Source organism: Podarcis vaucheri (genome assembly GCF_965113315.1).
Source record: "Podarcis vaucheri genome assembly, chromosome: 12".
Taxonomy (NCBI): Eukaryota; Metazoa; Chordata; class Lepidosauria; order Squamata; family Lacertidae; genus Podarcis; species Podarcis vaucheri.
This window is the reverse complement of record NC_138750.1, coordinates 64,606,018-64,677,037: the sequence shown is the minus strand read 5'-3', so window position 1 is coordinate 64,677,037 and position 71,020 is coordinate 64,606,018. Positions and strand designations below refer to the sequence as shown.

The following is a 71,020-nucleotide window of genomic DNA, read 5'->3' as shown; positions in this document are numbered from 1 at the left end:
GGAGAAGGCAGGTCGCTCTTCTTGGTTGCCCAATGAAGAGGAAGGAGGACAAACAGGAAAGCAGAAGGGAGGTGAGCAGGATGTAGGAGAGGTCCCGGTTGTTGGCTTTGACTATTGGGGTTTCTTTGTATTTAATGAAGATTCCTAACACAATTCCTGCTGTAGAAGATAAGAAGAGGACAATGGAAGCTAAGGTGATCCCCAGATGTTCTTCATAAGCCAGGAAGGTGATAATCTTGGAGACACATTGATCTCTGTCCTTGTTTGGATGCTGATCTTCTGGGCATTTGGTGCAACGTTCTGCATCTGAGGAAGAGGAAAAGAGTGGCTTCAGCATCCCTTACATCCATGACCACCTGCCCTCCAGAAAAAAGAATGTGTAAAGAGTGGCAAGCAATTCTTTGTTCCTTTTTTGCAAAGGGCAAAAATGCTTCCTCTCTTGTAATCCTTCTCACCCACCTTCTTGGTTGGACATGGTTCCTTCCGCACAAGGATCACAAGCATAGCAGCAAACAGGCTTTCCTTCTGGAACCACCTTTGCAAATCCAGGTTGACATATTTTGCTGCACCTGGAAGGAGGCACGGCCTAACCATGAAGATAAGAAGGTGCATGGAGAATCAATAAACATGATAGGGCGGGGGGAGAAGGTGAATTTTGACAGTTTGGAAATTACCTAAGAGGATCTCTTGTCCCCTGAGCCTGTCCACTTTTTGCATAGAAGCATCTCTTTGTTCGTTTGTTTGCTTGTTCATGCAAGTTTTATATCACATGTTTATATACAATTCAAAATGTTGGTGCTGATCTTTAAAGGCCTAAACAACCTTGGCCCTGTACGCTTGAAGGTGCGTCTCCTTCCCCTTTATCCAGCCCTGACCCTGAGGTCCAGCTCCAAGGGCCTTCTGGCGGTTCCCTCCCTGTGAGAAGTCCCGTTACAGGGAACCAGGCAGAGGGCCTTCTCATTGGTGGCGACTTCCATGTGGAACAACCTCCCATGGGATGTCAAGGAAATAAGTAACTAGCTGACTTTTAGAAGGCAGTCCTATACAGAGAAGTTTTAAATATTTGAGGTTTTATTGTGCGTTTTTGGGAAAATTAGCTGCTCCTCTTATACAAATTGACTGTTCAGGTCAAACTTTAGGATTTGGGTAATCTCCCACATGCCAGCCCACAGGGTGCACACTCCTGGGTGTAAGATTTGGGGCTTAGAGAAAACCAGCCACCAGCCTATTTTGATGCTGGGGGGGACCGGACAGGAGAGAGAGAGGGAGAGAGAGAGAGAGAGAGAGAGAGAGAGAGAGAGAGAGAGAGAGAGGACTGGGTGCTGCTGGCTTTCCTCCCCAGGTGGACTGAGAGGGACCTGGCTGGGAAACATAGTCTACCTTTTCTCAGGATGCCTGGGTGCTAACGCATTCTTGAGCCTCCAAGATTCAGCGCTGGCAGCTGAAACTGGGTGGAAAGGACACCATTGGTCCCCCTTTTGCAGGAGTGGCTCCAGGAAGAGGATGAGCAGGATCTCCTAGCCTTCTTCCTCGGTAACATCCCCTACCTTGTGAAACTTCTCAGGCCACTCAATGGCTTCTGGGTTGATGGTGAACTTGATGCCAGTAGATGCCTCTCTACTTGTACTGCCAATCTTCACCAAAGCATGAGACTCATTGGGAAACATCACCCAATTCATGATATCAAAGTCAGGAGGCAGCTCCCAATTCTCATCCAAACATATTGTGCCCCTGGAGGTATTCAAACACTGGATTTCTTTTAAGAAAGGGTGGAGCTGGAATGACAGGGAAAACAGCAACATTTTATTGTTCCTCACTTGAAGCAAGCGACTTTCCAAAATAACATTAATACAAATAATAAATAAGATTAATACAAAAGTCAATACAATCTTCTTCTTTTTAAGAACCAAAATGCCTAACAGACACATCGGTCTGCTGGAACTAGCTGAGAGAACATCATTTCCACAGGTGATGTCATGAATGAGCCAACCGAAGAAAGCAGCCAGGAAGAGAGAGGGTTAACTGCCATGCAGGATGAGCATCGGCTAGTGCCTTCTCTTCCACCCCCTTGGAATGCCGGCTGATGAGGGAATGGCGGAAAACGTAGTCAGGAACGTAGTCAAAGCTCGCCGGAAGCACAAACCGGCAGGAAAGAGTTAAGGGACAGCCTCTCAGAGAATGAGGAAGAGGAGGGAGTTGACTCACTCTCTCCAAGGTCTCGACGAATGGGAAGGCTTTAAGATAAGAAGGAAAACAAAAGATGTATGAAGTGAAGGTTCAGTTGCTTCTGGTCGCGCCGGAAGCATTCTTCAGAAGGGTCATCTTGACTGATGATGGAGGCTGTGTTAGAGCCGGCCGGAGTTACCTGTTTGTTTTGACAATAAATCATCCTTTTTAATTAACTACGCTCACTGTGCTATCAAGCCGGGGACTGGATTCCTGACTGGTGACCCCTTTATTTCTAGTGAAGATTGATCAGATCAGAAGAATTTTTATTTGCATCAACCACAAGTCATAGCAATAAAATTGTCAGCATCGCCCTTGAGCCAGTGCCACCAACTGAACTCACACACCTCAGCCCCGACTGGGCTAGGCGAGCTGGGTAGCACTTCCAGAGACCACCTTCTGCACAGGAACAGGTCAAAGTGCTGTGGACTCACAGCTTAGAGTTGTGAGCACCGGATTCACTTCCACAAGAAGACAGTCATTGCACAGCAGAGTCTAGCAGAGCATAAACGACTCGGAGAGCAGCTCTGTAGAATATCTTCTTTATTCTATCTACAACTATAATACACAACTATGAGGTCTAAACGAAACTGCTGAACTGCACTGAGTGTCTGCAGCTGCTCTTTGCAGCAACCTTATCTAAACACACGATCTCTCTCTAACACTCAGTCTCTCTCTCTCTCTTTGATGTGAGGCTGGAGCGGAATAAGTAGAGAGCAAAAACCGCCCCCTCCTCTCTGGAGAATCAGCAGAGAACATCAGCAGATTCTTGGATATGGGAGGGGTGAAATCTCCTCAAAAATAACAATATATACTGAAGATAGAGGTAAAAACTTTAACTAAAATAGAATGCATTTTGGGGTTTACATCAAATAATAGATCTTATTTTAATTGCCGCCCATTAAAATCCTTGCAGTTTTTGCTGTCACCTGATCATCTTGACCTGCTAAAAGAAAGGACACAGTAACAATGGTTGAGCGACCCGGCATGGAAAATAAAAGAGGGGTAATAACCTCACTCCTCAAATCTTTATAAAGAGTGCAAACCAGAAGGACATGAGCCGCTGACTCAATACTGCCATCTCCCCAGGGACATAACCATTTTTCCAGTGGAATTTTTTGAAATCGACCCTCAAATACAGCCGAAGGCAGTATATTCAACCTTGCAAAAGTGCATCTATATTTTGGGATTGTTAAATTTTGCAAATAGGGTGCCAAATGTCAAGATGACCATGTGGAAAGTAGTCATACCAAGGACAAAATTTCCTCATTGTGGCCAGATTATTCTGTCGCTCGATATCATGTAGGCCAGTGGTGGCGAACCTATGGCACGTGTGCCAGAGGGGGCACTCAGAGCCCTCTCTTTGGGCACGCACACCGTTGCCCCAGCACAGGGCCGGCAGAAGGTGAAGGTGGCACGTCAAGTCCTCAGCTCAACTTGGGCGGCCAGAGCACCATGTGTGCGGCTGGTTGGCGTGGAAAACTGCACAGCAGGAGTGGAATGCGATGCCCATCAAGGCAGTGGCTCTCTCTAAAACAGAGGTCGCAGCTCTTCTTTGGCCCTAGTTCATTGCACCCAATTGCGCGGAGGCTTCCAAAACATATTGCGGCAATTAGTATTTTGCGCGAGCAGCTTGCAAAATAGCACCGGCAATGCTTATGGTGGGGCCTCAGTTTCGGATGCTGCACAAGCAGGACAGCATAGAGCCGAAATCCCCAAATTGGCCCTTTAAGGCTCCTTTTGCTCAGCTGCTCTGCACAGGATGCCCAGACTGAGATGGCACCCTTGTGGCCAGGGAGGGGCAAAGGGAAGGGGCGAGTGGGGCATTGGTCCCATTCAGATACTTGATGCTGCCCCCACACAGGTGCTCATGTTTTCAGAGGCTGAGCGTGGATTCTGGGACTTGTGTCCAAGTAGAAGTGCCTCAGATGGGGCATCGGGGGGTGCAAAATGGAACCACAACCCCCAGGGCGCATGTTTTCCCTTGGGGAGCCTCTGCTGTGGGTGGGGAGGGTGCAGCAGTCTGGACGCGCTCAGAGGTGCGCTGCCGCTTTGGTGAGCCACTGAGAGTTCTGGATGGGCCTTTGTGGGGGTTTGTGTTATTTGGTTATGTGTTATGTATTTTTTCTTCTCATTTTGTGTCTTTATGCTGTGAACTGCCCTGTGATCTTTCAACCAAGGATGGGATCATGGTGGACTGAAGGTCTTTCAATGACTCCTTGCCCACAGAGATAGTAGCCTGGTGTTGGATGATAGCCAGACACAAGCTTGGCTGTCAGATTTCACTTCTGAAAAGAAGTCGAAATGAAGCAATTAACCTCCGGTTGCTTTGAAAAGTTGGATTGTTGTTTTCCTGACCTGTGACTCAAGTGACTACAAACCAAGGACCACCATCTTGCCCAAACCAAGCTGCTGTCCCTTTATTATGGACCACAAAGACCTCCCTTCCTTAATGATCTTTGGAATGGAAGACCACATAACACCGGTCTTGAAAGACCTGCACTGGCTCCCAGTACGTTTCCGAGCACAAGTCAAAGTGTTGGTGCTGACCTTGAAAGCCCTAAGCGGCCTCAAATGCCCAGTATACCTGAAGGAGCATCTCCGCCCCCATCGTTCTGCCCAGACACTGAGGTCCAGTGCCGAGGGTTTTATGGCAGTTCCCTCCCTGCAAGAAGTGAGGTTGCAGGGAACCAGGCAGAGGGCCTTCTCAGTGGTGGCGCCCTCCCATCAGATGTCAAGGAAATAAACAAATATCTGACTTTTAGATGACATCTGAAGGTAGCCCCATTTAGGGAAGTTTTTAAGCATTGCTGTTTTATGATGTTTTTGATATCCTGTTGTAAGCCGCCAAGAGTGGGCAGGGTATAATTTTTTTTAAAAAAATTCTGAGTCTGTCAGAAAAAACCAGAACCTTGTGAGTTAACTGTTTTCCGCACTAAAGAAGAAGCGTTGAGTAAAGGCAACAAAGAGCTGGATTCATTGTGTGGATTGAGAAACCTTTGTCTCACTCCTACTTTTATTCCACAGTTAGGACAATGGATTGCAGTTTGCAGAAGGAGGAAGGAAATACCTGCCATGGCTGAAGCCTTCCCTGTTCCCATTGGGCTCCTTCTCCCACCATCAGCATCCGCCGTGGTCTAGATGAAAATGCAGCATTTAAGGCCTGGGCTGCCGCTTGAACATTGATGTAAGTGCCATAGCTGTCTGCAGACAGGACTCTCTCAATCTCCCCTTGGGGCAAAGAATCCCGTTCCTCCTTCTCTCTGCATCTTATCCGGCCTTTCGGGGATGAAACATGCTTGGAATATGAACAGTTAAATGCTTCCCACAAAAAATAGAAAAGGTGATTGGACAGTGATTCATCATAACCCTGTTTGGTGCTCCCTATTCTGGTCTTAATTGCGAAAGAGAGAGAGCCATGAATGTACTGGATGTACAGAGGAGGGAAAGCCAAGCTAGCGCTGATGTCCTGGAAAGCTGTTGTGATCCAGACTTTGGCCCCTATTTCCATCTCATAATACATACATAGCTGCATTATGATTAGCATTCCCACTGTATCAGTTACATAGCAAACAAATACTCCGACTTGTCTCCAGTTGAAAAAAGCTTCACTTGGGTACCTCTGTTGATAGACATCATCTTCTGTTAATATTTCTGACAAGGCAACGCAGATCCCTCTTCTGTTCATCAGAGGTGTCATAATGCTCTCAAACCTTTCTCCACTGTCATTGTCTGAAGCCAAGAGACCAATCCAGTTCCATCTGAAATGGAGGAGCAACTCCACGATCCCCTGGAACTGACTTTCTTCTTTGGGGAGCATCTGGTAGAGGAAAGGGAACTGTGTTTTATCTTCAAGAACCTGGGCTGTGAAGCCATAACTGAGCTGGTGAAGAAAGGAAAGAGTAATTGTTTAGCTTTCAGGGTAGGGAGTAGATATTTAGTAATCTGAAATGATTGATATAAGTTGTGCTGGTGGGGCCAATGGGCATTTTATTCCGAAACATCTGGTGGTGTCAGGAACTGTTCAGATGAGAAGAAGAGGTGGAGACCCTCAAGGGAGGGGGCAGAGGAAGACAGCAAGGAGCCAGGTTTGTGGTGGTGGGAAAAGGACACAGCCCAGAAGAAGAAAAGAGCTGGGGAATGTTGGAAGGTGAGGAAGAAGGGCAAGGTAGCAGATTCACCAGCCCTGAAGAGAGACAGGAGTCAGATGCAGTGGAGACAAGATCAGAGTCAGTTGAGACTATGTCCTCCTTCCTCCTTTCTCTAAAACCAGGCGTTTCACCCACATCACAGAGCAGAAAACGACCCAGAGGCAGAAGGGGTCCCTTGGCCGCCACCGTAGGCAGCAGGAGGGGTCTGATATGCAGAAAGCAAGCTGGGGCAAGGAGGATTTAATTTAATTTAATTTATTATACTATATTACTGTGCTGCTTTTCATTCACAAAAATCACAAAGCGGCTCATGAACAGCAAAAACCTAATAGAACATCACCAATACAACATAAATCATATAGAATAATTTACAAATCATCAGTAGAACAATTACGTTCTATTAACTACTATTAACAAGACTACTCATAAGCTAACCTGTACAATTTCAACATAATTTCCCGTAAAAGAAATGGAGTGGCCCTCATAGTCAACAAAAGAATGGCAAAAGCTGTACTGGGATGCAATCTCAAAAATGATAGAATGATCTCAATACGAATCCAAGGCAGACCTTTTAACATCACAGTAATCCAAGTTTATGCACCAACCACTGGTGCTGAAGAAACTGAAATTGACCAATTCTGTGAAGACTTACAACACCTTATAGAAGTGACACCAAAGAAGGATGCTAAAGCAAGGAGTCAAGAGATAAAAGGAACAACTGGCAAGTTTGGCCTTGGAGTTCAAAACGAAGCAGGGCAAAGGCTAATAGAGTTCTGTCAAGAGAACAAGCTGGTCATCACAAACACGCTTTTCCAACAACACAAGAGACGACTCTACACATGGACATCACCAGATGGGCAGCATCGAAATCAGATTGATTATATACTCTGCAGCCAAAGATGGAGAAGCTCTATACAGTCAGCAAAAACAAGGCCAGGAGCTGACTGTGGCTCAGATCATCAGCTTCTTATAGCAAAATTCAAGCTTAAACTGAAGAAAGTAGGAAAAACCACTGGGCCGGTAAGATACAATCTAAGTCAAATCCCTTATGAATACACAGTGGAAGTGAGGAACAGGTTTAAGGATTTAGATTTGGTGGACAGAGTGCCTGAAGAACTGTGGATGGAGGCTCGCAACATTATACAAGAGGCAGCAACCAAAACCATCCCAATGAAAAGGAAATGCAAGAAAGCAAAGTGGCTGTCCATCGAGGCCTTGCAAATAGCGGGGGAGAGAAGGCAAGCAAAATGCGAGGGAGATAAGTGAAAGATACAGGAAATTGAATGCAGATTTCCAAAAAATAGCAAGGAGAGACAAGAAGACCTTTTTAAACGAGCAATGCAAAGAAATAGAGGAAAACAACAGAATGGGAAGAACCAGAGATCTGTTCAAGAAAATTGGAGATATGAAAGGAACATTTCATACAAAGATTAGCATAATAAAGGACAAAAGTGGTAAGGACCTAACAGAAGCAGAAGACATCAAGAAGAGGTGGCAAGAATACACAGAGGAATTATACCAGAAAGAAATGGATGTCTCGTACACCCCGGGTAGTGTGGTTGCTGACCTGGAGCCAGGCATCCTGGAGAGTGAAGTCAAATGGGCCTTAGAAAAGCACTGCCAATAACAAGGCCAGTGGAAGTGATGGTATTCCAGCTGAACTATTTAAAATTTTAAAAGATGATGCTGTGAAGGTGCTACACTCAATATGCCAGCAAGTTTGGAAAACTCAGCAGTGGCCAGAGGATTGGAGAAGATCAGTCTACATCCCAATCCCAAAGAAGGGCAGTGCCAAAGAATGCTCCAACTACCGCACAATTTCACTCATTTCACATGCTAGCAAGGTTATGCTTAAAATTCTACAAGGAAGGCTCAAGCAGTATGTGGACCGAGAACTCCCAGAAGTGCAAGCTGGATTTAGAAGAGGCAGAGGAACCAGAGACCAAATTGCAAACATGCGCTGGATTATGGAGAAAGCTAGAGAGTTCAAGAAAGACATCTACTTCTGCTTCATTGACTATGCAAAAGCCTTTGACTATGTCGACCACAGCAAACTATGGCAAGTTCTTAAAGAAATGGGAGTGCCTGATCACCTCATCTGTCTCCTGAGAAATCTCTATGTGGGACAAGAAACTACAGTTAGAACTGGATATGGAACAACTGATTGGTTCAAAATTGGGAAAGGAGTACGGCAAGGCTGTATATTGTCTCCCTGCTTATTTAACGTAGATGCAGAATTCATCATGCAAAAGGCTGGGCTGGATGAATCCCAAGCCAGAATTAAGATTGCTGGAAGAAATATCAACAACCTCAGATATGCAGATGACACAACCTTGATGGCAGAAAGTGAGGAGGAATTAAAGAACCTTTTAATGAGGGTGAAAGAGGAGAGCGCAAAATATGGTCTGAAGCTCGACATCAAAAAAGACAAAGATCATGGCCACTGGGACCATCACCTCCTGGCAAATAGAAGGGGAAGAAATGGAGGCAGTGAGAGATTTTACTTTCTTGGGCTCCATGATCACTGCAGATGGTGACAGCAGTCACGAAATTAAAAGACGCCTGCTCCTTGGGAGAAAGGCAATGGCAAACCTAGACAACATCTTAAAAAGCAGAGACATCACCTTGCCAACAAAGGTCCGTATAGTTAAAGCTATGGTTTTCCCAGTAGTGATGTATGGAAGTGATGTATGGAAGTGATGTAAAGAAGGCTGATCGCCGAAGAATTGATGCTTTTGAATTATGGTGCTGGAGGAGACTCTTGAGAGTCCCATGGACTGCAAGAAGATCAAACGTATCCATTCTCAAGGAAATTAGCCCTGAGTGGTCACTGGAAGGACAGATCCTGAAGCTGAGGCTCCAATACTTTGGCCACCTCATGAGAAGAGAAGACTCCCTGGAAAAGACCCTGATGTTGGGAAAGATTGAGGGCACAAGGAGAAGGGGACGACAGAGGACGAGATGGTTGGACAGTGTTTGACCAAACTGCGGGAGGCAGTGGAGGACAGGAGTGCCTGGCATGCTCTGGTCCATGGGGTCACGAAGAGTCAGACACGACTAAATGACTAAACAACAACAATTTCAACAAAAGTGATATTATAAGATTAACAAAATAATATGCTATGGGACAATATTAACACCCTCAACAAACCAGCAACCAGAAATGAACCGAGCACTCTTGAATTCATGCACCCAGTCTCCCCACCGCATGACTCATGATCTTTCTCTCAATTCATTTCACTAAAAGACACATGCAGATAATGTCCATGGCAGCAGCTCAGGGCTGGAAGGTGGGGCAAGGCAGGTGGGAGAAGCCTTGGCCGGATGGCCAGCACATAGCTCAGGGTTTCCCCCCTTAACTCCCCCCAGGAGAAAGTAGAGTTTCCTACTGTGTCCTTCCATGCCCTCTGTCCCATTCATACCTGTGGGATTTTGTAGATGCCTGAGATGGTGGAAATCTCCTTTGAGATGTCAGAATCACTCCTTCCAAGAACAGCCAGAAGGGGATTCTCTCCTCCGCAGTGATAATTGGGAATGTTTCTTCCGCTGCCTGCAAGCAGCTCTAGCATGGCATCTGAAGTCATCCTGGCATCAAAATAGTTCTCATAGAGGCTGTAGCCAAGGGTGATGTTGGGTAAGAGCCTGAGATCCTGGTTGATCTCCTGGATGGTGAACAGGAAGGACAGGATGTGCCAGTAATACCTAGGTGTCTCACTGCAATAAGTGGATCAATTAAAAAGAGTGAAACCGCTACTCACAGTTGAATGAAAACAAACATGATATGATACATCTCTATTAAATTATTTTTTGCATTTATATCTAACCCTTTTCTATCCATTATACAATAAAGATTAGTAGATTCGTGCTCCAATCCAGGAGTGTAGATGCACATTGTCTCTTCAGAGAATAAAACAAAGTAAGAAAATGAATCTCCCTCCCCCAAAATTTGTGAAATACTGGGAAGCTGCTGCAAATGTTTTGCCTTTGCTTTTGCCTCAGGGGTTTGGGTCCTTCAAAGGGGGGCTGTACACATTCCCCCGCTGTTATTCAGAAGGAAAAATGGGGGTCAAGTCGGGGAAGTGTTAGGAGCAATTTGAGTCTAGGACCTCAAAACATCTTTACCTAGAAGGAGGAGGAGGAGAAGGAGGAGGAGGAGGAAGAATTGCCCATGTTTCAGAGATCTGACACCATAGCATGGAACTTTCCTGGCTTTTATTGTTTTATTTATTCGTTTTGTAGAAAACATAGCTTTCTCTCTCTTCAGCCAACAAACATCACCCAGAGGATCTTAACATTTTATATTCAAAACTATTGCATTCCTTAAAGGCAATTCTGATGAAGCAGTTTATAAATTGTACAAACAGAATAGTAATAAATCAGATCTTGGAACCGTGGAAACTGCCTGAGTTTTATGCCATCCTCACCTCCTTCCTGCAGGTGGGGAAATCCAGGGGATCCCTTTGATCCCTGACCAGATTCTCTTGCATTCTTGTGTCACCAACCTGTAAGATGCAAGGCAATAGGAGAGGCTTCGGGGGGAATCTTTTAATGGACTCCAACTCCCATCAGCTCCATCAAGGCCAAAGGTCAGTCAGGCAAGCCCAGGAATCTCTGGAGGACCCCAGATTCCCCAATCTTGGGGAAAGGATCTCTCCTTCAGAGATAGGGACCTGGGGTGCTTAAGGACATTGACATACCTCTGTAAAGAATTACTTACTACGAAATCCTGGTGAAGGGTGTCTGACGAAAAACAAATGGATCACGTTGCAAAATACGTTTTGGAGATATGATCCCACCAATGAGAAAGTCTCCAGGCCGGTAGTAATTGCGAGCATCAATTTTATCTCTGATCAGATTCAAGGGGCATTTTGCCTTCTGCTTCACACAAACTCGATGGGAGCAAATTAGCAGCAGGAGCAGCAGGGATCTCATCCTGGCTCTGCCTCCTTCACATCTGCTACGTGTGGCTCCTCTTCCTTCCTGACCCAGCCAAGCAGGAGAATCACAAGACTCTCGCAAGACCAAAGCTGCAGTGGCTTTCCTGGGGTGGGTGGGGCTCAGCTCTGGCTTCCCTCTCCCCCCCAGCCCTTCACCTGCTCAAAATCTTCACTCACTCTGTCCCCAACACTTTTTCTTTTCCAGTCCAGGTACAATTAATACTGTCATGCTGTTGGTGCTTCAGATGCAATCTCCAGAAATATCTCTTGAGCTTTGAGGAGAAGAAATCACTATGATTTTGATAATTATAAGTGGAAGAAATCTCACCTAAATAACTTTCTGGCGTCTTGAATCCTCAAGCGGCAACTGCAGAGCTGGAGGAAAACATGTTTGCAATGCTGCTCTAACATTTGGCATAAATCAAGGGGGGGCAGAGTTTGGCCTGAAATTTGTTCACAGGACCTCTGGAGAGAGACCTGCACCTGGATCCGACCAAAGGCCCATCTAGTCCAACACCCTGTAGCTCACGGTGGGAAACTAGAGAAGCAGGACCGGAGGGTCCCAAGGGAACTGCTCACACCTTCTCAAAGGACTGGGGTGCGTAAAGCTTGAAAAGGCTACAAGGCCCCGAAGTCCTGCTCTGCCTCCACAGGGGAGAGGGCTGTTGTGCTCAGGTCCAGTCAGGGCTTTTGATGGAGACATTGGGTTGTCCACTGTGAGAACAGGATGAGGAATGACGATGAGCCATTGGCCTAAATGAACCAGCAGAGTCCTCAGATTCCCAGGGCTGTTATATCATAGTTGCATTTCTGATATGTGAGTGCCATCATAAGCACTGTACTGCCCCCCACCTTCAGACCTTTTCATGGAGCCACGGATGTTAAGAGGAAGGACCTTTGGCCAATCGTCACTGTGATCCACTCCTGCCCACTTTGGAAGGACGTGTGGATCCAGAATTGGCCTCCACAGTCACTTATGGACTCACTGTTAAGACCATGTTCATGGATGACCATGTTACGCAGTTACAACAGATCTCCAAAGAGAGAACAGAGAAGATGCCTGCCCATGTTTGCATCGATATGTCCTCTCAAAGTACTGCATCCTGCAACAATAGCCCCCCCCATGCCAGTTCTCTCCCAACAGAGGCTCACTTCCAGGGGATATTTAGAGTTTAAAGGGCCAACATGCCATAACCTCTGTTGTCAAAAGTGTTGGGATACTGCCAGGGAGACAAAGGGCATCATGCCCCCACGCCGTCTCCGGACGATCCATCAACCTCCCGTAGAAACGCAGTATCAATCAATTAGCGACACAAGCCTCAGAAACATCTGTTCACATTCCAAGGACTTGTGCATGCCCTTTGCAGCATTCGCACAACGAAAGATGCACTCAGGTGAGCATTATTTACAACTTTATTCAGCGTTCTCAGGAGAGCATTATTTACAACTTTATTCAGCGTTGGTCAGAACAAAGAAAAACATGACTGCCTGCCTGCATGTCCAGGCACAGAGAGAGAAAACAACAGCTATATACTAAAACAGAAACTTCCTGTGAGCCGGAAGTACGCAGACTGTGACTCAAACAACAGCCTGCTCCCTGTTTAAGGTGGAACGGAAATATCCTAACAAAAAGATGGTTGCAGCACAGCCCCCTCCCCCCCAGCACCTGCTCAGGGCAATGCTCAGGCCATCGCACTGTTTCTGTGAATGGGACTCTCCACTGTGTCAATGGCACACCACGGGCAATGTTCACTTCCTGCGTGAAGCAGAAACACCTTCTTGCGCTTGTTTCACTTAGGAAATCTTGTCATGGGAACCCTGGTCTGCCATGAACCCCCAAGCACACAGTCACGGAGGCTCCTCCTCCTCAGCAGAAAGGTCCAGAAGAGTTTTTCTTCATGGTGGCAATTGACAATGGACATAGCAATGTTTTCCCATCCTATTGGTTACCATATTTTAGCTTTATAAGACGCACACTATAGCTGCGCAAAGCCTTTTCAGGGCAGTGGGAGCGTTCCTCCCGCTGCCCTGAAGAGGCTTTGCGTTGCTTTCACTGAAGCCAGAAGAGCAAGAGGGATCGCTGTGCAGCGATCCCTCTTGCTGTTCTGGCTTCTGGGCTTCAGAATATTTCCCCCCCCCCCGTTTTCCTCCTCCAAAAACTAGGTGCGTCTTATGGTCGGTGGCGTCATATAGAGCGAAAAATACGGTACTTGGGTTGTCATTCAAATGGAACTTGTGATAACTATTCAGAACCTCAATGCATTACGAAAACTCTGTCTGGAAAGGTATAAGCCCTGCAATTCACAACTGACTTGATTGACATGTAATTTCTAACCTGTCTGACCTGCTGCAGCCCCTCCTAACGTGTGATGTTCTTTTTATGTTTGCATACACATCGCTGACATTTGTGGGATGGGACTTCTTACCATTTTTGTGCCAAATGTGAATTTTTAAAAAGCTAAACATGCATTGTCTGGGGCTTCGCCTTTCTTTATTTTCAGAGAGGTCAAGTCTTTGTCATAACAAATAAATGACCAAAGTACAGCAAGCATGGGAATGGCTATGATCAGTCCAATTAGTCTTGATTTAGAAGCATATTTGCACAGCGGTGTTAGTATTTTCATTCTCCTATTGCTGGGTCACATGATCCCATGTTTACATTCCTTACCATTGTATGTGTGGGAATGGAAGTATGACTGAAAAACTTCTGCACTTTGTTCTTCCCTCTCTGAGGATGTTTGTGTGAGATGGTGCTCACACTGCTAGTCATGTTTGTTTACTTAATTTGCTGTAAAAAATAAAATACTTGATGCTACATATCTGGACAGTCTGGCTTTTCACTGACTCTGCTGTTAGCGTGCACACAGGTCCATTGGATGTGTGTCACTGGATGTATGGGACCGCTGCTGAATTTGTGTCCTGATAAGCAGTTCTCACACACAACCATTACACATAAAAAATGTCCTAATCTGACTCCTGGTGCTGGAGGAGACTCTTGAGAGTCCCATGGACTGCAAGAAGATCCAACCTCTCCATTCTGAAGGAAATCAGCCCTGAGTGCTCACTGGAAGGACAGATCCTGAAGCTGAGGCTCCAAGACTTTGGCCACCTCATGAGAAGAGAAGACTCCCTGGAAAAGACCCTGATGCTGGGAAAGATGGAGGGCACAAGGAGAAGGGGACGCCAGAGGACGAGATGGTGGGACAGTGTTCTCGAAGCTACCAGCATGAGTTTGACCAAACTGCGGGAGGCAGTGGAAGACAGGAGTGCCTGGCGTGCTCTGGTCCAGGGGGTCACGAAGAGTCGGACACGACTAAACGACTAAACAACAATAACAATCTGACTCCTCCCAACTACACCCCCAACAGGATTGGGACCAGAAGCCTTTGCACCTGCTTTTGTGTTTATGTTCTCCCTGGAGGGGTGCCCAACGGCAATGCCTCGGGCTGAGAGTGTTAATTGGCTCCTCATCACTATCACTAGATAATGCTTCCGGAGTTATCCGACCCATTGGCAGATTCTTCTGGCTTGGACAGTACTGCAGCTTCACCAAGCCTGTCTGGACACTTTGACATACATTCTGGAAACGTATGTCCAGATGTTTGGTTCTGGCTTTAAACTGCCCAGACTCTGCCAACTTCAGACAGGGTTGATTGTCCTCCCAAACAGTGATGGGCAAACAACAACTCCCACAGATTTTGTGGCCCCAACACCCGTAGAACTCCAGTTCCTGGCAAAGCTCCCACAGCGCACTGAATTCAGCCTCAGTAGATGAAAGCGCAATGAGACTTTGCTTTTGGGACTTCCACCCACCTAGAGAATCCCCAAACTTTATTACCATCCCAGACACGGACTTCCTATCGTCCAGATTCGCCCAGTCACTATCTGTCCAGCACGTGAGCTTGGCGTCACCCTTAGCTGACAACTTGAGACAGAAGTCTTTGGTATCCTGCAGGTATCACAGTACTCTCTTGATACCATTCCAGGCATGCACACTGGGCTTTGTAGCCTCCCTGCTGAGCAAATTGGTAGCAAAAGCTATGTCAGTTCTGCTCCACTGGGACAGATACAACAGACTACCCAGAGCTGACTGAAAGTTCTCACCGTTTCCGAACTCAGCACGTTCTACTAGCTGACTGTCTTTCACGTAGCTTGTCTCCATGGGTGTCCTGACCCCTGCACAATCAGACATTCTGAACTTCTCAAGCAACTGCTCAGTCTTGCCTTTCTGACTCAGCGAGAAGCTTCCGTCTTCAGACCTGTCTATCTGAACTCCTAGATAAACTTTCACCGGACCTAGGTTCTTGAATTGGAAATGCCTTCCAAGCTCTTTGGCAAACTTTTGCACCTGCTTCTCTGCCTTTGCCACATGGATTATATCATCCACAAAGATCAAGACCAGTTCTTGTGACTTTCTCTTTAAAAAAAAAAAAATATTTATTGCTTTTAAAACTTACAATAAAATATAAAGGAAGAAAATAGGTGAAAGAAAAAGACAAAATAAAACAGAGAAGAAGAAAAGAGAGAGAGAGAGAGAAAAGAAAAAAACAATACAATAAACAATACAAAACACAACCTTAATACATTAACCTAAACAAAGCAAAAGAACAATTTAAAAACATATACTGTCAGGGCTGCCTCAGGTCTCAGCTCACCAAAGACCAACGCCAGGCTCTTCTTATATACAAGGATGTTTATTGCAGTTCATTATCGGTTCCACAACCGAGGCGCGCAGCCCCGCGTCTCTAACGTCAGACATTTGAAGTCCCCTCTGAATCGGTCCCGCCCCTACACCAGTGTAAGGGGCTTGTGCTAGACCCTCTTCCTGTCCTTTCTTTTCCGCAGGGTCTTCCTGCCCCCCTGGGTTGCTTCCCTCCTGCTCTCTCCTGAAGCGGATCCCTCAGATGCCTGTTCCCCCCTCCTTCGTGCTTTGGGGCCAGGCTCCTCCCCCGGGCTCTCTCCATTTCCGCGCGCCTCCACAATTGAACTTGGCGCGCGTTCGCTACCCCTGACCTTCCTCTTGACACTTACACAACTCCCTGTACTACTCTCCTCCTTTTCCGGCAGGACGTCCTGCCCTGATCTCCTTCCCCCGTCTCCATCCTGCTCCGCTCCGTGTGTCACACTGGGAACTCCTCTCTCTTCACTTTGTTCATGCTGGGAAGCCGATCCCGATCTCCCACTCCCACTCGGGGTTTCCCCGCTGCTTCCCTGCTCTTGGCAGGTTCCCCCTGTGACCCCCCTTTGCCTGACTAGTGGCGCCCCCTTTTGGGAATCCTCTGATTCACTTGACAGACTCATGGAAGACCTCAAGTCATTGTCATTCTCTTCCTCACTGTCCTGGGATTCTTCCCCATCGCTCTCCGTCTCCCCCCTCATCTCTGCCTCTGTCTCTGAACCCCTGACATCCATCCCCCCCCTCGAAGCCCCCCTTCCCCCCTCCCGCTGCTCGGGCGCAGGTTCCGGTGGCTCCGTCATTGCGGAGGTCGCTGCTGGACACAGGTCATCGACGTTGATCTCCTCTGCTTCCAGTTCATTGTTTGCATGCTCGAACCCATGGTCCTCTCCCAACATGTTCATGTCCTCCCCTCCCCCTGTTGCCTGGGTGGGGTCTGCTTGCCAAGGACCCCGCAGCCACCTCGTACACCAGTCCTCTTCTGGCAGGTCGTCCCACCAGTAAGAAGGGTCGTTGTCCACCCCCGAACACGATCCTCTGGGAGGGCTCGACTCTGGCGTCGTCTCCTCTGCGGAGGAGAACCCTCGGAAGGTGCTGGCGGAAAGTGTGGGCATAAAAAGCCAATCGTCGAAAAACTGTGCTGGCATGGGCCTGTGTGGGAAAAGGGCATGGAACTCATCCTTGAGGAGGGGTTCGTCTAAAGCACCCAACTGTTGGCGCTGGCCGGGGCGCCCTCCCTGGCGAGAAAATATTCTACTCCCTCTTCCCCCCATCTCGAGTCCAGAATCTCTGTGACCTCGTTGATTGGTTCGTCCCTAGGTGACCTCCCCCTCTTGGGCGACTCCCTGCTTGGTTCTGGTGCCGTCCCTGACTCCTGAAATCTGTGTGGGGCCTTGTAGGGGGTGAGCATCGACCTATGAAAGACCGGGTGCATTCTGGAACCTTCGGGGAGGGCCAGTCGAAACGCTAGGGGATTGATCCTGGCCTCGACTTGGTACGGCCCTAGTTGCCTGTGCCCTAGCTTCTTTTTAGCTAATGATTTGGCCGGCATTGCTTGGGCCGCTAACCACACCCAGTCTCCCACCTGGATGTCTTCCCCCTCCCTCCTGTGTTTGTCTGCCTGCACCTTATAGGCATGTTTGGCTAGCTCCAAATGTCTCCGTAGCTCGTCGTGGACCTCTTGCAATTCTGCTGCGAAATGGTCGGCTTCCTGTGGCGCCCCCTCTCCCGTCGTTACGAGCCCCGGGAAGGTTCTGGGATGCCGTCCATTGTTAGCGAAGAACGGCGTCACCCCCGTCGACGCGTGCTTCGTGTTGTTGTAGGCAAACTCAGCCATCGGTAGGTAATCCACCCAAGCCGCGGGTCGCTGATTGGCGTAACATCTCAGGTACTGCTGCATGATCGCGTTGACCCTCTCCGCTTGGCCGTTGGTCTGCGGATGCCTCGCCGACGACAGGTTGATCTTGACGTGCAGAATCCCCAGGAGTTTCTGCCAGAAGCTGGACACAAACTGGCGCCCCCTGTCGGACAGAATGGACCGAGGCAAGCCATGCACCTTGAACACGTGGTCGATGAACAGTTTGGCGGTCTGCTCCGCTGTTGCCACCTTCGCGCAAGGAATGAAATGCGCCATCTTGGTGAACAGGTCTACAACCACAAGCACCGCCGTCTTGCCTCGCGAACTGGGCAGATCCGTGACAAAGTCCAGTGCCACCCTCTCCCACGGTTGCAGTGGCGTCTCCAGAGGTTCCAGCAGTCCCGCTGGCTTCTGGTGCACTGGCTTGGACCTTTGGCATGTGTCACACCTGGCGACATACTCCGCGACCTCCCCTCGCATCTGGGGCCACCAAAAGTCTCTGGCCACTAATTCCGTCGTCTTTTCCTTGCCGAAGTGGCCAGCGCTGGGTGCGTCGTGCAACTGCTGCAGAACCTTCGCGCGGAGATTGTCTCCCGGAACGTAGAGAGCACCCTTACGGGTCCGCATGCCGTCGCGTATCTGGAACTCGTCGTCCTTTGCCGTGCCTCTTCGCACCTCTTCCATTTTGGACTGTGCGAATGGATCCCCCTGCAACGCGCGGCGCACCGCCTCCAGGTCCACGGCAGCTGAAGCGCACGCCCACGCCTGTGGTGCAAAAATGTGCTTGGCTGCCGCCGGCGCCGCTTCTTCGAGATACTGCGGTTTCCTGGAGAGCGCATCTGCTATGACGTTGTTGTCGCCTGGGATGTACTCTATCCGGAAATCGAAATCCGCAAAGAACTCAGCCCAGCGTATGTGCCTCTGGCTCTGTAGCTTCGCTGTGCGCCAGTACTCCAGGTTCTTGTGGTCGGTGCATACCTGCACTGTGTGCTTGGCTCCGATGAGAAAGTGCCTCCACGCCTTGAAAGCTGCGTGGATGGCCAGCAACTCCCTGTCCCAGATGGTGTAGTTCTGTTCCGACTTGCTGAGCTTCCGGGAGTAGAAAGCACAGGGCCTCCAGTGCCCCTGCGGGTCTTCCTGCAAGAGGACGGCCCCCACCGCTCTGTCAGATGCGTCAGTCTCCACCCTCATGGGCCTGCCGGGATTCACGTGTAACAGCTGTTCTTCGGACGCAAAGAGACTTTTAAGTCTCCTGAAGGACTGCTCCGCCTGGTCCGTCCAGGTGAACTTCTTCTTCTTGGAGCTGAGAGTGTCCGTGATAGCTGCCGTCTCTCTGGCGAAACCCCTGATGAACTTGCGGTAAAAGTTGGCGAAACCGACGAACCTCTGAACCTCCTTCCGCGTTCACGGGCTCTTCCAGTCCAACACCGCGCGGACCTTGGCGCTGTCCATGGCTAGTCCCTTGTCGGACAGCCTATAGCCCAGAAAATCCACCTCCGTCACGTCGAATTGGCACTTCTCCAGTTTGGCGTAGAGCCTGTGCTCCCGTAGCCTCTGCAGGACTTCCTTAACGTCGCTCTCGTGAGTCTCCGGCGATTCCGAGAAGATAAGAATGTCGTCGAGGAAACATACGCACTTCTTGTAGAGGAGTCCCGCTAGCACGTGATGCATAAAAGCTTGGAAAAAGTGGGAGCCATTTTGGAGACCAAACGGCATAACTCTGTATTCGTAAGTGCCCAACGGCGTGAACATGGCCGTCTTCCACTCATCACCCTCTCGCACGCGTATGAGATTGTATGCGCCGCGGAGATCCAACTTGGTGAAGATCCTCCCTTTCCGCACCGTCGCGAGCAGGTCGTCAATCTTGGGCATGGGGAAGGCTGCAGGCTTTGTTTTCGAGTTTATGAATCTGAAGTCCACTATAAGTCTTTTTTGGGGCGTGTCTTTCTTCTTCACGAAAAACACAGGACTGCCCCCTACAGCCTTCGATTCTCGGATGAATCCCCGCTGCAGGTTGTGATCAATAAACTCCCTGAGCTCCTGCAACTCGTCCTCGGACATGGAATACAGCTTCGCAGTCGGTAGCGTTGTCCCTGGCAAGAGGTCAATTGCGCAGTCGTAGGGCCGGTGGGGTGGCAACTGGTCAGCCTCCTTCTCGCAGAAGACCTCCAAAAACCGCTTGTACTTGAGGGGTACAGCTTGCGCCATGCTGAGCCTCAGCTGCTGCCCTTCCTCTGGGCCCTCCTCCTCTTGACCGGTCTGGATGCAATGCTGCGCGCAGTAGGACGAGCCGAAGGTGAGCTGCCGCTGGTACCACGCCATGCTAGGGCTGTGCCTTTCTAGCCAACTCATGCCTAGTACTATAGGCGTGTCTGACAGGCGGGTGACGTTGAAACTGATGATTTCTCGGTGATTGCCAATCTGCATCACCATGGTGGTGTCTGTTGCACCACCTGCCCACCCAGCAACTTCCTGCCATCCACCGTGACGACGTTCAAAGGCAGCGTGGCTGGTAGGAGCTCTATGCGATGCTGCTTGACGAAGTGCACCCCCACGAAGTCTGCGTTGCTCCCACTGTCAATTGTAATGGGGACTTCTAGGGCGCGTCCATTAGGCAGTTGGAGAGTTGCAGTGAGCTGTATCACTGGCTTAGGTGGCAGGGAGTCTGTAGGCTGCAAAAGCGCTGGGGACTGCTCTACTGACTTGCCTGGCTGTGCCCCAGCATTTCTGCTTCCAGCCAGGCAGTGCCGTTTCCCTGATATTGGTCATCATGTTGTGCTACTGCAGTTACTGTTGCTAAGGCTGCAGTGTGCTGCCGGAGCCTCTGGGGACACTCTTTGGCCACGTGCGTCCCACTGTCACAGATGTAACACTTCCTGTTCCCTCTAGGAGGCTTTGTCTTGACTGCTCCGGACGCTGGGGCTCCAGCTGCTGACTGAGCCTTTGCACTCCCCAGTTCCATCGGTTCTTCCCCTGCCTGCAGCTGAGGGGAGGGACGCGTACGTCCTGGATCTCTGGGAAAGAAAGGAGGCACTCTAGACGGTGCGTGAAGCTGGCTACCCCCCTCATCGCGCCAAGGGCGTTCCTCATGGCGTACTCCAATGGCAAGCGCACGCTGCACCACGTCTGCCAGGGTTTTAGGTCTGTCCCCCCGTGCCAGTTCGTCTTTCACAGGGCCAGAAAGCCCCTCCCAAAACAAGTCTCTGACTGCCAGAGAATCTTTCTCCCATCGCAGCACATTCAGCAAGGCGAAAAAGTGAGCATGGTACTGACGTACTGAAGCCTTGCCTTGCCTCAACCCATGGATCTGCTGGCGTGCCACATCCACATCCACGCTAGACTGAAAGCAAGCGTCCATGCATTTGATAAATTCATCAGAGTCCCTTCGAGCAGGGCAATCCTCGCGCCACAGATTGCGCAGCCAAGCCCTTGCTTCCCCATGCAAGTGGGACACAATGAAACCCACCTTTTCCTCCTCATCTTTAAAGTCGTTGCGAAGCAAATGCAACGCATATTCTACGTCTGCTTTAAAACTGGGATACTGCTTCAGGTTCCCATCGAAGTGGGCTACCAAGTTGCCTCCTCTTCTGCCCAGTGCTACTCCAGCAGCTGTGGCCCCCGGGAACCCCACCTGGCATGCATGATCCCACCTGGCTTGCAGACCTTGGCACCGCTTTTCCGCCTCTTCCCCCCTCCTCTGGGAGACCACCACCTCAGTGGAAAGCTGGGAGACTGCGTTGCGTAGCTCAGCTATCTGCTGCTCCATACTCATGGCTGCCAAACTTCGTGAGCTTTGCAAAAAAAAATTTGCGTAGTTTGGTGAGGGGACTTACTGTCAGGGCTGCCTCAGGTCTCAGCTCACAAAAGACCAACGCCAAGCTCTTCTTATATACAAGGATGTTTATTGCAGTTCATTATCGGTTCCACAACCGAGGCGCGCAGCCCCCACGTCTCTTAGGCTAGACATTTGAAGTCCCCTCTGAATCGGTCCCGCCCCTACACCAGTGTAAGGGGCTTGTGCTAGACCACCTCTTCCTGTCCTTTCTTTTCCGCAGGGTCTTCCTGCCCCCCTGGGTTGCTTCCCTCCTGCTCTCTCCTGAAGCGGATCCCTCAGATGCCTGTTCCCCCCTCCTTCGTGCTTTGGGGCCAGGCTCCTCCTCCGGGCTCTCTCCATTTCCGCGCGCCTCCACAATTGAACTTGGCGCGCGTTCGCTACCCCTGACCTTCCTCTTGACACTTACACAACTCCCTGTACTACTCTCCTCCTTTTCCGGCAGGACGTCCTGCCCTGATCTCCTTCCCCCGTCTCCATCCTGCTCCGCTCCGTGTGTCACACTGGGAACTCCTCTCTCTTCACTTTGTTCATGCTGGGAAGCCGATCCCGATCTCCCACTCCCACTCGGGGTTTCCCCGCTGCTTCCCTGCTCTTGGCAGGTTCCCCCTGTGACCCCCCTTTGCCTGACTAGTGGCGCCCCCTTTTGGGAATCCTCTGATTCACTTGACAGACTCATGGAAGACCTCATAGAATCATAGAATCATAGAATCATAGAATCCTAGAGTTGGAAGAGACCACAAGGGCCATCGAGTCCAACCCCCTGCCAAGCAGGAAACACCATCAGAGCACTCCTGACATATGGTTGTCAAGCCTCTGCTTAAAGACCTCCAAAGTAGGAGACGCCACCACACTCCTTGGCAGCAAATTCCACTGTCGAACAGCTCTTACTGTCAGGAAGTTCTTCCTAATGTTTAGGTGGAATCTTCTTTCTTGTAGTTTGGATCCATTGCTCCGTGTCCGCTTCTCTGGAGCAGCAGAAAACAACCTTTCTCCCTCCTCTATGTGACATCCTTTTATATATTTGAACATGGCTATCATATCACCCCTTAACCTCCTCTTCTCCAGGCTAAACATGCCCAGCTCCCTTAGCCGTTCCTCATAAGGCATTGTTTCCAGGCCTTTGACCATTTTGGTTGCCCTCCTTTGGACACGTTCCAGTTTGTCAGTGTCCTTCTTGAATTGTGGTGCCCAGAACTGGACACAGTACTCCAGGTGTGGTCTGACCAGAGCAGAATACAGTGGCACTATTACTTCCCTTGATCTAGATGCTATACTCCTATTGATGCAGCCCAGAATTGCATTGGCTTTTTTAGCTGCCGCGTCACACTGTTGGCTCATGTCAAGTTTGTGGTCAACCAAGACTCCTAGATCCTTTTCACATGTACTGCTCTCAAGCCAGGTGTCCCCCATCTTGTATTTGTGCCTCTCATTTTTTTTGCCCAAGTGCAATACTTTACATTTCTCCCTGTTAAAATTCATCTTGTTTGTTTTTGCCCAGTTCTCTAATCTGTCAAGGTCATTTTGAAGTGTGATCCTGTCCTCTGGGGTGTTAGCCACCCCTCCCAGTTTGGTGTCATCTGCAAATTTGATCAGGATGCCCTTGAGTCCATCATCCAAGTCGTTGATAAAGATGTTGAATAAGACCGGGCCCAAGACAGAACCCTGTGGCACCCCACTAGTCACTCTTCTCCAGGATGAAGAGGAACCATTGATGAGCACCCTTTGGGTTCGGTCAGTCAGCCAGTTACAAATCCACTGAGTGGTAGCATAGTCAAGACCGCATTTTACCAGCTTCTTTACAAGAATATCATGAGGCACCTTGTCAAATGCCTTGCTGAAATCAAGGTAGGCTACATCCACTGCGTTCCCTTCATCTACCAGGCTTGTAATTCTGTCAAAAAACGAGATCAGGTTAGCCTGACATGTCTTATTTTTCAGAAATCCATGCTGACTATTGGTGATCACAGCATTCCTTTCTAGGTGCTCACAGACTGTTTGCTTAATGATCTGCTCCAGAATCTTCCCTGCTATTGATGTCAGACTGACTGGGCGGTAATTATTTGGGTCCTCTCTTTTCCCCTTTTTGAAAATAGGGACAACATTTGCCCTCCTCCAGTCTGCCGGGACTTCGCCTGTTTTCCAGGAATTCTCAAAGATGACTGCCAGTGGTTCTGAGATCACATCTGCCAGTTCTTTTAATACTCTTGGATGCAGTTCATCTGGCCCTGGAGACTTGAATACATCTAATCTAGCCAAATATTCTTGTACTATCTCCTTAGTTATTCTGGGCTGTGTTTCCTCTGCTGAATCATTTGCTCCAAATTCTTCAGGTCGGGCATTGTTTTCTTTATTGGAGAAGACTGAGGCAAAGAAGGCATTGAGGAGTTCAGCCCTTTCTGTGTCCCCTGTTTGCATTTCACCATCTTCTCCTTTGAGTGACCCCACTGTTTCTTTGTTCTTCCTTTTGCTACGAACATACCCATAAAAGCCTTTTTTGTTGCTTTTAACCTCTCTAGCAAGCCTGAGTTCATTCTGTGCTTTAGCTTTTCTGACTTTGTGTCTACACGTGCTGGCTATTTGTTTGAATTCCTCTTTGGTGGTTTCCCCCCTTTTCCATTTTTTGTACACATCCTTTTTTAATCTTAATTCAGTTAAAAGTTCTTTAGATAGCCACCCTGGCATCTTTAGGCACCTTCCATGTTTCCGTCTCATTGGTATTGCCTGACGTTGTGCTTTTACTATCTCCCTCTTAACAAACTCCCAGCCATCATGAACTCCCTTTCCTTTTAGTATTGCTGTCCATGGGATCTCACCCAGCACTTCCCTAAGTTTTATGAAGTCGGCTTTCTTAAAGTCAAGAAATTGAGCCCTAGTATGCTTGGCTGCTTCTTTCCGCTGTATAGTAAACTTCAGAAGAGCATGATCACTCGCGCCTAATGATCCTTCCACATCTACCCCACTAACCAGGTCATCAACATTGGTTAGGACCAGATCTAAAATGGCTGTTCCTCTTGTTGCTTCTCCCACTTTCTGGACAATGAAGTTGTCTGCAAGGCCAGTGAGGAATCTGTTTGACCTTATGCTCTTGGCTGAGTTTGACGTCCAACAAATATCCGGGTAACTGAAGTCCCCCATTACTACTATCTCCCTTCCTTTTGCATGCTTGGCCATCTGTTCCAGGAAGGCATCATCTATGTCCTCCGTTTGGCTTGGGGATCTATAGTAAACTCCCACAATGAGGTCTCTGTTATTCTTCTCTCCCTTAATTTTGACCCAAATGCTCTCACTTTGGCTTTGAGGTTCTAAATCTTGGATCTCTTCACAGGTATACACATCCCTGACATATAACGCCACTCCTCCTCCTTTCTTGTCTGGTCTGTTTCTCTGAAATAGATTGTATCCCCCCATTTTTACATTCCAATCGTGGGACTTATCCCACCAGGTTTCAGTGATGCCTATTATGTCATATTTAGTTTGCTGTACCAAGAGCTCAAGCTCATCTTGTTTATTTCCCATGCTTTGCGCATTAGTGTACAGACATTGAAGTCCATTAATCATTCCCCCGTGTCTCTTATTTAAGGATTTTTTCCTCCCACCACTAGGTCCACATGCTGTTTGCTCCATTTGGTCTATGACATTTGGATGATCATCTTCAATAATTGATAGACTCCTACCTTCAGGAGGTATGTCATTCAAGTCATTGTCATTCTCTTCCTCACTGTCCTGGGATTCTTCCCCATCGCTCTCCGTCTCCCCCCTCATCTCTGCCTCTGTCTCTGAACCCCTGACATATACCATACCATTTCGTTACTCTATCTTTCATTCCCTTATTTCATTGACCTCCTCTCACCTCCCTTTTTGTATTCCACTTCTATTACTTGTTTCAGCAATTCCTTTCCATCTTTCTCTATTTTTATCATTATGAATATCTTAACATATTTTGTACCTTATTTTCCATTAAAACTGAAATACTTATTTATAGCTAACTCCTTATAACATTTCTGCTAAAGCCATAAAATTTCATTCCAACAATTTTCTAACACTCATTAAATTTACAATATTTCTATATATAAACTTTAAACTTTCCCAATCTTCTACCACCATCTCTTCTCCCTGGTCTCGGATTCTGCCAGTCATTTCCGTCCATTCCATATAGTTCATCAACCTGGAGATCTTCTGTCCGAGGCTCTTAAATCTTTTCCAAGTCACTTCTGCAGTTTTTCTTCATATTCTTTGATACTGAGGGTGCTGAAGCGCAGGTCTTGGGGGGGCCCCGATCCAACCATGCCCCCATTCCCTCTCAACAGACCAACCAACTCTCCACAGCTAAAACCAGTGCCCATACAATGTCTCAAATCATGTTTCAAAGCTCCTCCAGATCCAAAGGCCCCCACAACTCCAATCACCTCCTCACCCAAATTCAGGACCCAAGGTTCAGTAAATCTCTGCTTGAAAGAGTCTATCCAACCTTCCTTCTTCAATCCAAGCAGGGCTCCAATCTTCAAATTCTGACTTTTTCTATATTCATTCATAAAAGGCCTCCACTTATAGTCCTCAGTTTGCCTCTGTAAAACTGGGGCTTCCACTTGTATTATTTTAGGTTTAACAACACCAACATTCTCCTTCGTCTTCTCCCCAGTTTGTCCTGTCAAGGTAAGTTCCTGTGTCAAATCCTGAACAATTTCTGTATTAATGGTCACTTTTTGTTCCAAATTAGTCACTTTTTGTCCCAAGTTCTCAAGTTTGGTATTCATAGCGTCCGTCTTCTTGTGGAGCTGTTCCAACGAATAGCTTATCTTACATAATACAGTCACTAAGGCTCCTTCTGTCAACATTCTTAAAGTCCAAGGTCAATCTCTATTTCACACAATTCTTATCTTGCGACTGGAAAAGCCCCCAGCTCCACTCTTGTACAGTTCTTGTGACTCTCCTGACCCTTTCAGGTACAGGCAGCTGTCAGCAAGACTCTTCTTGAAACCTAAACACTCTAAAGCTTCATTCAGACACAAGTTCCAGTTCCTGGCCAACTGCTTCAGACCGTAAATGGACTTGTGAAGCTTCCACACTGTATCTGGCCTATTGCCCTCAAACCCTGGAGGAGGAAGCATGTACAGATCCTCCTGGAGGTCTGAGTTCAAATAGGCTACATCCACATCAAAGTGATGCACCAGCAAACCTCTTTGTGCAGCAATGGCTGAGAGCATGTGCAGAGTTTCACTTCTGGAAGTAGGAGCATACACCTCTGTGTAATGCAGCCCCTTCCACTGCGTGAACCCTCTGGCTACCAGTCTAACCTTGTACTGTGGTTCTCCAGATGGTAAACCCACCTGCTGCTTATGGCCTGTTTACCTGCTGGCAGCGTCGTGATGGAGAACACACCTAGAGACTCCATTGAGTTCATTTCCTTCTGCATTGCCTCTTGTCATTTCCCGGCTTCCTCTTCAGGCAACTTCTGAACATCCTCAAAACTCTCAGGTTCACATTGGTACCTATACCTGCAATAGACGTTTCTAGCACAAACAGCCTATCTTTGCTCTTAACCAGCTGTCGCCCACCTCTGGAAATGAGACACATATTATTCTTTTTTAAAAAAACCTTTGTAACCATCAGCAACTAGAGTGGAAACAGATAACAAACAACACTGCATTTCTGGAACGACATATGCTTGAATCTCCTCCTGTTAGAGAACAAAACACAGAGCCAGACATAGTTAGTTTGCGTTTGGATCCATCTGCAAGAAAAACAGACTTCCCAGATTTCACAGCCGTGCAGTTATGCAAAAAAACAACCAAATGGCACTAGGTGATGTGAAGCCCCACTGTCAATCACCCAGCTCAGCACATGGTCCTGGTTGCTGTGGTTGTGATGGAAGCAGCCAGGTGCTGTGAAGTTATGTCTCTGCAAGTTCCCTTGGGACCTTTGCGAGCTTTCCCATACTGGCTCCCGGCCATTATCTGGTTGCCACGGGAGATGGCCTTGGATGGCGCCTCCACTGGACAATGCCGGACCAGATGGCTCTCAGATCCACACCAGAAGCACTGGTGAGAGGAAAAAGCTTTCACTGTTTCTTCACTTCTCCCTGCACTCCCACTCTTGGATGCAGCACAGCCTGGGCCTAATCGAACGCAAGATTTCTGCCGGTGTAGTTCCTCATCGCAAAGCCTTCCCGAGACAAACTCCAGATCCAGCTGTTGCACAGGCATAGATTCCAAGGTTAAACACAGAGTCTCATAGCTCCTGTCCAATGAGCTCAAGAGAATATAGACTTAAGCTCCTCAGAAAGAGGGACATTCAGCAGCCTTAGCCTATTGAACGTAGCCAGCATTTGGGTGATGTGGTCTCTCACAGACACACACAGCCCGGCGCCAATTTCGTCTCAAAAAGATTCCTCGTCACGTCAATCTTGGCGCCTGCTGTCGTGCGTTGGTGCACGTGTTCTAAAGCCTCCCAGATAGCTTTGGAAGTGCACAACCCATCAACGAGAGGCAACTGGGAAGAATCCAAAGCAAGCACTAAAAGACCCATCGTTCTCTGGTCTTTCCTCAGCGCTGTAGCAGTCACTAATCTTGCTGCTTCATCTCCCCCAGCAGCTGCAGGCACGGGCTCATTTTGAGTACAGCCCCACAGGCCCTTCCCTGTGAGCCATGCCCTCACTCTTCAGAACCAGTCCTCCCAGTTGTGCCCATTAAGCTTCTCAAATGGGACATTGAAGGTCTCCTGAAGCTCTGCCATCTCCTCCCCAGGGCTTAGTACTCACACTGTTGCTAGCCGGTCCCGAGAAGATGCTTCCTCCAGCAAGCTCCTTCCTTCACCAGCGTGTTCACTGCCTTGCCTACACACAGCGTGGCAGGATCTCCAGCTGGACTGCTCTGCAGCTCTTCCTGCAGACAGGCACAGCACAGGTGGCACTGGGGCTCCATCACCTTCGGAACATGACTAGTCCATAACCTGTGAAGGTCAGGTCCGGCAGGCTTCCGTTGTGCAGCTCTGCTCCTCCGGACCATAGCAGAGTAAAACACAGCTTGTGTCCTTTGTGTGTGTCAGTGTGCATAAATCAGAGTCTGCACTCAGCTTCCTTCTAAGCTAGAAGCGTTTATTTACAGCAGTAATAAATCAGCAAATGCGAGAGACGCGGCATCTCGTCTCCCTTCTTGGTCAAAACCGAAACCAGACACTGAACAAAGAAACAGATCTCGGATCTAGGATCTCCACCCCTCAAGAGGCAGGATGCTGAACTCTGAGCTGTTAACCCTGTAAGCTCTGATTCCCCTCACAAGATTGCCATTCTGGTCTTCTTGAAGCAGCACAGCTCCCAGTGCTCTATCAGAGGCATCGTTCTCCACCACCATCGTGGTCTAGGTGCTCCTCTGCGGCAAACACGGCCTTGAGTCGCTCAAATGCTTGCTGAGCCTCTGCTGTCCACAGAAAGAGTTTGTTTCCCCTCAAGCAGTCAGTGATGGGCACCATGAGCCTGGAGTACCTGGCCACAAACTTGCAATAGTAGTTGGCAAACCCCAGAAACCTTTGCAGATCCTTCTTGTTTTTGCGCTTCTTCCATGACACCACCGCCTACACTCTGGCCGGATCCATGTGAACTCTTCCCAGCATTATACAATAACCCAGAAACTCTACTTCTATGATGTGAAGCTGACACTTCTTCAACTTTACGTAAAGTCGGCGCTCTCAACCTCTGTAGCACCTCCGCCACATGCTGCACATGCTTTTCTGGGCTCTCAGAGTAGATAACAAGGTCGTCGAGGTAAGTCACCGCATACTGGTCCACCAGGCTCCCTAACACTTGGTTGATGAATGCCTGGAACATCGCTCTTCCCGACTGCAACCTAAAAGGCATGACCAAATACTTGAAGCTGCCATACCTGGTGCAGAACATTACCTTCCACCCATCTCCCTCCCTCACACATATCAAGTTATTACCACCCCCTTAGGTCCAGCTTTGTGAAAATCTTTGCAGACTGCAGCTGCTCCAGCAAATCCCCAATGTGGGGCAAGGGGTGGCAGTTTGGTAAATACAGGAGGATTAAAAGGAAGTCTACTCCTGTCTGTGGCAGTTCATGCATGAGAGCCTTTACAAGCGGAAAACTTGTGGATTATTTTCCCTTTGGAGTTAAAGCCAGCTAATGGGCGACAAGGATTGTGGATTATACAAAATTATTTAAATACCAATCTGGTATTAATGGCTCTTTAAAACTTTGAACTTGACTTAAAATTAATTTCAGCTTGACCTGAACTTGGAATGATTTTTGAACTTGACCTGAACTTGAGAGTTTAAAAGCTCTACAATAAGAGAGACTGTTGATTGACTGTTGATTGACTGAGAGAATTAGATGATTGACTGAGAGACTTGGATGATTATTTCTGGATATTATATTTAAGAAGATGGAGCTACAGAATTATATTAAATATCCAGACTTGCATAACAAGGTCACGTAAAGAAGAAAGAAATGGATTACAACAGAAACTGACAACAATAATTTGTAATTTCAAAATTCTCAATCCTAATTTCTTTTGGATTATTATTTGATCATCCACTTTTCTTTTATTTATAATATTCTGGCCTTTCTGATTTATTCTTAATTGCCAAGTCAATAATTTCCCAGATTTCTTAGCAAATTCAAAATTCTTTTGCCTTTTTTAAATATATTTTCCATTCTACTTCTTGATTTATAATAATCAAGAATTGTGTTTGTAACATTCTTGTGGAGTGTGGTGGTTAATGGGTTAACCTCCTGAGTGTCCTGTATCTGGGGGGGGGGCTCCTAGGGGAAGCTGCGTATTTCTTTGTCGGTGTGAAAGTTTAGTTTCACCTTGCTCTGAGAGCGAGAGAGAGCAAGATGTGTTCCAGCTCCGATGGAATCTTTGTTGGTTTTGCTTGTAAATCAACGCTGTTAGAATAGAAGAACAGTGTTTGGACTTTCTTCCTGTCTCCTTCTCGCACGAAGGCAACCGCTGCTACTCTGCTACTGCCTTAGGTCGTTTCTCAGAAGATTGCGCAGAGGAAACATACTGGACAGGCAGATATCCAAGAATTCTGATGTTTTATTTTATTCGGATATTTTTTGGGTTTTTTTTTACTTAATTGCTTTTCCTTACCCATAATATGTTTTAAAACTTCCTCTTTCTTCTTTTCTCTTTTGAAAACTGTTTTGTTGTATAAAGAAACCCCTCATAACGGCGTTACTGGCATCCCATACTACAGTATATCCATTTCCGTTCCCTTGTTTATATTCAATCAAAATAGTCTGTTAATTTTTGTGTGAGCTTTTTTTACAATATCCAGGTTGTCCAATAAATTTTCATTAATTCTCCACCTGAAGGAGGATTGATCTTTTCCATTTAATTCCACAATTATAGGATTATGATCTGAGAGAGTCCATGGAAAAATTTCAACTTTGGGGGTTCTTGGTACCAGATCCCTCGATAGCTACATGTATTCTGTTCTGCTTGAACTTTGATTTGAATTGGAGAAAAATGAACATTGCTTGGTTAATGGGTATTTAAATCTCCAAATATCTATTAAATCCTGTTTTTCAACTAGTGAAAAAATGTCTTTGGGAGTTTCCCTCGATTGGTATCTTTTTCCCTTGCATTTCAAGAGAAACCACTCCATTTAAGTCGCCCATTAATATTATTTTCTGGTCCATGTAATCAGTCTCTCCTCCAATTCCTTATAAAATTCTGATTTCCTCTCACTAAGTGCATAAATTCCAACAAAAATCATTTTCTCGCCTTGTATCGTGACTTGTACTGCTATCATTCGCCCCTCATTGTCTTTAGCTGATGTGTTTCATGCATTCCTCTTACAAAACTCTTATAAAACTACTCCTCTTTTTTTGTTAGCATCTGAAGATACAAACTCTTTTCCCAATCTTTTATTTATTAGAACTCTTCTGTTTTTTAGCCACATGTGTTTCTTGTAAACAGATTATATCAAAAATTTTCTGAATTAACAACTGTTCAATTTTATTTCTTTTTACTTTAAGTCCATTCACATTCCATGATAGTACTTTCACTGCTATTTCAAATTCCAATTAAAATGATATATTTTTATTTTTAAGATTGGGATTCTTCTTCCTCCTCTTTTTCCTCATCTATTTGCGGTTTGTTCTCTCAAATCTTCCATTCTTGGGCAGGGTGATTGAGTGGATGGTTGCTGAACAACTCCAAGCATGCCTAGAGGATGTGGACCATTTGGATCCCTTCCAGTCGGGATTCAGGCCTCATCATGGGACTGAAACTGCCTTGGTCGCACTGGTCGATGATCTCCGGAGGCGGGCTAGGGACAAAGGTGAGAGCTGCTGGATCTCTCAGCAGCCTCTGATAAAGGTAAAGGTAAAGGTACTCCTGCCCGAGCGGGCCAGTCTTGACAGACTCTGGGGGTTGTGCGCCCATCTCACATCTAGAGGCCGGGGGCCAGCGCTGTCCGCAGACACTTCCGGGTCACGTGGCCAGCGTGACAAAGCTGCATCTGGCGAGCCAGCGCAGCACACGGAACGCCGTTTACCTTCCCACTGGTAAGCGGTACCTATTTATCTACTTGCACCCGGGGGTGCTTTCGAACTGCTAGGTTGGCAGGCGCTGGGACCGAGCAGCGGGAGCGCACCCCGCCGCGGGGATTCGAACCGCCGACCTTTCGATCGGCAAGCCCTAGGCGCTGAGGCTTTTACCCACAGCGCCACCCGCGTCCCTTCTGATACCATCGACCATAACATCCTTCTGGACCATCTAGAGGGGCTGGGAGCTGGGGGCACTGTCATACGGTGGTTCCGCTCCTTTCTCCTGGGCCATGTCCAGAAAGTGGTGTTGGGGGATGAGTGTTCAGACCCCTGGGCTCTCACTTGTGGGGTGCCTCAGGGTTCCGTCCTCTCCCCCATGCTTTTTAACATCTACATGCAGCTGCGGGGAGAGATCATCAGGGGGTTTGGGCTGGGTGTTCATCAGTATGCGGATGATACCCAGCTTTCCTCTCTTTTAAATAGGAGCCAATGAAGGTGGTGAAGGTCCTGTGTGAGTGCCTGGAGATGGTTGGAGGATGGATGGTGGTTAATAATAATAATAATAATTTATTATTTGTACCCCGCCCATGTGGCTGGGTTTCCCCAGCCACTCTGGGCGGCTTCCATAGAAACAAAAAAAACCACACTAAAATATCATACATTAAAAACTTCCCTGAACAGGGCTGCCTTATGATGTCTTCTGAATGTCAGGTAGTTGTTTACCATTTTGTCATCTGATGGGAGGGCGTTCCACAGGGCGGGCGCCACTACCGAAAAGGCCCTCTGCCTGGTTCCCTGTAGCTTTGCTTCTCGCAATGAGGGAACCGCCAGAAGGCCCTCGGCGCTGGACCTCAGTGTCTGGGCAGTACGATGGGGGTGGAGATTGAGATTGAGATGGATTGAGATTGAATCATGACAAGACAGAAGTACTGTTTTGGGGGGACGGGGTGGGCAGGTATGGAGGAATCCCTGGTAATGAATGGGGTGACTGTGCCTCTGAAGGACCTGGGAGTCATTTTGGACTCACAGATGTCCATAGAGGCCCAGGTTAATTCTGTGTCCAGGGCAGCTGTCTCCCAGCTTCATCTGGTACGCAGGCTGAGACCCTCCCTGCCCGCAAACTGTCTTGCCAGAGTGGTGCATGCTCTAGTTATCTTCCGCTTGGACTACTGCAATGCGCTCTACGTGGGGCTACCTTTGAAGGTGACCCAGAAACTACAACTAATCCAGAATGTGACAGCTAGACTGGGGTCTGGGAGCGGCTGCCGAGACCATATAACACCGGTCCTGAAATACCTACATTGGCTCCCAGTACATTTCTGAGCAGAATTCAAAGTGTTGGTACTGACCTTGAAAGCCCTAAACGGCCTCGGTCCAGTATATCTGAAGGAGCGTCTCCACCCCCATCGTTCAGCCCGGACACTGAGGTCCAGCGCCGATGGCCTTCTGGTGGTTCCCTCCCTGCAAGAAGCCAAGTTACAGGGAACCAGGCAGAGGGCCTTCTTGGTAGTGGCACCCGCCCTGTGGAACACCCTCCCACGAGATGTCAAAGAAATAAACAACTATCTAACTTTTAGAAGATATCTGAAGGCAGCCCTGTTTAGGGAAGTTTTTAATGTTTGATTCTATTTTTAATATGTTGCTAGAAGCCACCCAGAGTGGCTGGGGAATATAAATAATAATAATGATAATTATCATATTATAATGTTGAAGCCGTAAGTGACTGTGGAGGACCGTTCTGGAGCCACGTGTTCTTCCACAATGGGGACATAGGTTTCCGGGCGGGAGTTGATCACGGTGAGGGTTTGCCAAGCGTTCCTTCTTCTTACCCAGCCAGATGGGTATAAATAATAAATTATTATTATTATTATTATTATTATTATTATTATTATTATTATTATTACCATTGGTGGCCCCATGAAAGGGTCTGACGGGGGGGGGGGCAGCACAGTGCTTATGATCAGAAATACAACTATGATATAACAGCCCTGGGAATCTGAGGACTCTGCTGGTTCATTTAGGCCAATGGCTCATTGTCATTCCTCATCCTGTTCTCACAGTGGACAACCCAATGTCTCCATCAAAAGCCCTGGCTGGACCTGAGCACAACAGCCTTCTCCCCTGTGGAGGCAGAGCAGGACTTCAGGGCCTTGTAGCCTTTTCAAGCTTTACGCACCCCAGTCCTTTGAGAAGGTGTGAGCAGTTCCCTTGGGACCCTCCGGTCCTGCTTCTCTAGTTTCCCACCGTGAGCTACAGGGTGTTGGACTAGATGGGCCTTTGGTCGGATCCAGGTGCAGGTCTCTCTCCAGAGGTCCTGTGAACAAATTTCAGGCCAAACTCTGCCCCCCCTTGATTTATGCCAAATGTTAGAGCAACATTGCAAACATGTTTTCCTCCAGCTCTGCAGTTGCCGCTTGAGGATTCAAGACGCCAGAAAGTTATCTAGGTGAAATTTCTTCCACTTATAATTATCAAAATCATAGTGATTTCATCTTCTAAAAGCCCAAGAGATATTTCTGGAGGTTGCATCAGAAGCACCAACAACATGACATTATAAATTGTACCGTGAAAGAAAAAGAAAAAGTTGTTGCAGATAGTATTTCCTGTGTTGGAGACAGAGTGAGTCAAGATTTGGAGCAGGTGAAGGGCTGGGGGGGGGGGAAGAGGGAAGCCAGAGCTGAGCCCCCCACCCCACCCCAGGAAAGCCACTGCAGCTTTGGTCTTGCGAGAGTCTTGTGATTCTCCTGCTTGGCTGGGTCAGGAAGGAAGAGGAGCCACACGTAGCAGATGTGAAGGAGGCAGAGCCAGGATGAGATCCCTGCTGCTCCTGCTGCTAATTTGCTCCCATCGAGTTTGTGTGAATCAGAAGGCAAAATGCTCCTTGAATCTGATCAGAGATAAAATTGATGCTCGCAGTTACTACCGGCCTGGAGACTTTCTCATTGGTGGAATCGTATCTCCAAAAGATTTTGTAAAATATGATCCCTATGTCTTTTCCCAGACACCCTTCACCAGGATCGTGGGGTAAGTAATTCTTTACAGAGGGATGTCAAAATCCTTAAGCATCCCTGGTCCCTATCTCTGAAGGAGAGAGCCCCTTTCTCAAGGCTGGGGAGTCTGGGGTCCTCCAGAGATCGCTGGATTACAACTCCCCTCTTGCCTGACCGACCCTTGGCCTTGATGGCTGGGGCTGATGGGAGTTGGAGTCCAGGAAAAGACTTCCCCCAAAGCCTCTCCTAGTTGCTTGCATACTCCCAAGTAAAATACTCTCCTTCTCCTGCTCCTGGGTTGCTTTTGGAGGCTGGTGACACAAGAATGCAAGAGAATCAGGTCAGGGATCAAAGGGATCCCCTGAATTAGCCCACCTGCAGGAGGGAGGTGAGGATGGCATAAAACTCAGGCAGTTTCCAAGGTGCCAAGATTTGATTTATTACTATTCTATTGGTACAATTTATAAACTGCCTAGTCAGAATTGCTTTTAAGGGATGCATTTTTGAGAATGAAATGTTAAGATCCTCTGGGTGACGTTTGTTGGCTGAAGAGAGAGAAAGGTATGCTTTCTAAAAATGAAGAAATAAAACAATAAAGGCCAGGAGACTCCCTTTCTATGGAGTCAGATCTCTTAAACATGAGCAATTCTTCTTCTTCTTCTTCTTCTTCTTCTTCTTCTTCTTCTTCTTCTTCTTCTTCTTCTTCTTCTCTCATTCTCTCATCCTCGTTTCTAAGTAAAGATGTTTTGCTCCTAACTAACCCACTGGTCACCCTGGACAAAACACACCCCCCCACTTGACCCCCATTTTTCCTTCTGAATAACAGCTGGGGAATGTGTACAGCCCCCCTTTGAAGGAGCCAAACCCCTGAGGCAAAAGCACAGGCAAAACATTTGCAGCAACTTCCCAGTAGTTCACAAATTTGGGGGGAGGGAGATTCATTTTCTTACTCTGTTTTATTCTCTGGAGTACCTCTACACTCCTGGATTGGAGAAGAAATCTCCAAATCTTTATTGCATAATAGGGTTGGATATAAATGCAATAAGATAATTTAATAGAGACTAATCTTTGTGGATAATATTTGGTTATCATTCACCTGTGAACAGGGTTTGAGTCTTTTAAATTTGTCCATTCTCTGCAGCGACACATTTGCGTTCTACTGGCACATCTTCTCCTTCCTGTTCACCATCCAGGAGATCAACCGTGATCTCAGGCTCTTACCCAACATCACCCTTGGCTACAACCTCTATGAGAACTATTTTGATGGCAGGATGACTTCAGATGCCATGCTAGAGCTGCTTGCAGGCAGCGGAAGAAACATTCCCAATTATCGCTGCGGAGAAGGGAATCCCCTTCTGGCTGTTCTTGGAAGGAGTGATTCTGACATCTCAAAGGAGATTTCCACCATGTCAGGCATCTACAAAATCCCACAGGTATGAATGGGACAGAGGGCATGGAGGGACACAGAATGAAACTCTACTTTCTCCTGGGGGAGTTAAGGGGGGAAACCCTGAGCTATGTGCTGGCCATCAGGCCAAGGCTTCTCCCACCTGCCTTGCCCCACCTTCCAGCCCTGAGCTGCTGCCATGGACATTATCTGCATGTGTCTTTTAGTGAACTGAATCAGGAGAAAGATCATGAGTCCTGCAGTGGGGAGACTGGGTGCATGAATTCCAGAGTGCACAGTTCATTTCTGGTTGCTGGTTTGTTGAGGGTATTAATATTGTTCCATAGATTATACATACGGTACTATTTTGTTAATGTTATAAGGTTACTTTTGTTGAAATTGTGCTGTTTAGTTTATGAGTAGTTTTCTTAATAGTTTTTTTATAGAGCGTAAATGCTTAACTGATGGTTTGTAAATTATTCTATACGTTTTATGTTGCATTTGTGATGTTCTATTATGTTTTTGCTGTTCATGAGCCGCTTTGTGATTTTTGTGAATGAAAAGCAACACAGAAATATAATAAATGGAGTGAAAACCATATTCTTTTTTGAATGTACCGAGCCTTTTCCTACTTGGCCCCCACCTGACAGGCAAAGTACTGGCAAGGGGAACCAGGCAGGCAGGGAGCATCTTTAACCCTTCACTTCTTAGTATCAAGCAAAACAGGCAGAGAACCACAAAGTATGTTCCCTTCAGGCTGGAGCTGTTGCCCAGTGTGCCCACTCCCCCTTGCACCAGCTTGCTGTCTGCATATCAGACCCCTCCTGCTGCCTGCGGTGGCGGCCAAGGGACCCCTTCTGCCTCTGGGTCGTTTTCTGGTCTGTGATGTGGGTGAAACGCCTGGTTTTAGAGAAAGGAGGAAGATCTAGCAGGCTCCCAAGGGACCTAGTCTCAACTGGCTCAGATCTTGTCTCCACTGCATCTGACTCCTGTCTCTCTTCAGGGCTGGTGAATCTGCTCCCTTGCCCTTCTTCCTCACCTTCCAACATTCCCCAGCTCTTTTCGTCTTCTGGGCTGTGTCCTTTTCCCACCACCACAAACCGGGCTCCGGGCTGTCTTCCTTTTTTTAAAAAAATAATATTTATTACTTTTAAACCTTACAAAAAGAAGAAAAGAAGAAAGAGAAGAAAAGAAAAAAGCAAAAAAAAACCAAAAACAATACAGTACAATATATAAACAATACAACATTAACATTAACACATTAAACAAAACAAAAACAATTCAAAAAACACACATCATACCATCTCAATATCCTCTCTTTCATTCCCTTGTTTCATCGACCTCCTCTCACCTCCCTTTTTGTATTTCATTTCTATTAATTATTTCAGCAAATCCTTTCCATCTTTCTCTATTTTCTGTCATGTGATTATCTTAACATATTTTAACCTTATTTTCCATTAATACTATAATACTTATTTATGCTTAATTCCTTAAAATATTTCTACTAAAGCCATATAATTCCCTCCCAACATTTTTCTAACACTCATTAATTTTACATTATTTCCATATATAGATTTTAAACTTTTTCCAATATTCTTCCACCGTCTCTTCTCCCTGGTCTCGGATTCTGCCAGTCATTTCCGTCAATTCCATATAGTCCATCAACCTGGTGATCTTCTGTCTGCGGCTTTTAACTCTTTTCCAAGTCCCTTCTGCAAGTCTTCTTCATATTTATACATGCACTTTACTTTATCTTCTCCTGATCTTGTTCTTATTTTCCTTCCTTTGATGCTAAAAAGTAGGTCTCCGGGAAATTCCCATCTAGCAATGTTTTTATTCCTTCTCGACAAGTCAGCCAAATCTCCATAGTTAAAACTGAAATTCAAAAGATATTTCCAGTCGTATTTCAAAGTTCCTCCAAGTCTGGTGGTCCCCACAACTCCAGTCTCCTCCTGACCCAAGTCCAGGTCCCAAAGGTCAATAAATCCCTGCATGAAGGGATCTATCCAACTTTCCTTCTTCAGTCCAAGCGGGGCTCCAATCCTCAAAGTCTGACTTTCTCTAGATTCAGTCTTGGAAGGCATCAACTTATAATCATCAAATTGCATCTGTAACGCTGGGGCTCTTTCCCTCTCCACTTGTGCAGCTTTAGGCTCCACAACAACCACTTTCTCCCCCGCCTTCTCCTCAATTTGCCATGTCAAAATAGATCCCTGTATCGATTCCTGAGTAATTTCTGTATTAATATTCACTTTTTGTCCCAAATTAGTCACTTTTTGTTCCAAGTTATCAATTTTTATAGTCCTCGCATCCATCTTCTTATGGAGCTGTTCCAGTGAGTCATTAATCTTACATAATGCAACCACTAAGGCTTCTTCTGTCAACATTCTTAGCGGTCCAAGGTCAATCCCAGATTCTCACAGTTTTATCTTGCAGGTGGAAATTTCCACAGCTCAGCTCATGTAACAATTTCAAAAGCTTCCTCTAGGGGGAAACAATTTCTATTTGTATCAATCCTTTTAAGCACAGTTCAAACAATAAAGTTAGTTTCAATTTTCAATTACTTTTACTCCTTTTTAAATGCAGAAGGAGACAATGGAAACAATGTATTTCTCTTCTTTAACTTACTGTCAGCAAACGATCTATTCACAGTCAATGAGCATATCCAAAACTTCAGTCTTACTGGCAGCCCATTTCCAGGTTCAGAGCGGTGGTAATTTAACTTTCTTCACTCTCTCCTGCAGGCTTACGCAGTCTAAAATTTCCCCCCTCTTCTCCTGCTTCCAAGGGGGGTTTGATGATTTAGCCGCTGGAAGTTTAATCCTTTATGAAAGGCTTTTCAAGACTTTAGCTTGCAGCCTCTTTGCTTCAGTCTATATACAAAAGGGGAAGGCGGACTTCCTGTTTGAAACCTCCCCGTTTCGGTGCCAAATTAAGACGTTTAAAAATCCAATTTTCCGTTCTACTCACGGGTAGTTGTTTTAAAATCAAATTGTCCACAGGAAAAAGTCAGCGCTCTCCAGCAACAGCAATGCGGCTTCACTCTGTGAAAGAAGCAGTCAATTCGAAGCACCGCGCCACTCACCCCACGTCGCTCCAGATCCCCGAAACCGGGTTTCCCCGCAAGTAGGGGAGGCGCAAAAGGTGCCAGCCGAATCCCATGTTCACAGGCTTCTCCCGCCTGTGATTTTTGGTGGGTCCCCACCTTCGCCGTGGCGGCCAGACCCTAATTTCCACGAAGCAAATTCCTCCCGATCAGAGGAGTTCAGCCATTACTGGAGGCGCTAACCCGGAAGTCCCCCAGCTCTTTTCTTCTTCTGGGCTGTGTCCTTTTCCCACCACCACAAAGCTGGCTCCATGCTGTCTTCCTCTGCCCCCTCCCTTGAGGGTCTCCACCTCTTCTTCTCATCTGAACAGTTCCTGACACCACCAGCTGTTTCAGAATAAAAGGTCCATTGATCCCAGCAGCACAACTGTGGTTAGATATTAATCATTTCAGATTACTAAATATCTGCTCCCTTCCTGAAAGCAAAACAATTACTCTTTCCTTTTCTCACCAGCTCAGTTATGGCTTCACAGCCCAGGTTCTTGAAGATAAAACACAGTTCCCTTTCCTCTACCAGATGCTCCCCAAAGACGAAAGTCAGTACCAGGGGATCGTGGAGTTGCTCCTCCATTTCGGATGGACATGGGTTGGCCTCTTGGCTGCAGACAATGACAGTGGAGAAAAGTTTGTGAGCATTATGACACCTCTGATGATCAGAAGAGGGATCTGTGTTGCCTTGTCAAAAATATTGGCAGAAGAGGATTTAATTCCACTGATGAACCCAAGTGAAGCTTATTTAAGATGGAGACAAGTTGGGGTATTTGTTTGCTATGTAACTGATACAGTGGAAATATTATTAATCATAGAAATATGTACGGATTATGAGAAGGAAATAGGGGCAAAAGTCTGGATTACAACAGCTTTTCTGGGCATCAGCACTGGCTTGATATTGCCTCCTACACTCTTCCAGCACATTCATGGCTCTCTCTCTTTTGCAATTAAGACCAGAATAAGGAGCACCAAACGTGGTTACGATGAATCCCTGTCCAGTCTTCTTATCCATTTTTTGGATGAAGCATTTAACTGTTCATATGCAAAGCATGTTTTATCCCCGAAAGGCTGGATAAGATGCAGAGAGAAGAAGGAACGGGAGTCTTTGCCCCAAGGGGAGATTGAGAGAGTCCTGTCTGCAGACAGCTATGGCACTTACATCAATGTTCAAGCGGCAGCCCAGGCCTTAAATGCTGCGTTTTCATCTAGACCACGACGGATGCTGATGGTGGGAGAAGGAGCCCAATGGGAACAGGGAAGGCTTCAGCCATGGCAGGTGATTTTATTATCTTTTGCATTAATCTTATTTTGAAGAGCCACTTGCTCCAAGTGAGAAACAATGAAATGCTGCTGTTTTCCCTGTCATTCCAGCTCCACCTTTTCTTAAAAGAAATCCAGTGTTTGAATACCTCCAGGGGCACAATATGTTTGGATGAGAATTGGGAGCTGCCTCCTGACTTTGATATTCTGAATTGGGTGATGTTTCCCAATGAGTCTCGTGCTCTAGTGAAGATTGGCAGTGCAAGGAGAGAGGCATCTACTGGCATCAAGTTCACCATCAACCCAGAAGCCATTGAGTGGCCTGAGAAGTTTCACAAGGTAGGGGATGTTACCCAGGAAGAAGGCTAGGAGATCCTGCTCATGCTCTTCCTGGAGCCACTCCTGCAAAAGGGGGACCAATGGTGTCCTTTCCACCCAGTTCCAGCTGCCAGCGCTGCTCCTTCTTGCCACAGCAGCTGAGAGGGGAGAGGAATCTGGAGGCTCAAGAATGCGCCAGCGCCCAGGCATCCTGAGAAAAGGCAGACTATGTTCCCAGCCAGGTCCCTCTCAGTCCACCTGGGGAGGAAAGAAAGCAGCACCCAGCCCTCTTTCCTTCTCTTCTCTTCTCCCTTCCTCTCTCTCTTTCTCTCTCCTTCCCACACCTTCCACACACCCCAGCATCAAAGGTGGCTGATTTTTTGTAACCCCCCAAGTCTTACACCCTGGCATGTGCACCCTGTGGTTTGACATGTGGGAGAATCCTAAGTTTGGCAAAACCAATTGGTACAATAAAACCTCAGATATTTAATACTACTCTGTACCAGGCTGCCTTCTAAATGTCAGCTAGTTATTTATTTCCCTGACATCTTACGGGAGGTTGTTCCACATGGAAGTCGCCACCAATGAGAAGGCCCTCTGCCTGGTTCCTTGTAACCTCACTTCTCCCAGGGAGGGAACCGTTAGAAGACCCTAGGAGCTGGAACTCAGGATCGGGGCTGGAGAATGCTGCTTCTATGCAGAAAGTGGACGAGGTCAGGGGGACAAGAGATCCTGTTGGGTGATTACCAAACTATGTGGGTGAAATCCAGACACACAAATACCCCTAACACTTTCTCCACAATGCATCTTCTCCCCCCCTTATAATTTTATTGAGTCTCCATGCACCTTCTTATCTTCATGGTTAGGCCATGCCTCGTTCCAGGTGCAGCAAAATATGTCAACCTGGATTTGCAAAGGTGGTTCCAGAAGGAAAGCCTGTTTGCTGCTATGCTTGTGATCCTTGTGCGGAAGGAACCATGTCCAACCAAGAAGGTGGGTGAGAAGGATTACAAGAGAGGAACCATTCTGATCTCACTACCAGAAGCATTGCATGGAAGCAACAGAAAACAATTTCCCTTAACAAGGTCAAGGTTAAGTGACGTGTCTTCAGGATTATGCAGAAAACATAGAACACAGTTGATGTGGAGAAGTCTTTGCCTCTCAGTAGATCCTAGATCACCATTTGTCAGGGCCTGGGCAGAGGAGGAATGGTGGAGACTGCCTCCCCCTTTTGACCAGAGAAGATGAAGACAGTTCAGAATTACAACAGGGGTTTGAGGGAGTTCAGAGGCAAATGAGGGGGAAAGCTGGGGAATAAGGGGAGAGGTGGAGGAAGGGGAAGCACCAGGAGGGTGACGGCTGAAGGACACAATGTTTTTAGAAAGCCTTCCTGAACCCAGCAAGCCTTGAAAGCCGGAGAACAAAGAGCTCAAAGGCAGAGGGCAAACATCAGCACCTGTAGAGGTGCTGAGGATGAGGAACGACAAAGTGGGAGAGATGGGGGGGGTGGAGAGTCACTTGGGATGACGCCATTATCCAAGAGGCTGGGTTCTATAGCCTCTCTCTGTATATGCTGAATAAAAAATGGGTGGTACGAACATCCCTTGTCTTTGTACATTTCTGAGCAGAAGGAGTTGCTGGCAGCCGCCTGACACAATGTTGCTGTGGTGATCATAATGAGAAAAGCCTTGTGCACCACCTCTGCCTCCTTCGAGGAAATGTAAGATATAAGGGTGCCCTTTGCAAAAAAGGAACAAAGAATTTCTTGTCACTCTTTACCTCTTTACACATTCTTTTTTCTGGAGGGCAGGTGGTCATGGATGTAAGGGATGCTGAAGCCACTCTTTTCCTCTTCCTCAGATGCAGAACGTTGCACCAAATGCCCAGAAGATCAGCATCCAAACAACGACAGAGATCAATGTCTCTCCAAGATTATCACCTTCCTGGCTTATGAAGAACATCTGGGGATCACCTTAGCTTCCATTGTCCTCTTCTTATCTTCTACAGCAGGCATTGTGTTAGGAATCTTCATTAAATACAAAGAAACCCCAATAGTCAAAGCCAACAACCGGGACCTCTCCTACATCCTGCTCGCCTCCCTTCTGCTTTCCTGTTTGTCCTCCTTCCTCTTCATTGGGCAACCAAGAATAGCGACCTGCCTCCTCCGACAAACGGCCTTCAGCATCATCTTCTCCGTTGCTGTTTCTTCTGTCTTAGCCAAGACCATCACGGTGGTGCTGGCCTTCCTGGCCACAAGGCCAGGGAACAGGGTGAGGAGATGGCTAGGGAAGAGTCTGGCCACCTCCATTGTCATCTCCTGTTCTGGTGTGCAAGTTCTCATCTGCACCATCTGGCTGGGCTCTTCTCCCCCATTCCCAGAGTCCGACATGCACTCCCAGGTGGAAGAGATCATCTTGCAATGCAACGAAGGCTCTGTGGCCATGTTTTATGTTGCCCTCGGCTACCTGGGCTTCCTGGCTGCCATCTGCTTCACGGTGGCTTTCCTAGCCAGGAAGCTGCCTGGCTCCTTCAACGAAGCCAAGCTGATCACCTTCAGCATGCTGGTCTTCTGCAGTGTTTGGGTGTCTTTTGTGCCCACCTACCTGAGCACCAAGGGGAAGTACATGGTGGCCGTGCAGATCTTCTCTATGTTGGCCTCCAGTGCTGGGCTCCTGGGCTGCATCTTCCTCCCCAAGTGCTACGTTATTCTGCTGAGGCCTGATCTGAACACAAAGGAGCACCTGACCACAAGGACTTAAGATGGCATTGGATTCTTACAGTATTCCATGTTGCTTCTACCCAGCACTGCAGAAAGGAAACACACATAGTTGTTTTTAGATTAATGCTCCATCGATATAAATCTCTCTTTATTTTGCATAAGTCATGAATGATGAAAATGAACCTATAATCACTGCCACGACTACAAGCTCTTGGACTGAAAATCTTTTTCACAGGCTGATTCCAACAAGATACCTTAAACGTCCTGTTGTTGTTTTTTATGCTCCTGATCCTCATCTGGGTCATCCTGGCTGGTTCTGGAGGACAGTATGGATTTGGATCAGTTGTATGCAGAAGATCTGGCAAGGTTAGACACCAACAGACCAGTGCAATAACGCAGCAACGTAGAGCATCTGTATCCGGCACTCCTGCACCACAAGGGGAAGGGATGATATCAGAAGAGGGATTCACTTCAGTTCTAAGTAAGATTTATGAAACTCTGGATAAATTAAGTAAACAAGTTACAGAAGCAACAAATAAAATTGACCAAAACACTACAAGTATTAACAATTTGAGCCAGAAGGTGAATTTGAATACAGAATCAATTGAAAAGCTGCTGCAGGAATCAGCATCAAATCAAAAGACAGCTCAGGAAGCCAAAGAAAAGGCAGTGGCAGTAGAAGAAAAGATAATTCCGATAAGTAAACAGCTTGGGGACCACCAGTCACAGCTTGGGGCCCACCGGGCACTTTTGTCTATGATTGAATTGAAGGAGAAACAGACCAATTTGAGGGTCAGGGCGGTACCTGAACTCGAGAAAGCTAATCTAAGTGACTTTTTGACACAGGAATTTGCTGGATTTTGGAAATTGGATGATAAGCAAGACTTTAAGATATTAAAGGCCTTCAGACTTGGAAGAGGAGGGAGAAAGAACAGGGTGAGAGACTGTTTGATCACCCTTCGATCAAAAGAGGAGAGAGACAAAATATTGAACCTGCATTACCAGAATACCTTGATAATTCAAGACTCAAGAGTGGAGATATTTAAGGACATCCCGAAACAACTTTTGGACCTTAGGAAATAGAACCATATTTAGGTGGGAATTCCCTCAAGGCCTATCTTTTACCTTTAAAGGTAAAAAAATTCAAAATAAGATCAGTGGAGGAGAAAGAAAAATTTCTGAGAGACCACGAAGAAGACCTGCAAAAAGGAGTGGAAGGAGAGCCAGGAGCCTTACGACCAGGAATATCAGGCAAAGCATTACCACCTTTGGGATTGGACAAACTACAGAAAGTGATACCACCGTCAGAACAAGAGGAGCTACTGGGAGCAGTTGGAGGGAAATAATTTAAATACATCATGTCTCTGCAACTATTAAGTTGGAATATTCATGGACTCAATTCCCCGGAGAAAAGGAAATAGTTTTTCATTTATTGAAAAAGGAGCAATTGGACCTGATTTGCCTGCAGGAAACACATGCGATAAGGCTACATAGGAAAATATTGATTAATAAGAGACTGGGTCAAGAATTTATTTCATCAGACAAGGTTAAAAAGCGAGGAGTGGTTATTTATGCAAAAGAGTGCCTATCACTGAAATTTATTTTCAAAGATGACCAAGGAAGATTTATTGCAATTGAAATTCAAACACAAGGAGAAATTTTTTTGATAATTGGAGTTTATGTACCAAATGAGGGGAAATATGAATTTTATAAAAAGCTGCATGAGACTTTGTTGGACTATATGGACTATAACTTTATTTTGATGGGACATATGAATGGAGTGGTATCCACAAATATGGACAAGTCGCAGAGACAGGTAGTTATTAAAGATGGTAGACTACCAGAAACCTTTTTTGAAATGACTGACAATATGGACTTGACTGATATTTGGAGAATTAGGAATCCCTTGGGTAGAGAGGGAACATTCTTTTCTGAAGCTCAAAAGACATGGACAAGAATTGACCAAATTTGGATAACTAGAGGACTGGCACCTAGGATTAGGAAGGTTGAGATCTGCCCTAAGACGTGCTCCGACCATAATACCGTGAAAATGGAGATGAAACTAACACCAACTGGTTCCTTCAGATGGAGGATGAATGACACCTTGTTTAGAGATCAAGAGGTGATTAAGAAGGCCCCAAAAAACTGAGAGACTATTTTGAGATAAATTTAAAAAGTAATGTGGAAAAAAGAGTAGTCTGGGACGCAAGTAAAGCAGTTATGAGGGGGTTTCTGATCCAACAGAATTCATTAAAGAAGAGAGAAAAAAGAATTTTTTCTGGAAAAAATAAAAGAGGGTGAGAAGAAACTGAGAGTGAAACACAATTCACAAGAGATTTTGAGAGAAATAAAGTTACATCAAGTGCAATATATGAAGATGATAAATCAGGAGATCGAATGGAAAATTAAACAAATGAAACAAAGGACTTTTGAATCGGCAAATAAATGTGGGAAATAGTTAGCTTGGCAGATGAAGAAAAGACAAAAACTCAACACTATTACCAACTTGGAAGTGGAAGGGAAAAACATTCAGAATCCAGCGGAAATTAGAAAATGCTTCCAGAGGTATTTTAAACAATTATATACACAAGGACCCCAGAAAGAGTTTGATATAGACCAGTTTTTGAAAACAAATGGATTGCAAAAAATCTCTCAAGAAAATAAGATAATGTTGAATCACAAAATTACGGAACAGGACGTAGAAGGTGCCATTCAGAATATCCAGTTGGGAAAATCTCCAGGGACGGATGGCTTAACCTCTAAATACTATAGAACTTTGAAAGACTGGATAATACAACCACTAAAGGAGGTCTGCAATGAAATTTTGGAGGGGGGGGAGTGCCAGAGTCGTGGAAAGAAGCATTTATTACACTTATACCGAAAACTGAGTCTGAAAAGACAGAACTTAAGAACTACAGACCCATATCCCTGCTAAATGTGGATTACAAAATATTTGCTGATATTTTGGCTAAAAGGCTAAAAAAAGGATTACGGGAAGAGATACACAAGGACCAAGCTGGCTTTCTCCCAGGCAGACACTTGTCTGACAACACGAGGAATATAATTAACATTTTGGAGAAGTTGCAAGAAGACATTAACACTAAAGCAGTTTTAATCTTTGTGGACGCCGAGAAAGCCTTTGACAATATTTCTTGGAGTTTTATGAAGAAAAATCTTCAGGGGATGGGGGTTGGTCAAGAGTTTGAAAATGGTATAAGTGCAATATATTCAGAACAAAAAGCTAAATTAATAGTTAATAATGTGGTGACAGAGGAATTTAAGATAAAGGGACACGACAAGGCTGCCCAATTTCCCCATTACTTTTTATTTCGGTCCTGGAGGTTCTGTTAAATATGATTAGAAGGGGCCGTTTGATTAAAGGCATAATTGTCGGAGCTAAACAGTACAAACTGGAAGCTTTTGCAGATGACCTAGTAGTGACACTACAGGAGCCAGAATCTAGTACTAAAAGAGTATTAGAAGTGATCCATGAATTTGGTCATGTGGCAGGATTTAAGTTGAATAAGTTAAAAACTAAAGTCCTTGAGAAAAATTTAACAATGATTGAGAAAGAGAGATTTCAGAATGAGACAGGTTTAACAGTGGTCAAGAAGGTTAAATACTTGGGGATTAACATGACAGCTAAAAATGGGAACTTGTTTAAAGATAATTATGAAAAATGTTGGACGGAGGTTAAAAAGGATTTAGAAATATGGTCAAATCTGAAGCTTTCCTTGTTGGGTCGAATTGCTGTTATAAAGATGAATGTATTGCCAAGAATGTTATTTTTGTTCCAATCATTACAAATTTTAGACAAGATGGATTGTTTCAAGAAGTGGCAGAGAGACCTCTCTAGATTTGTCTGGCAGGGCAAGAAGCCCAGAATAAAATTTAAAATATTAACTGATGCAAAAGAAAGAGGGGGTTTGCCCTGCCAGACCTTAAACTCTACTATGAATCAGCAGCTTTCTGCTGGTTGAAAGAATGGTTGCTTCTTGAAAACACAGACATTTTGGATTTAGAAGGTTTTAACAATGTATTTGGATGGCATGCATACTTGTGGTACGGCAAGGTTAAAGCGCATAAAGCATTTAAAAACCATATTGTCAGCAGAGCAATTCTTCTAATGTTTGGACAAGGTATAAGGAATTACTTGAAAAGAAAACCCCAAGGTGGTTGTCACCAATGGAAGCAAAGGCTCAGAAAAGGCCCAATATGGAGGCCAAAATGGCCAAAATATTGGGAGATTTTGGAGCAAGAAGGAGACAAATTGAAATTGCAGAGTTTTGAAAAATTAAAAAACAAAGTGCGTGATTGGCTTCATTATTATCAGATAATGGAGGCATATAAATTGGACAAGAAAATTGGCTTCCAGGTGGAAAAATCAAAGTTGGAAACAGAACTGTTAGAACCCAAAACTAAGATTTTGTCAAAGATGTATAACTTGCTGTTGAAATGGAATACTCAGGATGAAACGGTGAAATCTGCTATGATTAAACGGGCACAAGATGTTGGACATAACATTATGTTTGCTGACTGGGAACAGTTGTGGACCACAGGTATGAAGTTTACGGCATGTAATGCCTTAAGAGAGAATATTATGAAAATGATATACAGGTGGTACATGACCCCAGTCAAGCTTGCAAAAATCTATCATTTGCCCGATAACAAATGTTGGAAATGTAAAGAAACGGAAGGTACATTCTTTCACCTTTGGTGGACGTGCCCAAGGATTAAGGCTTTCTGGGAGATGATCTATAATGAAATGAAAAGGGTATTTAAATATACCTTCTTGAAGAAACCAGAGGCCTTCCTCCTGGGCATTGTCGGCCAATTGGTGCCAAAGAAGGACGGAACTTTTTTTATGTATGCAACAACAGCAGCAAGAATACTTATTGCAAAGTATTGGAAGACACGAGATCTACCCACTCTGGAAGAATGGCAGATGAAGGTGATGGGCTATATCAGTGTTTTTCAACCTTTTTTGGGCAAAGGCACACTTGTTTCATGAAAAAAAATCACGAGGCACACCACCACGGTGTGCGGAGAGGGAGATGTCAGAGCCCCGCTGCTGCTCTCTATGGGGAATCGGATGAGAGCGGACCGCCTGTCCGCTCCCATCCGCTCCCATCCGATCTGATCCCCACCCAGGATGGATGGAAAATAGGGTGGACACAGTCCGGTGCCCGCCTAGTGGGCGAAAATTTGACTTTTTTTTCTTTTAAAAAATGTTTCGAATTTTTCAATTTTTCCCACGGCACACCAGGCAACATCTCGCAGCACACTAGTGTGCCGCGGAACAGTGGTTGAAAAACACTGGACTATATGGAACTGGCGGAAATGACTGGCAGAATCCGAGACCAGGGAGAAGAGTCGGTGGAAGAGGACTGGAAGAAATTTAAGATCTACTTGCAAAAGTATTGTAAATTTTATGAATGTTAGAATGATGCAGGATATAAAGATAACGTGGCATTAGTGACAAATTTGAAAGGAGTATGTAAAAATTGGTTTATAAGAACAAAGGTGAAATTCAAATAATATTATGTTAAGCTCAAATAACTGATAAGAAAAGGGAAAAATTGGAGACGTAATAGCTGAATTGTATAACATAAAATAAGATTTGAAAGAAGGTGAAGTATTGCTGAATAAGATTTTATAAACAGGAACACAGAAAAGGGAGACGCGAGGGAGTCATGAAAGAGGGTTATGGAAATAATATTTAAAAAATTGAACCATTTTCTTTTTTATGTCTTTTTATGCTTTTTTTTTGCTTGTTTTTTCTGTATGCTTTGTATGTTTTTCTTGCCTTTTGGTGTTTCTCTTTTTTTGGATTGTGAATGGGAAGTTTGTTGTGTTGTCTAAATTGTTTAAAACCCTTAATAAATATTTTATATATAAAAAAAAGGAGCAGGAGACCTGACTCACATTGTTTTCACCCACCAGCCTTTCCTCACCTCCGATTTAATGAACTGGTCAGATAAAATGCCCTCCCTCCGAGATGACCCCGATAAATGCCATCAACAAGGAGCCACTATCTTTTCCACTCATAATCCGATGTGGGCTGACGTGCACATGTTATTAGGAGCCCTTTTTTTAAAAAAATGATATTTGTTAAAGTTTCAAAGAAAAGATTACATAAATAAAAAGAAAGAAATAAAAAAATTCAAAATACAGAAAAAAGATAAAAAACACTTAAAAAACACATCAACACATTTTATCATAGCTTATTTAACCGTTTCATCCTGAGTGTTCCATTTTAACAGCAAGTTATACATTTTTGAGAGTACCTTAGTTTTTGGTTCTAACAGTTCTCCTGCTCTTGCCGGGGGGGTGGGTAGTGCTCTGAGGGGGAGCACGGCCTCTCCTTCTCCATTGACTAAGTTATTTCTGTGGCAAGTTCTCCTAGAGAGCGGTTCTTCACCTTCCTCATCTGAAGGAGCCCCCACAGGCAGAGCATTCGGGTCAGGATTAGCTTGTTCCCCCACCTCCTGGCGCATTCTGGAGAAGGTTGTTTGAGCTGGGATTTGTAGGTTTTGGGAGAGATCAGGGGCAGGATTCCCCGGGCTGTCTATGGCTCCGGCCCCGGCTCTGGCTCCAGGTCCGGATGGCAGGGGTCCCATTGGTTCAGGGTAGTAAAAGGGGATGAGGGGCCTATCTAACTGTTCCTCTTGCATCCTGATTTCATCATAAGGAGGGGGATCTAGCGGTCCCCAGTACAGCCATCTGTCAAGCGATCTGTGCTTGCTTACATTTAAAGAGTTCGTGGGCTTCCACGAAGGCATTTAGGTAGTAAAGCTGTCGGGGGTTTTCATCAGCTGAGTAGGATCTAAGTGCTTGCATCTTCGTAACGTTAAAAGAGCCTTGAGGTGGCCATTGAGACCCTGCCTCTAGGTGATGGATAAAAGCCACCCATGAAAAGTTACAAAGGTCTCTCAATTTGGACTTGGAAAGACCCTTTCACCCCTTTAAACTTTTCCAGGTGGAGATGACAAACTGGAGAGCCGTATCAGAATCCTCTCTGGAGCAAAAAGGCTTCATGGAAGCCTTGTTGCCAGGAGGAGTCCAGCTATGGTGCTTGGAAGGTTGAGCTCCAATTTTCCTTTTATACTGAGGGGGGTTGCTCAATAACAAACTATACAAGGAGATACACAAACAGATACAAGAGAGGGACAAAGAGGTGGGGAGAGAAAAGAATGTCCTATCAGTATTCAGTCTAACACTCAGGTTCCCCTCGTGGCCCTTTCTGGGCAAACTCCGACGGATTGGACCAGAGAAGGCTAGCAGAAATCTAAAACCAGGCAATCCCTGCGTACAATTAAAACCACAGGCAACAGGCCTGCAAACTACAGGTCTCTTAACCCGGAAAAACCACAGATCCAGAATTCACTCAGAGCTGCTCATAAAACTAATCCTAGTGCGGGGCCCTGTCTTCTTCAGTGAACCTCCCGCTCTACCGTCCACAACAACCTTCTGCCTGAACTCAAATGCTAGATTCAGGTTTCTCTAGTGGACACTTGCACATTGCAATGCCAGATTGGGACCCGAGAAAAGAAAAGTTTGGAAAGGAACAAACAACCTTGCGTTCTCACGTACACGAGTCATCCCAACAAGGGTCATCGTGCCAGAGGTGCGGCTTCGTTTGATTTAAGGAGACAAGAAGAGTATAGGAGTAGGTAAAGTCCCTTCAACCTTCTCTGGCCGTAGTCCGAAGGATGGGGTTGAAGGGTATCATTCAGGAAAGTGGTGAGTTTTCCACGACCCTTTCTGGGCAAACTCTGATGGATCGGGTCGAGGAGAGAGAGAAAAAGGTTTCCCATGACCTTCTCTGGTCGTACTCCGAGGGATCAGGTCGGGGAGTGGGGGAAAAAGGAAAGCTTTGGTTGTCGTGGAGATGTTATCCTTCCACACACGCCCCTCCCAGTGCACTAATTTCAAACCATACTCACGTCCTAGGAACATCCCTCGTGGATCCCGGGATCCTTAGTTGGCCAGCTTGACCTTGCCTTTGCTCCTCCTAGCTGAGCCTTTGGTGACAGTTGATTACCTCCCACAAAGGGAAGGCAGGGAGAGAAAAAGGATCCCTGAGCTAAGGTTGCCCAGTGGCGCCCGATCCCCTCTATCTCCCCCCTCGTCTTCATAGGAGAACCAAGAGTCCCTGAGCACAGTCGCCAAACTGTTAAGGGAGAAATCCAAGGGCTCCCTTGGACAAAAAGCAAGGATACCAACTAGGAAAATTGGAGCAAAACAGCAGCCAGTAGGCTTGGTCTTTATTGAGACTGTCGCGACAGGACTCCAACTCACTGCAAGACAAAGCAAGATGGAAGCGCCAAACAAAAGAAGACCCCAACTTTTATTAGCTACTAATCCCCCATGCTACACACCTAACGCTACATCATGACTACATCATTGATACATCACAAAAAGGAGGGGCTGAGGGAGGGGTTGAGGTGGTAACCTGAGTGTCCTGTCACCTGTCCAGTTCCTCCTTTCCCCCTCCCCATGAGTACATTCCAGAGGACAAAGAGGAGTTCACAGTTTCCTGCTCCCAGAGGGAAGGGCTGGTCACTGTCCTTTGTTTTGGTCTGTACTGAATCCACTTCCATACGTAAGTTCTTTGTAAGCGAAATGGTCCACTTTCTGGCACCATCAATGTGGGGGGCACGCCCGCTGGGGTGGGCTCGCTGCGGATGCGTTGGTACGCTTGGGGGCTTATGGCTGCCCTGTGTCAAGCCTCCCCCTTTGATAGTCCTTCTTCCAAGGTGCAGAACAAAAGTGGAACGGTACAGATCCGATGTACAGCTGAATTTCTTTGAATTTATAACAGAAACACTACAGAGGTAAAAACACTTTCGCTCCAAGAGGAAACACTCGGATACTTTCGGACAGGACAAGTCATAATCAATTAAACCCAGATACATTGTATTAGCAGCTGTCAATAGTTACTGAGAGGTAGACGTCGGCCCTGCAGTACCTGCTTGGTCGCCACAAGGGGCGCTATTCTGTTACACTCATTGGCTGGAGCGCAGCAGTTTATTTGCATAGGGAACTGGTCTACCTGTATTGAAAATAGCAAATGGGCTTCCGTGGGGATAGACTTACGATTCAAGTGCTTCCTTATTTATGGAAGGCTTTTCAAATAAAGTTTATTAAAGGAAGTGGTGTGTGTGTGTGTGTGTGTGTGTGTGTGTGTGTGTGTAGTGCTTGTGCAACTGAATGGTTGGGGGAGGAGTGCTTATGATCAGAAATACAACTATGATATAACAGCCCTGGGAATCTGAGGACTCTGCTGGTTCATTTAGGCCAATGGCTCATTGTCATTCCTCATCCTGTTCTCACAGTGGACAACCCAATGTCTCCATCAAAAGCCCTGGCTGGACCTGAGCACAACAGCCTTCTCCCCTGTGGAGGCAGAGCAGGACTTCAGGGCCTTGTAGCCTTTTCAAGCTTTACGCACCCCAGTCCTTTGAGAAGGTGTGAGCAGTTCCCTTGGGACCCTCCGGTCCTGCTTCTCTAGTTTCCCACCGTGAGCTACAGGGTGTTGGACTAGATGGGCCTTTGGTCGGATCCAGGTGCAGGTCTCTCTCCAGAGGTCCTGTGAACAAATTTCAGGCCAAACTCTGCCCCCCCTTGATTTATGCCAAATGTTAGAGCAGCATTGCAAACATGTTTTCCTCCAGCTGTGCAGCAGCTGCTTGAGGCATTCAAGACACCAGAAATTTATCTAGGTGAAATTTCTTCCACTTATCATTATCAAAATCATAGTGATTTCATCTTCTAAAAGCCCGAGAGATATTTCTGGAGATTGCATCTGAAGCACCAACAGCATGACATTATTAATTGTACCAGGACTGGAAAAGAAAAAGTTGTTGCAGATGATAGACCCTGTGTTGGAGACAGAGTGAGTCAAGATTTGGAGCAGGTGAAGGGCTGGGGGGGGGGAAGAGGGAAGCCAGAGCTGAGCCCCCCACCCACCCCAGGAAAGCCACTGCAGCTTTGGTCTTGCCAGAGTCTTGTGATTCTCCTGCTTGGCTGGGTCAGGAAGGAAGAGGAGCCACACGTAGCAGAGAGTCAGGATGAGATCCCTGCTGCTCCTGCTGTTAATTTGCTCCCAAGGAGTCTGTGTGAATCAGAAGGCAAAATGCCCCTTGAATCTGATCAGAGATGAAATTGATGCTCGCAATTACTACCAACCTGGAGACTTTCTCATTGGTGGAATCGTATCTCCACAATATATTTTGGAACATAATCCATATGTCTTTAACCAGACACCCTTCACCAACCATTTGATGTAAGTAATTCTTTATGCAGGAATGTAAAAGTCTTTAACCTCCCCTGGTCCCTATCTCTGAAGGACAGAGCCCCTATCTCACGGCTGGGGAGTCTGAAACTGATGCTCACAATTACTACCAGCCTGGAGACTTTCTCATTGGTGGAATCGTATCTCCAAAAGATTTTTTAGAATATGATCCCTATGTCTTTTCCCAGACACCCTTCACCAGGATTGTGGAGTAAGTAATTCTTTACAGAAGGGTGTCAAAGTCCTTAAGGGACCCTGGTCCCTATCTCTGGAGAGAGCCCCTTTCTCAAGGCTGGGGAGCCTGGGGTCCTCCAGAGATCGCTGGATTACAACTCCCCTCTTGACTGACCGACCCTTGGCCTTGATGGTTGTTGCTGTTGGTGTTAGAATTTATAGATATCCCTCTACCCGGGGGTCTCAGGGCAGTTCACAGAATAAAATCAAGATATAAAACCACAAAATACCTGAGAAAAATAAAAACAACAACCCAATTGCCGCCCCACCGGGGCTGATGGGAGGTGGGGTCCAGTAAAAGATTCCCCCCAAAACCTCTCCCATTGCCTTGCATCTTGAAGGTTGGTGACACAAGAATGCAAGAGAATCTGGTCAGGGATCAAAGGGATCCCCTGGATTTTCCCACCTGCAGGAAGGAGGTGAGGAAGCATGAGACTCAGGCAGTTTCCAAAGTGCCAAGATTAGATTTATTACTATTCTATTGGTACAATTTATAAACTGCTTCATCAGAATTGTCTTTGAGGAATGTAGCAGTTTTGAGAATGAAATGCTAAGATCTTCCAGGTGACATTTGTTAGCTGAAGAGCAGGAAAGATATGCTTTCTACAAAATGAAGAAATAAACAATAGAAGTCAGAAGACTCCCATGCTATGGAGTCAGATCTCTAAAAAAAAGAACAATTCTTCTTCTTCTTCTCCTTCTTCTTCTTCTTCTTCTTCTTCTTCTTCTTCTTCTTCTTCTTCTTCTTCTTCTTCTTCTCCTCTCATTCTCTCATTCTCTCATCCTCATTTCTAAGTAAAGTTGTTTTGAGATCTTGGACTAACTAACCCACTGGTCACAAAACACCACCTCTACACTCCTGGATTGGAGAACAAATCTCCAAATCTTTATTGTATAATTGGCAGGAAAAGGTTGGATATAAATGTAATAAGATAATTTAATAGAGACTAATCTTTGTGGATAATATTTTGTTATCATTCACCTGTGAAGAGGGTTTCAGTCTTTTAAATTGGTCCATTCATTGCAGCGACGCATCTAAGTTCTACTGGCACATCTTCTCCTTCCTGTTCACCATCCAGGAGATCAACCGGGATCTCAGGCTCTTACCCAACATCACCCTTGGCTACAACCTCTATGAGAACTATTTTGATGCCAGGATGACTTCAGATGCCATGCTAGAGCTGCTTGCAGGCAGCGGAAGAAACATTCCCAATTATCGCTGCGGAGAAGAGAATCCCCTTCTGGCTGTTCTTGGAAGGAGTGATTCTGACATCTCAAAGGAGATTTCCACCATGTCAGGCATCTACAAAATCCCACAGGTATGAATGGGACAGAGGGCATGGAGGGACACAGAATGAAACTCTACTTTCTCCTGGGGGAGTTAAGGGGGGAAACCCTGAGCTATGTGCTGGCCATCCGGCCAAGGCTTCTCCCACCTGCCTTGCCCCACCTTCCAGCCCTGAGCTGCTGCCATGGACATTATCTGCATGTGTCTTTTAGTGAACTGAATCAAGAGAAAGATCATGAGTCATGTGGTGGGGAGACTGGGTGCATGAATTCAAGAGTGCTCAGTTCATTTCTGGTTGCTGCTTTGTTGAGGATATTAATATTGTTCCATAGATTATACATACTGTGGTATTTTGTTAATCTTATAAGGTTACTTTTGTTGAAATTGTGCTGTTTAGCTTATGAGTTGTTTTGTTAATAGTTTTTTTACAGAGCATAAATGCTTAACTGATGGTTTGTAAATTATTCTATACAATTTATGTTGAATTTGTGATGTTCTATTACGTTTTTGTTGTCCATGAGCCGCTCTGCGATTTTGTAAATGAAAAGCAACACAGAAATATAATAAATGGAGTGAAAACCATATTCTTTTTTGAATGTACCGAGCCTTTTCCTACTTGGCCCCCACCTGACAGGCAAAGTACTGGCAAGGGGAACCGGGCAGGCAGAGAGCATCTTTCTCCATTCACTTCTTAGTATCAAACGAAACAGAGAACCACAAAGTATGTTCCCTTCAGGCTGGAGCTGTTGCCCAGTGTGCCCCCTCCCCCTTGCACCAGCTTGCTGTCTGCATATCAGACCCCTCCTGCTACCTACGGTGGCGGCCAAGGGACCCCTTCTGCCTCTGGGTCGTTTTCTGCTCTGTGATGTGGGTGAAACGCCTGGTTTTAGAGAAAGGAGGAAGATCTAGCAGGCTCCCAAGGGACCTAGTCTCAACTGACTCTGATCTTGTCTCCACTGCATCTGACTCCTGTCTCTCTTCAGGGCTGGTGAATCTGCTACCTTGCCCTTCTTCCTCACCTGCCAACATTCCCCAGCTCTTTTCTTCTTCTTCTGGGCTGTGTCCTGTCAGGGAACTGACATCGGAGGAAAGGGAAGTGGTAGGGCTCCCAGAGACTGGGAGAGAGTCAACAGCCAAAGCAGGGACCAGCAGGGGGAGCGCGGGGTCTCTGGAGGAGGATCTCAGTAATGCTGAGAGAGACGCAGCAGCCCAGGCAGGAAGCAGCAGGGGAGAGAAAGGGGTGAGAGACACTTCGAGCGAAAATAGCGGGGAGGTGTCAGAAGCAACTGCAGGGAGACCTATGCTTCGCCGGAAGCTGTCACGTCGTGAGTCCAGGAGACGCGTTTCCGTTAAGGAACTTCTTTGCTGGAAGCGCTTCCGCAGACAGCCACTGTCGGACTCTACAAGTGACTAGAGCAGACATGTCTGAGGAGCTCTGTCACACACAGAGGTTTGTGGGGTCGCACAAACTCTGAAGGGGCACTATTTTAAGCACAAGCAGCTAATCATCCCCTGATAGCAGTCCGACAGTCTCTGTACGCTGCCTGTGCAGGAGAAGGCATCATGAGCGACCCAGCAGGAGCCGGAGCCGCAGGGGGTGGAGCTGGTCCAAGCTTGGAAGACAGATGCCGAGCATTGGAGTTCCAACTTGCGCTGCAGACGGCGAGGCTCGAGGAGAGGAGGGCTCAAGATGCAGACAAGAAGGGGAGAACCACTCAGTTCCCCAGAAAGGTACCAGGATTAGTGCAGAAGTTTGGGGGGGACCCCAAGGATTACCATGCCTTTAGGACTGAAATGCAATATGCCCTGAATGTGCAGTTTGATGAGTTCCCTGATGAGGAATCCCGAGTTGCTTTCGTAATTGGGCATCTTGAGAAGGGGGCGCGAGATTGGGTTCGACCCCTGATGGCAACGCACAACGATATCCTGAAGGACACTATGAAATTCTTTCGTGCAATGGATATCATGTTCTCCAGCGATATTGAGGAGGGGGTAGTGCGCAGACAGCTAATGGCTTGCAAGCAGGGAAGCAGATCTGTCCGTGAGTACTGGACTGAATTTACCATGCTGATTCACAGATTGGGGTGGGAATTATCGGCAGCACCCATTCAGATGCTATTTGAAGAAGGTCTTTCTTCAGCTGTGAAAGACGAGCTGGCCAGGAGCCCCAGGGCGGTGTCTATGGATCAGCTGACCAAATCTGCGCTGACCATTGGAGCGCGCCAGGAGGCAAGAGCCTTGGAGAGGCGGGAAGGGAGAGGGGAACGTTGGAAGGAGTTACGCATTCCAGACATTCCTGAGCCAGCTTTCCCGCCGGCAGAGCCGATGGAAATCGGAACAGCCCGCGCGCGCGCAGTTTCAAAGCCCAGTGAGGGGGCGAAGAAGGAGGGAAAGGGACCCCGGAAATGCTATCTCTGCCAACAGCCAGGCCACTTTGCCAGAGTCTGCCCCCAGAGGAAGGAATGGCAAGGGATGGTGGGAACTGTTGAGGGGGAAGAGCAGGGAGAAACGGAGCAGGTAAAAGCCAACGCCTGGTTGCCAGCAGGGCACTGCAGCCAGGCCAAAGAGCAGTGAAAGTGCCCCTTCCCCAAGTGCCAGTGCCAGAAGCTCCTCGACCTGCTCTAGTGATTGAAGTGTCGCTAGAGTTGCAAAATGGACACCCCCTAAAAATAAAGGCGCTGTTGGACTCAGGCAGCTCCTGCAATTTTATGAGCAAGGAGTTTGCGGCTGAACACCAGATACAGACTATCCCCTTAAGCAACCCCCTGCAGGTGACCACGATCGATGGCAGAGAACTGTTGGGAGGAGGCGTCAGCTTGCAGACCATCCCAATGATAATGAGGGTGGCAAGGCACACAGAACTGATAGCGTTTAATGTGGCCACCTTGGGAGGCGCTCCCATTATTTTGGGAATGAGCTGGCTAGCCCTACATGATCCGCTGGTGGGCTGGCATCAAAGAGTGGTTTCCTTCGGTTCCGCACATTGCTTAGAACACTGCAGGGGGGAAAAGGGGTCAGCAGGGGCCCAAGCCACCCTAGCAGGGACGGAAGTGATGGAGAAGGGGAAGGTGCCATCACAGTATGCTGATCTCAGCGACGTGTTCAGCGAGAAGGAAGCTGACCAACTACCCCCGCATAGGCCCTTTGATTGCCAGATCAATTTACTCCCTGGAGCACAGCTTCCTGTAGGCAGGTTGTATGCCATGTCAGACAGGGAGATGCAGGAGTTGCGAGCGTTCATTGACAAGAACCTGAAGAGAGGCTTCATCAGAGAGTCCAAGGCAGCGGGGGGTAGCCCAGTGTTTTTTGTGGATAAAAAAAACACGGACAAGCCGAGGCTGGTATGTGACTTTCGGGCCCTAAATGCAGTGACAGAGCCGGTGGCTTTTCCTATGCCCAGGATTGATGATATTTTGACCAGGGTGCGAAAAGGAAAGATTTTTACAAAGCTGGACCTAAGGGGGGCGTACAACCTGATACGTATAAGGAAAGGGGATGAATGGAAGACCACCATGTTCACCCCTTTGGGGGCATTTGAATATCTCGTTATGCCTTTTGGATTACAAGCAGGCTCCGCGTGTTTTCAAGCCTTTATGAACCATGTACTGGGGCCTTTGCTCTACAAGAATTGCGTGGCCTTCTTAGATGACGTGTTGGTGTATTCGGAGAATGAGGAGCAACATGTGAGAGACGTCAGAGAAGTGTTGAGCAGGCTGCAAGCCAACAGACTGTGGGTGAAACTGGAGAAGTGTCAGTTTCATACCAAGGAGGTGGAATTCCTGGGGTACCGCTTGTCAGACAAGGGGTTGGCCATGGACCCCGGCAAGGTTCAAGCGGTGCTGGAATGGAAAATACCCAAGACTAAGAAGGATGTGCAGAGGTTCCTAGGGTTTGGAAACTTTTATCGTAAGTTCATCCGAAACTTCGCTCACCTGACGGCGCCCATCACGGACTGTCTCAGCAGCAAAAAGAAGTTTGTTTGGACGGGGGAGGCGGAGCGAGCGTTTGAGGAACTGAAAAAGGCCTTCGCCTCTGACGAACAACTTCTACATGTGGATTTACAAAAAAAGCTGAGGGTCGAAACAGACGCTTCTGACAGAGCCATAGGGGCGGTGCTTCTTCTGCAGCCGGGGAAGGAGGGGTCCGAGTGGCGACCGTGTGCCTTCTTTTCGCGAAAGCTGAACAAATCTGAGAGAAACTACACGGTGTACGACCGGGAACTTCTTGCGATTTATGAGGCCTTCCGGAGATGGAGGCACCTACTAATTGGTGCACAACAGAAGGTGCAAGTGCGCACGGACCATAAGAATCTAGAGTATTGGAGAACTGCGCGAGTGCTCAACCAACGGCAGTTGAGATGGGCCCAGGAGTTCTCCAAATTTAACTTTGAGATTTGTTACGTACCAGGCCCGGAGAACGTTAGGGCGGACGCTCTCTCACGCAAACCTGAATATTTGGAGGGAGAGGGTGCACCCGAAGAGACCCATGTCATTCCCGAGGACCGCTGGGTGTGTGGGGCGGCATTGGTGGGGCTAAGGGAACTGATAGAGGGAACGGTGCAGGATGAATATGCCCAGGACAAACTCAGGGGTCTCAGGAGGGAGGGAGACAAACCCGGGGGTTTTGAGGAGAGAAACGGGGCGTTGTACTACAAGGGAGCGTTATACGTACCTGAAGGAGAATTGAAGGAAAAGGTACTCAAGCAACTGCACGATAGCCCCACAGCAGGGCATTTTGGGCAACACAAAACCATGTGGCTGGTTACCAGGGAATTCTGGTGGCCCAAGGTCAGGGAAGATGTGAGGGAGTATGTGAGAGGGTGTGACCGATGTCAACGAGCCAAGGGGGAGAGGCGGGCACCGGCAGGTTTATTAGAACCACTACCCACGCCGGAAAGACCATGGGAGGCAGTGGCAATAGATTTTATGACTGATCTGCCCAGGTCCAAAGGGAAGACAGCCATTATGGTTGTGGTAGACCTGTTAACCAAGATGGCCCACTTTATAGCCTGCTCACATGCGGTCACAGCAGAAGAAACCGCTAAATTGTTTGTGGAAAATGTGTTTAGATTGCATGGTGCCCCCTTGAGGGTGGTTTCGGACCGAGGGAAACAATTTACTTCCAGGTTCTGGAGGAAGCTCATGAGCTTATTGCATGTAGAGGTGAATTTTTCCACTGCCCGCCATCCAGAAACCAACGGGCAGGCGGAAAGAGCTAATGGTGTCCTCCAGCAATATTTGAGGTGTTATGTGAATGACAGAGAGAATGATTGGGTGGAGAAGCTGGCGTTGGCAGAATTTGCCTATAACAATGCGGAGAACGTGTCCACGGGAATGAGCCCTTTTTTGGCCAATCACGGGTGTCATCCCCGAGCCTTCCCAGGGGGGGAGGGGGAGAACTGGAGCGTTCCAGCCGCAGAACAGTTCGTTGAAGAAATGGAAGCGATCCATCGCCAGCTCCAACTTAATTTAAACAGGGCGAAGGAGGAATATAAGAGGCAGGCAGACAAAACCAGAAGGGAAGGAGAAAGCATTAGGGTGGGGGACCAGGTGTGGTTGTCCACCCAAGGGTTACCATTTAAAGGAGGTTGTAAGAAGTTAAGACCCAAAAGGCTGGGCCCATTTGAAGTCACGCAACAGGTCAACCCAGTGGCTTTCAGACTCCGGTTACCGAACCACATGAAGTTGCACCCAGTGTTCCACAGATCATTGCTGTCACCGTATATAGGGGACAGAGAGGGGAGGGTCAATAGGGGACCAGCTATGGAGGAAAAAGAACACAGCTACCATGTAGCGGAGATTCTCGATTCCAGGTGGAGGGGAGAGCAAGTAGAGTATTTGGTAATGTGGGAAGGGGAGCCGGAGTCGGAAAACACCTGGGTCAGGGCAGAGGATGTAGATGACGAGGTTTTGATTGAAACTTTTCATCAGAGATTCCCTCGGAAACCCCAGCCAGTGGCGAGGTTCCGGAGGGAATACTTCGCCACCACCGACGAAGAAGAAGAGTTGGAGGGGTTCGCTGATTCCGAGGTGGAGGAGGATTCAGCGAGTCGGAACGAAGACCGATGGAGGGAAATGTTCGAGACGTCGGAAGATGAAGAGGATTCTTTTAGGGGTTTCAGCTCCTCACCGCCCAGAGGAGAGAGTAGGGGCGGGGGAGAGGGGGGCCCTGGAGGGGAGGTGGATGTCAGGGAACTGACATCGGAGGAAAGGGAAGTGGTAGGGCTCCCAGAGACTGGGAGAGAGTCAACAGCCAAAGCAGGGACCAGCAGGGGGAGCGCGGGGTCTCTGGAGGAGGATCTCAGTAATGCTGAGAGAGACGCAGCAGCCCAGGCAGGAAGCAGCAGGGGAGAGAAAGGGGTGAGAGACACTTCGAGCGAAAATAGCGGGGAGGTGTCAGAAGCAACTGCAGGGAGACCTATGCTTCGCCGGAAGCTGTCACGTCGTGAGTCCAGGAGACGCGTTTCCGTTAAGGAACTTCTTTGCTGGAAGCGCTTCCGCAGACAGCCACTGTCGGACTCTACAAGTGACTAGAGCAGACATGTCTGAGGAGCTCTGTCACACACAGAGGTTTGTGGGGTCGCACAAACTCTGAAGGGGCACTATTTTAAGCACAAGCAGCTAATCATCCCCTGATATGTCCTTTTCACACCACCACAAACCTGGCTCCATGCTGTCTTCCTCTGCCCCCTCCCTTGAGGGTCTCCACCTCTTCTTCTCATCTGAACAGTTCCTGACACCACCAGATGTTTCGGAATAAAACTCCCATTGATCCCAGCAGCACAACTGTGGTTAGATATTAATCATTTCAGATTACTAAATATCTACTCCCTTCCTGAAAGCAAAACAATTACTCTTTCCTTTCTTCACCAGCTCAGTTATGGCTTCACAGCCCAGGTTCTTGAAGATAAAACACAGTTCCCTTTCCTCTACCAGATGCTCCCCAAAGAGGAAAGTCTGTTCCAGGGGATCGTGGAGTTGCTCCTCCATTTCGGATGGAACTGGATTGGTCTCTTGGCTCCAGACAATGACAGTGGAGAAATGTTTGTGAGGACTATGACACCTCTGATGATCAGAAATGGGATCTGCATTGCCTTCTCAAAAATATATACAGAAGATGATTTATATCAACTATTGGACCCAAGTGAAGCTGTTATCAACAGGAGACAAGTCGGGGTATTTGTTTGCTATGTAACTGATACAAAGGAAATTTTCTTAATAATGGAAACATGTATAAGTATTGAGGAATATTGGAAGAAGGAAATACCGGCAACAGTCTGGATCACAGCTGCTTTCCAGGACATCAACGTTAGCTTGACTTTCCCTCCTAGGTACATCCAGTACATTCAAGGTTCTCTCTCTTTCGCAGTTAAGACCAGGATAAGTAGCACCAAACAGGGTTATGATGAATCACTGTTCCGTAATTTTTTCCTTTTTTGGAGTGTAGCATTTCACTGTTCATATTCCAAGCATGTTTTATCCCCGAAAGGCCGGATAAGATGCAGAGAGAAGAAGGAACGGGAGTCTTTGCCCCAAGGGGAGATTGAGAGAGTCCTGTCTGCAGACAGCTATGGCACTTACATCAATGTTCAAGCTGCAGCCCAGGCCTTAAATGCTGCGTTTTCATCTAGACCACGGCGGATGCTGATGGTGGGAGAAGGAGCCCAATGGGAACAGGGAAGGCTTCAGCCATGGCAGGTATTTCCTTAGGCAATTTGTTTTTTAAAAGGAAAGTGATTTTATTGCCTTTTGTATTAATCTTATTTATTATTTGTATTAATCTTATTTTGGAGAGCCACTTGCTCCAAGTGAGAAACAATGAAATGCTGGTGTTTTCCCTGTCATTCCAGCTACACCTTTTCTTAAAAGAAATCCAGTGTTTGAATACTTCCAGGGGCACAATATGTTTGGATGAGAATTGGGAGCTGCCTCCTGACTTTGATATTCTGAATTGGGTGATGTTTCCCAATGAGTCTCGTGCTCTAGTGAAGATTGGCAGTGCAAGGAGAGAGGCATCTACTGGCATCAAGTTCACCATCAACCCAGAAGCCATTGAGTGGCCTGAGAAGTTTCACAAGGTAGGGGATGTTACCCAGGAAGAAGGCTAGGAGATCCTGCTCATGCTCTTCCTGGAGCCACTCCTGCAAAAGGGGGACCAATGGTGTCCTTTCCACCCAGTTTCAGCTGAGAGGGGAGAGGAATCTGGAGGCTCAAGAATGCGCTAGCGCCCAGGCATCCTGAGAAAAGGCAGACTATGTTCCCAGCCAGGTCCCTCTCAGTCCACCTGGGGAGGAAAGAAAGCAGCAACCAGCCCTCTTTCCTTCTCTTCTCTTCTCTTCTCTTCTCTTCTCTTCTCTTCTCTTCTCTTCTCTTCTCTTCTCTCCTCTCCTCTCCTCTCCTCTCCTCTCCTCTCCTCTTCTCCACTTCTCCCTTCCTCTCTTTCTCTCCTTCCCACACCTTCCACGCACCCCAGCATCAAAGGAGGCTGGCTTTCTCTAACTCTTTCTCTAAGTCTTACACCCCGGCATGTGTACCTTGTGGTTTGGCATGTGGGACATTATCGAAATCATAAGGTTTGGCAAAACCACATTAAAGCCCTGAACAGCCAATTGGTACAATAAAACCTCAAATATTTAAAACTTCTCTGTCTAGGACTGCCTTCTAAAAGTCAGCTAGTTACTTATTTCCTTGACATCCCATGGGAGGTTGTTCCACATGGAAGTCGCCACCAATGAGAAGGCCCTGTGTGTGGTTCCCTGTAACCTCACTTCTCCCAGGGAGGGAACTGCCAGAAGGCCCTCAGAGCTGGACCTCAGGGTCGGGGCTGGATAAAGGGGAAGGAGACGCACCTTCAAGCGTACAGGGCCAAGTTCGTTTAGGGCTTTAAAGATCAGCACCAACATTTTGTTTTTTTTTAAATGATATTTATTAAGTTTTCAAAGAAAAAAAATTACATAGATAAAAAGAATAGAGAGAAAACAAAAAGAAAAATACCAAAAAAGAAAAATACATAATACAGAAAAAAGATAAAGAAACATTTAAAAAGAAAACACATCAATCTTTCCATATCATATATTCATATCCTTAATTCCCTGACCTCCTCACACCTCCCTTTTTTGTATTCCAATTCAATTAGTTAATTCAGCAATTTCTTTCCCTCTTTATTTTATCTTAATCCTTTAACTTAATATAATATAACTTTGAGTTCTACCTGTTAATAATCCATTTTTACATACACCTTTATAACATTGCTGCTTAAACCACTTAACTTCACTCTGACATCATTCTAACATTCATTAATTTTGCAATATTTCTGTAAATAGTCTTTAAATTTCTTCCAATCTTCTTCCACCGACTCTTCTCCCTGGTCTCGGATTCTGCCAGTCATTTCCGCCAATTCCATGTAGTCCATCACCTTCATCTGCCATTCTTCCAGAGTGGGTAGATATTGCGTCTTCCAATACTTTGCAATAAGTATTCTTGCTGCTGTTGTGGCATACATAAAGAAAGTTATATCCTTCTTTGGCACCAATTGGCTGACCATGCCCAGGAGAAAGACCTCTGGTTTCTTCAGAAAGGTATATTTAAATACCCTTTTCATTTCATTATAAATCATCTCCCAGAAAGCCTTAATCCTTGGGCACGTCCACCAAAGGTGAAAGAATGTACCTTCAGTTTCCTTACATTTCCAACATTTATTATTGGGCAAGTGATAGATTTTTGCAAGCTTGACTGGTGTCATGTACCACCTGTATATCATTTTCATAATATTCTCTCTTAGGGCATTACATGCCGTAAACTTCATACCTGTGGTCCATAACTGTTCCCAGTCAGCCATCATTATGTTATGTCCAACATCTTGTGCCCATTTAATCATAGCAGATTTCACTGTTTCATCCTGTGTATTCCATTTCATTACATGCCGTAAACTTCATACCTGTGGTCCATAACTGTTCCCAGTCAGCCATCATTATGTTATGTCCAACATCTTGTGCCCATTTAATCATAGCAGATTTCACCATTTCATCCTGTGTATTCCATTTCAAAAGCAAGTTATACATCTTTGACAAAATCTTAGTTTTGGGTTCTAACAGTTCTGTTTCTAATTTTGATTTTTCCACCTGGAAGCCAATTTTCTTGTCCAAATTATATGCCTCCATTATCTGATAATAATGAAGCCAGTCTCGCACTTTGTTTTTTAATTTCTCAAAACTCTGCAATTTCAGTCTATCTCCCTCTTGTTCCAAAATTTCCCAATATTTCGGCCATTTGACCTCCATATTGAGCTTTTTCGAGCTTCCGCTTCCATCGGTGACAGCCACCTTGGGGTTTTGTTTTCCAGTAAGTCCTTATATCTTATCCAAACATTAAACAATGCTTTCCTGACAATGTGGTTTTTAAATGCTTTATGTGCTTTGACCTTGTCATACCACAAATATGCATGCCATCCAAATACATTATTAAAACCTTCTAAATCCAAAATGTCTGAGTTTTCAAGAAGCAGCCATTCTTTCAACCAGCAAAAGGCTGCTGATTCATAATAAAGTTTAAGGTCTGGCAGGGCAAATCCACCTCTTTCCTTTGCATCCGTTAGTATTTTAAATTTTATTCTAGGCTTCTTGCCCTGCCAGACAAATCAAGAGATATCTCTCTGCCACTTCTTGAAACAGTCCATTTTGTCCAAAATTTGCAAAGTTTGAAACAAAAACAACATTCTAGGCAATACATTCATTTTTATCGCAGCAATACGGCCTAGCAGTGAAAGCTTCAAATTTGACCAAATTTCTAAATCTTTTTTCACTTCAGCCCAACATTTTTCATAGTTGTCTTTGAATAGGTTCCCATTTTTTGCTGTCATGTTAATCCTCAGGTATTTCACTTTCTTAACCACTGTTAAACCTGTCTCATTCTGAAACCTCTCTCTCTCAATCTCTGTTAAATTTTTCTCTAAGACCTTAGTTTTTAACTTATTCAGTTTGAATCCTGCAACCTGACCAAATTCTTGAATCAGTTCCAAAACCCTTTTAGTACTAGATTCTGGCTCCTGTAACGTCAATACTAAGTCATCTGCTAATGCTCTCAACTTGTACTGTTTAACTCCGACTAGTATACCTTTAACCAACTGGTCCCTTCTAATCATATTTAACAGGACCTCCAGAACCGATATAAAAAGCAATGGGGAGATTAGGCAGCCTTGTTGTGTCCCTTTTTCTATCTTGAATTCTTCCGTCACCACGTTATTTACAATTAATTTAGCCTTTTGTTCTGAATAAATTGCACTTATACCATTTTCAAAGCCTTGGCCTACCCCCATCCCCTGTAGGTTCTTCTTCATAAAACTCCAAGAAATATTGTCAAAGGCTTTCTCCGCGTCCACAAATATCAAAACTCCCTTAGTATTTATGTTCACTTGTAATTTTTCTAAAATGTTGATTATATTTCTCACATTATCAGACAAATGTCTACCCGGGAGAAAGCCTGCTTGGTCTTTATGGATCTCTTCCATTAACACTTTTTTTAGTCTTTTAGCCAAAATGTCTGCAAAGATTTTGTAATCCACATTGAGCAATGATATGGGGCGGTAGTTCTTAAGCTGCGTCCTTTCAGTCTCTGTTTTCGGTACAAGTGTAATATACGCTTCTTTCCACGACTCTGGTGCCCTTTTCCCACCCATTATTTCGTTACAGACTTCCTTCAAAGGTTGTACTAACCATTCTGAATTGTATATAAATGTGTGATATAAAACTTGCATGAACAAACGAACAAAGAGATGCTTCTGTGCAAAAAGTGGACAGGGTCAGGGGGAAAAGAGATCCTATTCGGTCATTTCCAAACTGTCAAAATTCATTGACAGTGCATTATATAGTGCTTTCCTAACAATATGATTTTTAAAAGCTTTATGAGCTTTAACTTTGTCATACCATATATATGCATGTCATCCGAATACATTATTAAAACCTTCCAAATCCAAGATATCAGTATTCTCTAGAAGTAGCCAGTCTTTCATCCAGCAGAAGGCTGCTGATTCATAGTACAGTTTTAAGTCCGGCAGGGCAAACCCCCCTCTTTCCTTTGCATCAGGAATTTTATTCTGGGTTTTTTTGCCCTGCCAGACAAACTTCGATATATCTTTCTGCCACCTCTTGAAGCAATCCATCTTATCCACAATTTGCAATGTTTGAAATAAAAATAACATTCTAGGCAATACATTCATCTTAATAACAGCAATTCGGCCTAACAAGGAAAGCTTCAAATTTGACCATATTTCTAGATCTTTTTTTACTTCTGTCCAGCATTTCTCATAGTTATCTTTAAATAGATTCACATTCTTAGATGTCATATTAATCCCCAAGTATTTCACCTTCTTAACCACATTTAATCCTGTTTCATTCTGGAACCTCTCCCTTTCAATAACTGTTAGATTTTTCTCCAATACCTTAGTTTTTTGTTTGTTCAGCTTAAATCCTGCAACTTGACCAAATTCTTGAATTAATTCTAAAACCCTTTTCGTACTAGTGTCTGGCTCTTGTAAAGTAAGTACCAAGTCATCTGCAAAAGCCCTCAATTTGTACTGTTTAGCTCCGACCTGTACCCCCTTAACCAGCTGGTCCCTTCTAATCTGTACCTTCTTATCTTCATGGTTAGGCCGTGCCTGGTTCCAGGTGCAGCAAAATATGTCAACCTGGATTTGCAAAGGTGGTTCCAGAAGGAAAGCCTGTTTGCTGCTATGCTTGTGATCCTTGTGCGGAAGGAACCATGTCCAACCAAGAAGGTGGGTGAGAAGGATTACAAGAGAGGAAGCATTTTTGCCCTTTGCAAAAAAGGAACAAAGAATTTCTTGTCACTCTTTACCTCTTTACACATTCTTTTTTCTGGAGGGCAGGTGGTCATGGATGTAAGGGATGCTGAAGCCACTCTTTTCCTCTTCCTCAGATGCAGAACGTTGCACCAAATGCCCAGAAGATCAGCATCCAAACAACGACAGAGATCAATGTGTCCCCAAGATTGTGACCTTCCTGGCTTATGAAGACCATCTGGGGATCACCTTAGCTTCCATTGTCCTCTTCTTATCTTCTACAGCAGGAATTGTGTTAGGAATCTTCATTAAATACAAAGAAACCCCAATAGTCAAAGCCAACAACCGGGACCTCTCCTACATCCTGCTCGCCTCCCTTCTGCTTTCCTGTTTGTCCTCCTTCCTCTTCATTGGGCAACCAAGAATAGCGACCTGCCTCCTCCGACAAACGGCCTTCAGCATCATCTTCTCCGTTGCTGTTTCTTCTGTCTTGGCCAAGACCATCACGGTGGTGCTGGCCTTCCTGGCCACAAGGCCAGGGAACAGGGTGAGGAGATGGCTAGGGAAGAGTCTGGCCACCTCCATTGTCATCTCCTGTTCTGGTGTGCAAGTTCTCATCTGCACCATCTGGCTGGGCTCTTCTCCCCCATTCCCAGAGCCCGACATGCACTCCCAGGCGGAAGAGATCATCCTGCAATGCAACGAAGGCTCTGTGGCCATGTTTTATGTTGCCCTCGGCTACCTGGGCTTCCTGGCTGCCATCTGCTTCACGGTGGCTTTCCTAGCCAGGAAGCTGCCTGGCTCCTTCAACGAAGCCAAGCTGATCACCTTCAGCATGCTGGTCTTCTGCAGTGTTTGGGTGTCTTTTGTGCCCACCTACCTGAGCACCAAGGGGAAGTACATGGTGGCCGTGCAGATCTTCTCTATGTTGGCCTCCAGTGCTGGGCTCCTGGGCTGCATCTTCCTCCCCAAGTGCTACGTTATTCTGCTGAGGCCTGATCTGAACACAAAGGAGCACCTGACCACAAGGACTTAAGATGGCATCGGATTCTTACAGTATTCCATGTTGATTCTACCCAGCACTGCAGAAAGGAAACACACATAGTTGTTTTTAGATTAACGCTCCATCAATATAAATCTCTCTTTATTTTGCATAAGTCATGAATGATGAAAATGAACCTATAACTGCCACGACTACAAGCTCTTGGACTGAAAATCTTTTTCACAGGCTGATTCCAACAAGATACCTTAAACGTCCTGTTGTTGTTTTTTATGCTCCTGATCCTCATCTGGGTCATCCTGGCTGGTTCTGGAGGACAGTATGGATTTGGATCAGTTGTATGCAGAAGGGCATAGTGTTAGGATATTTCCGTTCCACCTTAAGAGGGAGCAGGCTTTGTGAGTCAGAGAGTCTGCGCATGTCCTGTTCACAGGATGCTTATGTTTCCTATTGCTTTCGTTTCTCTCTCTGTCGGAGACACTGACACAGGCAATCATGTCTTTCTTTGTTCTGATCAACAGAGGCTGCAGAGGGTAGAGGCTGGGGAAGATTGGAAGAGGAAGAAGAAGAAGCACCAGCGAGAGACAGCTGACAGACTCAGTGTCTTTGGAAAGCATTCCTGACACACACACCCTTCTCACAAGACAAGGCAGGCATTGAGGATAGTAGAACAGAGAGCCCCACCCCCTTTATCTTCTGTTGTGATTATGTTTCTCACATTAACAGACAAATGTCTACCCGGGAGAAAGCCTGCTTGGTCTTTATGGATCTCTTCCATTAACACTTTTTTTAGACTTTTAGCCAAAATGGCTGCAAAGATTTTGTAATCCACATTGAGCAATGATATGGGGCTATAGTTCTTAAGCTGCGTCCTTTCAGTCTCTGTTTTCGTTACGATTGTAATATACGCTTCTTTCCACGACTCTGGCGCCCTTTTCCCACCCATTATTTCGTTACAGACTTCCTTCAAAGGTTGTAATAACCATTCTGAATTGTATATAAATGTGTGATATATAAATGTGTGTATATAAATGTGTGATCCCCCACCCCCTTTATCTTCTGTTGTGTTGTTGCTGTTATTTTTATTTTTGGTTATTTATGAAAAATTTAAAAAGGCTATCACAAAAAAAGAGGATCACTGAGTACAGCACATTCCACTCTGCGATCTGGTGATCTTGGGAGGTCCTTTTGCCAGTCAGAACCATCCAAGAGACCGCAGCCAGGTATATGAAGCTATTAAGCTCCATCTTTATTGTTGCAACCCCCCCCCCCCCAGCAAGCGAAAAGAAGAGACCCCGGACAAAAGTGTGCAACCCTTTTAAAAGCTACAATTTCCCATAAAACATTTCCATAAAACACAATTTAAATGCCTTGCCATGTCACAAAATGGTTCTGTGATAGACAGAAACTTAAGTCCTTGGCTTGTCACCTTTCAGTCA

At 46.3% G+C, this 71,020-nt stretch overlaps 2 protein-coding genes across 3 annotated transcripts in view; one reads left to right on the top strand and one right to left on the bottom strand.

The window, feature by feature from the left end:
* The window catches only part of LOC309514861 (vomeronasal type-2 receptor 26-like), a 10,797-nt gene extending 637 nt beyond the window's left edge, over positions 1-10,160 (bottom strand). Inside the window, exons 1-5 of the mRNA XM_082192278.1 lie at positions 9,800-10,160; positions 5,297-6,109; positions 1,548-1,775; positions 460-586; positions 1-306 (exon numbers count right to left, since the gene is read on the bottom strand). The exon at positions 1-306 is cut by the window's left edge and continues 637 nt beyond it. Of these exons, the coding sequence (XP_082048404.1) occupies positions 1-306; positions 460-586; positions 1,548-1,775; positions 5,297-6,109; positions 9,800-9,961 (1,636 nt within the window). The 5' untranslated portion in view covers positions 9,962-10,160. The remainder of the gene's footprint in view (positions 307-459; positions 587-1,547; positions 1,776-5,296; positions 6,110-9,799) is intronic.
* Positions 10,161-36,154: 25,994 nt separating this feature from the next.
* On the top strand, positions 36,155-69,932 carry LOC309514875 (vomeronasal type-2 receptor 26-like). 2 transcript variants are annotated; one of them, XM_082192313.1, is made up of 7 exons: positions 36,155-36,619; positions 40,134-40,946; positions 41,042-41,269; positions 62,659-63,483; positions 63,636-63,863; positions 68,431-68,557; positions 68,719-69,932. In XM_082192313.1, the coding sequence occupies exons 1-7, from the start codon at positions 36,458-36,460 to the stop codon at positions 69,615-69,617; spliced, it is 3,282 nt and encodes a 1,093-aa protein (XP_082048439.1). In that variant the 5' UTR covers positions 36,155-36,457; the 3' UTR covers positions 69,618-69,932. The 2 variants fall into 2 exon arrangements, with proteins under 2 accessions (XP_082048439.1, XP_082048438.1); XM_082192312.1 differs by lacking the exons at positions 62,659-63,483; positions 63,636-63,863; positions 68,431-68,557; positions 68,719-69,932 and adding exons at positions 42,115-42,241; positions 43,109-44,317.
* The last annotated feature ends 1,088 nt before the right edge of the window (positions 69,933-71,020 follow it).

Excerpts from the sequence above, each read along its gene's own strand:
- LOC309514875 (XM_082192313.1), top strand. The coding sequence starts at position 36,458 with ATGACTTCAGATGCCATGCTAGAGCTGCTTGCAGGCAGCGGAAGAAAC. Across the intron at positions 40,947-41,041 it reads GAAGGCTTCAGCCATGGCAG|CTCCACCTTTTCTTAAAAGA; the intron begins GTGATTTTATTA and ends CTGTCATTCCAG. Across the intron at positions 63,484-63,635 it reads GAAGGCTTCAGCCATGGCAG|CTACACCTTTTCTTAAAAGA; the intron begins GTATTTCCTTAG and ends CTGTCATTCCAG.